The following is a 72,089-nucleotide window of genomic DNA, read 5'->3' on the forward strand; positions in this document are numbered from 1 at the left end:
GTGTCTGCTGATTCCCGTGCCAGCAAAAGGCCACGCCAGAGCCTTTTGAGCTAGTCCTTCCAGGGGGTGGTTAGGGCTCTGCCTCCCAGCAGCCGTCGCGTGCGGCAGCTGAACGGCTTGCTGGCATGGGCCATGTGCTCCCAACTCCTGCCGTACACGCTCGTGCAGGAGGGGAGCGACATTCGTGCGCTGCTTGCTTGCGCAGTCCCAGACTGGCAGCTCCCCAGCAGACACTTTTTCTCCCGCAAGGCCATTCCTGCACTGCACCGCTTTGTGATGGCCAATGTGGAGCGAGGGCTGGAGCACGCGGTTGGTGAAAGGGTCCACGTCACCATGGACTCCTGGAGCAGCCGCTTCGGGACAGGCCACTACCTGTCCTTCACTGTCCACTGGGTCAGCTTGGTGGAAGGGGGTGAGGATGGGAGAGCAGCAGTGGGCACAGCAGCAGCAGCAACACAGTGGGTGGTGCCACCCCGCAGGGTCAGGGGAACTGCAGCAGGTTCCTCCGATCCTCTGCCATCCTCCGGCACACCTGGCCAAACCCCCCGCCTCAGCAGCAGCGTGAAGGCCCGCCACTGCCAAGCGCTGCTGCACTTGGTCAGCCTTGGGAAGACCAAGCTGACGGCAACCCATGTGTTGGCCAAACTCCAGGAGCAGGAGAGGATTTGGCTGACCCCCAGAGGCCTCAGAGTCGGAGAGGTGGTGGCCGACAATGGGGCCAATCTGGTTGCCGCAATAGACAGGGGAAACCTGACCCACATCCCCTGTCTTGCCCACGTGCTGAACCTGGTGGTGCAGAAGTTCTTGCGCACCTACCAGGGGATGGGCGAACTGCTGCAAACGGCAAGGAACGTTGTGCGTCACTTCCGGCGCTCGGCTGCAGCCTGTGCGAGCCTGGAAGACGTGCAAAAGGAGCTGGATCTGCCACGCCATCGGCTGATCCTTGACGTTCCGACTCGCTGGAACTCCACCCTGGCGATGTTGGAGCGTCTGGTTGAACAGAAGCGCGCTGTCAAACAGTACCTTGCCCTGGCCACTGTTTCCGCCGCTCAGAGAAGGGACAAGACCAGCAACATCCCGTCCATCGTCCCCGATGATGACTGGAGGCACATGCAGCAGGTGTGCTTAGTGCTGGCTCCCTTTCTGCAGGCCACTAACATGGTTAGCAGGGACCATGCTATGGTCTGCGAGTGGGTGCCCCTGGTTTGTCTGCTGAACAGGGCCCTCGATGCTTTGCTGGAACAGGGAGCGGCAGCCTTGGACCAGCAGGAGCGGCAAGCAGCTGCACAGTCCACCTCTGAGGGGGAGGAGGAGGAGGACTTGGTGGAGGTCCCTGACCTTGCTGGTGATGAGGGGGAGCAGCACAGTGCAGCTGAGTTGGTGCGGGGGTGGAGAGAGGATGAGGCTGACGAGGCAGAGGAGGAGGATGAGGACAGCAGCACTGCCGTCGATGTGCCAGCAGACGTGGCCCGCCTCTTCCCAATGGCAGCGCACATGCTGACGTGCCTGCGCAGAGACCCCAGGGTGATCCAGATGAAGCAGAGGGAGGACATCTGGATCAGCATGATGTTGGACCCACGCCTCAAGGGGAAGTTGAGCCAGTTCCTGCCGCCTGCAGGCGGAGACCCAGCGCAACAAATAAGGAGCTTGCAGCAGGCCCTTGTTGAGCGCTTGGAGGAAGCCTTCCCCCAGCCTTCCACCCCCACTGTCCAGCAGCCAGCACAGAGGCAGCAGCAGGTGCCTGCATCCAGCAGCAAGCGCCCCACAGACCTGCTGTCTCTCAGCCATGAGCTCTACAGGACTGTAGAGGCTCCGGCAGCAGTGACTAGAGAGGAGGTGCATGCAGCAGCATCCTCCACCGGTCACAGCCAGCGCCTGACCCGCATGGTGGCTGACTACATGGGGTCCTACAGCGGGCTTGACAGCGATGCCCCTGTTGATCCCATGGAGTATTGGGTCAAGCGCCTGGAGATCTGGAGCGAGCTGGCGCAGTACGCCCTGGAAGTGCTGTCCTGCCCCCCTTCCAGCGTGCTGTCCGAGCGCTGCTTCAGTGCAGCTGGTGGTGTGGTCACCGAGAAACGCTCACGTCTGTCTCACAAGTCTGTGGACAGACTGACGTTTCTCAAGATGAACCAGGCGTGGGTGGAAGGCGAGTTCCTGGCCCCTGTTGTCGGTGAGAGGGGGACATGAACTGGCTAAGAACCATCGTTAATGTGCCTTACCACCCTTTACCACCTCCTGGCTCCTGCTCACTAAGCCAGCCTGGTTCACTTTGACTATTACGTCGCCTGCAGCCACACATTTTACACCTACAGTGGGCTGCTGTGTACTGCCCTTCTGCTGTCTGTCTGTGTTTCCCACTGCCAGGGTACACAGATTTACCTTCTGCTGCCACTCTGCCACCAGCTATTACGTCAAACAATAGCTATATATCTGTGTAATTTGTTTTAAAAACAAAACCAAAAAACCATTAAAAAAAAAAAAGGTTTAATTTTTCTGAGGTGCCCGGGTTGAAAACTGTGTTGTCCCAGTTGTGTATTGGACACGATGTGGGCTGCACGACCGCTGTCTGGGACCTCCTGTTGTGTTCATTTACGGCCTGGTATCACCGCTAGGTACCAGGGCTATTATGTCACGCTGCCTGCCTGCTGCCACACTCACACTACTCCTCCATTCCTCCTGCTGCTGCTGTCTGTCTGTGTTTCCCACTGCCAGGGTACACAGAATTACCTTCTGCTGCCAGTCTGCCACCAGCTATTACGTCAAACAATAGCTGCACACATAATTACTCCTCCATTCCTCCTGCTGCTGCTGCTGTCTGTCTGTCTGTGTTTCCCACTGCCAGGGTACACAGATTTACCTTCTGCTGCCACTCTGCCACCAGCTATTACGTCAAAAAATAGCTATATCTGTTTAATTGGTTGTAAAAACAAAACAAAAAAAACCAAAAAAAAAAAAGGTTTAATTTTTCTGAGGTGCCCGGGTTGAAAACTGTGTTGTCCCAGTTGTGTATTGGACACAATGTGGGCTGCACGACCGCTGTCTGGGACCTCCTGCCTGCTGTGTTTATTTACAGCCCTGGTATCACCGCTAGGTACCAGGGCTATTATGTCACGCTGCCTGCCTCATTGACTGCCTGCTGCCACACACTCATCCTCCTCCTCCTGCTGCTGAATTTACCTCCTGCTGTCTGTGTGTTTCCACTGCCAGGGAGCACATACAATGGCGCTTCCAACATGCGTGCGCCACCAGCTATTTGTTACGCTCAAAAATAGCTGCATTTCTTTAAAAAAAAAAATTTGAAAAGAGAAATAAGTGAAGAAGAAGACGATATTGAAGAAGAAGAAGAAGATGAAGAAGAAGAAGAAGAAGAAGATGAAGAAGATGAAGAAGATGAAGATGAAGAAGATGAAGAAGATGAAGAAGAAGAAGATGAAGAAGAAGAAGATGAAGAAGAAGAAGATGAAGATGATGAAGAAGAAGAAGATGAAGAAGATGAAGAAGATGAAGATGAAGAAGATGAAGAAGAAGAAGATGATGAAGAAGAAGAAGAAGATGAAGAAGAAGAAGAAGAAGATGAAGATGAAGAAGAAGATGAAGAAGATGAAGAAGATGAAGAAGATGAAGAAGAAGATGAAGAAGATGAAGAAGATGAAGAAGATGAAGAAGAAGATGAAGAAGATGAAGAAGAAGAAGATGAAGAAGAAGAAGAAGATGAAGAAGATGAAGAAGATGAAGATAAAGAAGATGAAGAAGATGAAGAAGAAGAAGATGAAGAAGATGAAGAAGAAGATGAAGAAGATGAAGAAGAAGATGAAGAAGATGAAGAAGATGAAGAAAAAGAAGATGAAGAAGAAGAAGATGATGATGAAGAAGATGAAGAAGATGAAGAAGAAGAAGAAGACAATATAAAAGAAGAAGAAGATATAGAAGAAGATATAGAAGAAGAAGATATAGAAGAAGAAGATATAGAAGAAGAAGAAGAAGAAGAAGATATAGAAGATAAAGAAGAAGAAGAAGAAGTATATACAGTACTGAACAAATTTCTGGACACAACTTCTCTTTTCAACTTTTTTTTTTAAAGGAACATCCCCACATAATCACTTGCTGTTGTTACTTGGAAAAAAAGAGGTTTCTTGCATCATTCACCCTCAAAACAAGTGTTGGAAGCTATTTAAGGCCATTTCGAATAGTCAGCTCGAATAATGAGCTCGAATACCGACTCGAATAGTGAGCTCGAATTCCGAGGTCGAATCGAATAGTAAAAATTATTCGACTCGAATATTCGACTGACCTCGAATAATTTACTATTCGAATTCGACCTAACTCGAATTTTGAAAAGGGGTATTTGAGCACCACTACTTGATATACTTAACCAAGAATAACAAATTTAGAGTTTCAGAAAATGATAAATCTTATTTAAACAACACCAAATTAGTGTATTAGCTAATTAAAAGCAATAGTAAATACTTCAAAATTGTTTAGAACCAATTATCATGTACTACGCTTAAACATATATTTGTCCAGGGGTGCTTGTGATAATGTTTACTATGCTAGGGGGTACTTGGTTGAGTACAGGGTTTTAAAGAGAGAGAGAGAGAGATGGTCCGAATTGTGGTCTGCATGTGGGAGAGGAGGCCCTGATCCAGCTGGAACAGCAGCCACCTGCGCAGTCCACTTCTGCGCAGGATTTTGAGTTATTGGCGGAGGAGGAGTTGGAGGTCCTGGACGTTGCTGTTGACAGGGAACAGCGGAGCGCTGCTGCAGTGGTGCGAGGGTGGAGAGAGGAGGAAGAGGCTCAGGGGCCAGAGGAGGAGGACAACAAACTTGAGGCCACTGGCCCTGATGTCTCTGCTGGATGGACCACCCTGATCCCCATGGCAGCACACATGCTACGGTGCCTGCACACAGACCCCAGGGTGAAGCAGATGCAAGCTCGTGAGGACGCCTGCATCAGCATGATCCTGGACCCACGGCTGAAGGGGAAGGTTGGTCAGGTCCTGCCTGCTGGAGACCCTGAGCAGCAAACAAGGGAGTTGCAGCAGATCCTTGTTCGGCGATTGGAGGAAGCCTTCCCCCAGTCTTCCACCCCCTCTGTCCCTGTCCAGCCAGCAGAGCAGCCGATGCCTGCAGCCAGCAGCAGCAGCAGCATCAGGCGCCCAGGAGACCTGCTGTCCTTGACAAAGGCACTCTACATGACGGTAGAGCAGCCGAGAGTGGAGGTGCGTGCAGCAGCATCCTCATCTCAAAGTCACAGCCAGCGCCTAACCTGGTTGGTGGCTGACTACATGGGGTCCTTCAGTGGGCTTGACACCGGCAAGGATCCTGTGGACCCCTTGGAGTACTGGGTTGAGCGCTTGTAGATCTGGAGTGAGCTGACACAGTACGCCCTGGAAGTCCTGTCTTGCCCCACTTCCAGCGTGCTGTCCCAGAGGTGCTTCAGTGCGGCCAGTGGCGTGGTCACGGAGAAGCGCTCTCGTCTGTCCCCAGAGTCCGTGGACAGACTCACATTTTTTAATATCAACCAGGCCTGGATTGATGGCACGTTCCAAGCACCTGTTGTCGGCGAGAGGAGGACATGAGGTGCCTGGAAATTATTTTTTCACAACATCAACCTTCAGTCCCCTGCTAATTTGGCCTGGTTTTTCTGTAGGTGCTGTGGTACCACTGCTAGGTGCTGTGGCCCATTACATTGCCTGCTGCCACACGTCACTCTTCCTCCTCCTGCTGCTGTATTTAACCTCCTGCTGTCTGCGTTCCCACTGCCAGGGTCCAAAGAATTATGCACTGCTGCCATGCGTATGTTGTTTAACATTACAGCTGTGGTACCAACGCTAGGTGCCATGGCCCGTTACATTGCCTGCTGCCACACGTCACTCCTCCTGCTTCTGCTGTATTTAACCTCCTGCTGTCTGTGTTCCCATCGCCAGGGTCCACCGAATTATGCGCTGCTGCCATGCACCACTAGCTATTACGCCACTACAATAGCTACATTTTTTGTAAAATAAAAAAAATTATTCTGAGGTGTCTGGGTTGAAAACTTTGCTGTCCCAGTTGTGTATTGGACACAACGTTGGCTTCACGACTGCTGTCTGGAACCTCCTGCTGTATGGTGTTTATTACAGCCGTTGTACCAACGCTAGGTGCCATGGCCTGTTACATTGCCTGCTGCCACACGTCACTCCTCCTCCTGCTGCTGCTGTATTTAACCTCCTGCTGTCTGTGTTCCCACCACCAGGGTCCACAGAATTATGCGCTGCTGCCATGCGCCACTAGCTATTACTCCACTACAATAGCTACATTTTGTTGTAAAACAAAAAATATTTCTGAGGTGTCTGGGTTGAAAACTGTGCTGTCCCAGTTGTGTATTGGACACAATGTGGGCTTTACAACTGCTGTCCGGAACCTCCTGCTGTATGGTGTTTATTATTACAGCCGTGGTACCAATGCTAGGTGCCATGGCCTGTTACATTGCCTGCTGCCACACGCCACTCCTCCTCCTGCTGCTGCATTTAACCTCCTGCTGTCTGTGTTCCCGCCGCCAGGGTCCACAGAATTATGCACTGCTGCCATGCGCCACTAGCTATTATGCCACAAATTTAGCTATGCTGTTGAAGAAAAAAATTTACAACAGTTGAGTTCTGTAAGGGAAAAAACATTAAGTTGGGTACAAGAGGAAGAATATGTAAACAAAAAAAAAAGATGGTGGTGAAGAAGAAGAATAAGAAGAAGAATAACCAGGTGAAGAAGAAGAAGAATAACCAGGTGAAGAAGATGAAGCAGAAGAAGAAAAAGAAAAACCAGGGGAAGAAGAAGAAGAAGAAGAACTAGTTGAAAAAAAAGAAGAAGAGCCAGGTGAAGAAAAAGAAGAAGAAGAAGAACCAGGTGAAGAAGAAGAAGAACCAGGTGAAGAAAAAGAACCAGGTGAAGAAGAACCAGAAGAAGAAGAAGAAGAAGAGACCCGGTGAAGAAGAACAAGATGATGATGAAGAAGAAGAAGAAGAACCAGATGATGAAGAAAAAGAAGAAGAAGAAGAACCAGATGATGATGAAGAAGAAGAACCAGATGATGATAAAGAAGAAGAAGAAGAAGACGAAGAACAACCAGGTGAAGAAGAAGATGAAAAACCAAGTGAGGATGAACCAGAAGAAGAAGAAGAACCAGGTGAAGAAGAAGAAGAACCAGGTGCCAGTGAAGAAGAAGATGATGAAGATGATGGTGATGAAAGAAGATGGTAAAACAGAAAAAGAAGACAGTGAAGAAAAAGATGGAGAGAAAAAAAGAAGAAGGTGAAGACGGTGAAGAAATGCAGAAAAAAAAGTTTTCCATCAATTTTTTTTTGTTTAAATTACACCTATTTAATTGTGATTTCCCTTTAAAAAAAAATTGCTTTAAGGCCATCCGAATTCGTGATCATGACTATTTCCCGAATTCAATTACCGATCACGACTCTCGAATCCTATGGTCGTGATCACGGCCAAATCTGAATTTGACCCAGACCCGAATTCGAATGTACTTGAATCGAATTTGGGTACATTTGAGGATGACTGGTTACTAGCCAGAGATTTCAGAGGCAGAGGGGAGGGGGGAGGAGGAGAGGGGACTAAATTTATCACATTACTCACAGGCAAGCTGATAGCATCTTCAGCCCTCAGCCTGTGACAATGTGACAAACAGAACATGGCTGCCCTCATTGTATCACAGGAATAAATAATCAGAAATTGTTGAAGCTTTTTGCAGCTAGATTTGCTGTGTAAACTATCTAAACTTTAGATAAGATATATAGACAAGTTACTTTTTATAGTTAGTTTTTCATCTCAGATCCGCTTTAACACCTGGCAGCAAGATGCCCGGCAATGTGCAGTGTTCTGTGACAGACATGAGTGTGGGGAGAGCGGCTAGAATGGGCAGAGGAGGAAGAGAGATGCCAAGGGAAAAGCCACATAAAGGCGTATTTTTCCTTTTAAAATAATGCCAGTTGCCTGACTCTTCTGCTGATCCTGTGTCTCTAATACTTTCAGCCACAGCCCCTCAACAAGGATGTAGATCAGGTGCTCTGACTGAAATCAGACTGGATTAGCTGCATGCTTGTTTCAGGTGTGTGATTCAGCCACTACTGCAGCAAATAGATCAGCAGGACTGCCAGGCAGCTGGTATAATTTAAAAGGAAAACATCCATATCCTTCTCAGTTTAGGTTCCCTTTAACAGGTGAAAGCAACGTGGCTAGGCCTCACCTCACTCAGTACATGCTATTATCTGCACATCGGTTGCGCATTACATGTCAGCCATACATGCCACTCTGCTCTGGGGGTAGGACAGTGGCACACAGACCCCTCATCTACATGTACACCTTCACCACAGCAGTTACTGCAGCTGGCTGGCACAAGTTGGTAATCCCTCTGTCATTTATTCTGACAACGGAAACTCACCAGTAGCCACTGCATTTCCTCATTTTTTCCAGGTTTTTTTTTTAGGTAAAAGTTTGGGGGTCGGCTTATATGCGAGTATAAACGGTAACTTCTCAGCAATCTGCAATTAAAAAAGTACCTAAAGTAACGGTAGATGAAAAATGATTGACAAAAATATTCTGGGTACTTTCTTGCTTGCTAGTTGTGATGATCCGCTCAGCTGGCTGCGCAGGCAGCCAGCTGTTTGACCATTCCTTATGTCTGAGAGATGCAGGTCTCTGGAAAAGAGACCTGGCTTCATCTTGCAACTTGCAGAGTTGCTTTGCTGAGGGATTTGCATACATGCAAATTGCCCAGCTGTCTCCTTTGTGGGCTGGCACTATATAAGGCTTCTGCTGACCAGAAGGCTTCGCTGGTCATAAACAGTTTGTCCTGTGTAACACTCATGGAGTGTCAGCCATGCTTATTGTGTAAAGATTAGCTTAGAGTAGTTCCTGGGGCTGCACTAGGCATTCCTTGCTAGAGCAGTCAGGATTATATTATCTGTTTGCCTTGTTCTGTCTTGGAGGGTAGGCCGGAGCAGCGGTTGCTACCGGTAACTCCTTTTGTCTGTTGTGTGCTTGGATCACACTGATCTGACGGAAGAGCAGTGGATCTTTCTCGTACTTGGTTCGCACTGGCTCTGACAGTAAGAGCAGTGGTTCCTGAGTAACTCATTCCTGTCTGGATCGCACTTGCCCTAGCGTTAGAGGCGGTGGATTCGCGTGGTCTGTATCTTGGAGCTAACCTTAGCTACGGTCGCTTCTGGTTACTCCTTCTGTCTGTTGTGTGCTTGGATCACACTGCTCTGACGGAAGAGCAGTGGATCTTTCTCGTACTTGGTTCGCACTGGCTCTGACAGTAAGAGCAGTGGTTCCTGTGTGACTCATTCCTGTTGTTCGTTTGTATGTCTGTCTGTCTACGCCTGCTGGTGCCTGCGGTAAGGCAACCGTGTAGCAAGCGTGTCTGTCTCGTGTTGGTTAGTTAGGCGTGCTTGTCTCTGTTGTGCTTAACACGCGGAGACCGCGCTGCAAACGCGTTCGCTGTTGCGAATGAGTGCGGTGTTCGCGTTTACTTAGCGTTTGTTATTTTCCTTATCATCCTCATTGTTGTTTGCTGTGCCTTTGCTACTCTCGTGCTCTGTCTGGCTCAGTCTTGTGTCACTTCTGGCAATCGCCTTTCTTGTGATTGCGTTCCTACTTCATATCTGCTGTTGTGTATGCACCTTCACGGGTTGGCGACTAGATTGGTGCACACACATACAATCTGTCCCTTTGCTCATTCTCATTCGCAATCGCTTCTCTGGCGATTGCGTTCTTACTTGGTTTCCTTTGTTGTGTGTTCACCGTCGCAGGTTGGCGACTAGATTGGTGCACACACATACATTCCTCCTCTGTGCTTATTCTGTCTTGTGTCGTTGTTAGCAATCGTCATCTCCTGCGATTGCCTTCTCGCCTGCTCTTCATGGTTGTGTGTTCGTCGTCGCTGGGTGGCGACTAGATTGGTGGACACACATACCCTCTGTCGCTTTACTCTCTCTTTAGGGCTATCTTGCCCTGCGTATTTTCCCTTCGTGCAATTCCTGTCTGGCGTCCGTAGCAGGGCAGAGGATCTGTTCCTCTGCACTCCACAGCTCCATCTGGCGACAGGAATTTCCCTCTACAGGTGCGTTGCACGTTTTGCTGGGTTCTACCAAATCATACGTTTGTGGAGGATTTCCGCAGTGTCGGACGTGCGCTGACCACGGAGAGAATTCCACAATCGTTACACTAGTGGCTTCAAAGGCATTTGAGTGAAAAGATGTGACAATTTCAACCAGGAGAAAAAGAGAAAAAGTAAATTGGATTGGACTTTTTGCTCATTGTAAAATCTTTCCTCATTGTAAAATCTTTCTTCACCATCATCATTTACATTCTTAACCACTTAAAGCCAATGGGTACCGGTTTTAAAAACAAAAAGTTAGATACTCACCTAAGGAGAGGGAAGGCTCGGTCCTAATGAGCCTTCCCTCTCCTCTCCCAGTGCCCTCGGTGCTGCGCTGGCTCCCCCGTTCGCGTCCGCCGCCGCAGGGACTTCGGAGGTCTTCGGGAGCACTCGGGCTTCCGAAGACGGGCCGCTCCATACTACGTACGCGCGAGCGCATCATAGAGGGCGCTCGCGCATGCGTAGTAAGGAGCGGCTGCGTCATCGGGAGCCCGAGTGCTCCCGAAGCCTTCCGAAAGCTCCCTTCGGCATGCGGAAGCGGCAGTATTTGACGGAACTGGTCGAATGCTGCTACGGGGGATCCTGCGCGGGACCGGGCACCGGGAGAGGAGAGGGAAGGCTCATTAGGACCGAGCCTTCCCTCTCCTTAGGTGAGTATCTGACTTTTTGTTTTTAAAACAGGTAAACATTCACTTTAAGGTCCACAGGCTTAAACCCCCCTAAAGACCAGACCATTTTTAACAAAATAGGCTACTGCAGCTTTCAGGCCTCACTGCAGGCCCGTACAACTCAGCACACAAGTGATTCCACCCTCCCCCCTTTTCTGCCCACCAACAGAGCTTTCTGTTGGTGGACAATGATCGCTCCCAGGATGTTTATTTTTTTTTACACAAATATTTGTTTTCTCTTTTAAATAAATATGTGTATATGCCTATGACAGCCTATGACAGTGGATCGCTTCCCTGCCTCTAGAGGGGACAGCCGTGTAACTGTTACAATCTGCATCTGCTGGTAAATTCCTGCATGAACTAACTTTGCTTCACCAGCAGATGTCACCAGCCTCCTCCATGAATTTACAACCTGAACTTTCCTCTGCCCACCAGCAGAGGGCGGACTGTCTAGAGATCTCTCCACAGACAGGGAGGAGGCCTGGACTATCACATGGTCTTTCAGCATGGCATTTAAGCCACACCTGAACACTCAGAACTTGCTAGCTCTTTGTTCCTGATCCTAGCCATCCTGCCCTGAGTTCCCTGTTCCTGGTTATATTGTTCCTTTATTCCCTGCTCTATTGATCTCCCGGTTTGACCTTGTGCCTTGTATCTCTGACTATTCTTTGCCTAGCGATTACTGTACTGTTTGATCTCCTGTGTATGACCTATGCTTGCTGACTATCCGTGTGTCTCCTCCTCGATTGTGAATCTGTATTTTGTATATATATATTTCTAGGTTTATGTTGTGTTACTATTCTGGATCCAGGGTCTTTTTTACAATTTTTAAGGAGTGCAATAAAAATTGTAAAAAAGAAATTAGGCTGGCAAAGATCGAAGCTGAAAATCAAATCGCTAGGGATATCAAATCTAACCCAAAAAAGTTTTACAAGTACATCAACTCTAAAAAAAGAAAGGTTGACTGTATAGGAATCCTAAAGGATGAGGGTGGGAACTCAATGGTGGATGACCAAGGTAAGGCAGAGTTATTAAATGCTTTCTTTGCTTCTGTCTTCACAAAGGAAACAGCACTGTTGCAAATTACAGAGGCAGAAGAGTCTCAATCTTCTAACTGTAATATTAAATACTTAACGCAGGAAGAAGTAAAGGCAAGACTAAATAAATTAAAAATAGACAAGGCACCTGGCCCGGATGGCATGCATCCTCGGGTCCTAAGAGAATTAAGTTCAGTTATAGCTAAGCCCCTTTATCTTATCTTTTGTGACTCTCTTGCAACTAGCAGAGTCCCAGTGGATTGGCGTACAGCCCACGTTTTCCCATTATTTAAGAAGGGCAAAAAATCTGATCCAGGAAATTATAGACCTGTAAGCTTAACATCAGTTGTATGCAAACTATTTGAGGGGTTACTAAGAGATACTATACATGACTTCATAGTAGAAAATAATCTTATTTCTCAGCATCAACATGGGTTTACTAAAGACAGGTCCTGTTTGACTAACATGCTCAGCTTTTATGAGGTAGTGAATGCTAATATGGATATTAGGAATGCTGTAGATGTGATATACTTGGACTTTGCAAAGGCCTTCGACACTGTTCCCCACAGAAGTCTGGTGCAAAAGTTGAGGATGCAAGGACTGGGGAAGAGTTTGTGTGCATGGATAGGGAACTGGCTAATGGACAGAAAACAAAGAGTTGTGGTCAATGGATCGTACTCAAAATGGGAGACTGTTAGCAGTGGGGTCCCACAGGGGTCTGTACTGGGTCCAGTGCTCTTCAATTTATTTATTAATGACCTAGTAGATGCAGTAGTGAGCAATGTTGCTATTTTTGCAGATGATACAAAATTGTGCAGAATCATCAACTCTCAGGAAGATAGTGTCATATTGCAACAGGATATGGATAGGATGGCTATATGGGCACATACATGGCAGATGAAATTCAATGTTGACAAATGTAAAGTCATGCATTTTGGTCGTACCAATGGTCTAGCACCATACAAAATAAATGGGATACAGTTGGGAACATCAAACTTGGAGAAGGACTTAGGAGTACTCATCGACAACAAGTTAAATAATCGTACTCAATGCCAAGCCGCTGCAGCTAAAGCGAACAAAATTTTGGGATGCATTAAAAGGGAAATAAAAACTCGAGATGCTAGCATAATATTGCCCCTGTTTAACTCTCTAGTAAGGCCACATCTGGAATATGGAATTCAGTTCTGGGCACCACATTACAAAAAAGATATTGCAGTTTTAGAGCAGGTGCAGAGACGAGCTACAAAATTGACCAAGAAAGGTTAGATAAACTGGGTTTATTTAGTCTAGAGAAAAGACGCCTTAGAGGAGATCTAATTAACATGTATAAATACATTAGAGGGCAATATAATAGCTTGGCGGATGAGCTTTTTGTCCCTAGGCCTTCTCAAAGGACTAGAGGACATGAGCTGCGCATGGACTAAAAACGTTTTAGCCATTTATTTAGGAAAGGGTTCTTTACAGTAAGAGTGGTTAAGATGTGGAATGCATTGCCACAGGAAGTCGTTATGGCAAACTCTATACCTGCATTTAAAGGGGGCTTAGATGCTTTCCTTGCGTTGAAAGACATCCATGGCTACAATTACTAGGTTATGCCTAATGATGTTGATCCAGGGATTTTATCTGATTGCCATCTGGAGTCAGGAAGGAATTTTTCCCATTTGGGGCTAATTGGACCATGCCTGGTGGGGTTTTTTTCGCCTTCCTCTGGATCAACAGGGGTATGTGGGGGACGGGCTGGAGTTGTACTTTGTACTGGTTGAACTCGGTGGACGTATGTCTTTTTTCAGCCAAAATAACTATGTAACTATGTAACTATGTCAGTGTGCACACAATTCTATACACTGGATCTACTCTGCATAACTCGCTTTATGCAGAGAGGTCCTTGTATAAACCATGATTTTCATACCTTTGTAGGCTTATTGAATATATCTGCCTGTATTATTTGATGCAGTGTATTGTATGTGTGTAGAATACGTTGCCTGCAAGTTGATACTGATTGTTTCCGTGCATGAGGTTAATGCACAGTATTACTTTATTTTCATTTAATAATAAATCCTTATATTTCATTTACTCCTGGCTTGTCAGTCTTTTCCTAAACAGTGACATCTCTGCCTGGTTGTGGGTTTGTGCGTTGGTTTCTGTTTGCTCCAGGTGCAGCGCACAAACTCCATGCAAATTGTAACAGTAACACAGCTGTCCCCAGAACAGTGCTGCCATAGATCGCAGCGCTGTACCTAGTAAATAGATGGCGAAACAGTCTCCTAACGGCGATCGCCGCTTGGAGAATGACAGCGGAGCGGAGCTCTGTTATTGAAGCGGAGATGCGCGATCTCCTGCAAAACATGCCACGAGAACTGCAAAAGGTCCCCAGAACGGCGTTAGGCGGTCCTGGGGCTGCCACCGCATCCCCGCCACTTGGCGTGGGGCGGTGTTAGAGAGGTTAAGGTGGCCACACACAATACAATAAAATGATCCAATTTTACTGCAATTCGATAAATATCTATGATCGGATCTCCCGAAAAAATCCAAAGCCTTTTTTTCATTCAACTGAAAAATCCGATCGGATTTCCCATTTTTTTTTATTTTTATCAATCCGTAATGCTGGAAGTTTTTTTTTTCAATTTTTCTAAAGATTGTGTGGTGTGGGTTAGATTGTCAATTTATTAATATACACTCTAGCAATTTTCTCAGTTTCCAATAATTTTTATCATAATTGTGGAAAAATTGAACATAGGTGTGTGGTACATTGGTCATATTTTTGAAATGTTACAATCAGTCAGGAAAATTGATTGCAATTCTTAACCACTTGAGGACCACAGTCTTTCTACCCCTTAAAGCGGTATCGTCACCATAAAAATCAAATTTCAACAGCAACTGGTCTGAGTGTATTAAGTGATAAAGGTGCTAATCCTGCATTCAAAACTTTTTCTGCTATTATGATTTGGAGTTATCACATACTTAAGGAGCACTGGCCCTTTAGTAGTCGTTGCCAAAGAATTGTATGCTGGAGGTTCTTATCTATAATCTATTCCTCCTCTTCCCTTTATTTCCCTGCCAGCTGCTTATCTGAAACCTAATCCCCTACTCACTTGTGTTTCCAAGCAAGGCTGAGGCGACTCAGCGATTGGAGGAGACAAGAAAAAAAGTAAAGGGCAGAAATGACATCACAAGTTAGTCTTAACTGTGGGCAAAAGACATGGCCCCCACCAGGAACAGAATACTCGTCATTTACTATATAACATTCACTGAAATCAAAACGTGGACAGTATAATACATGTGTTATGTAAGTAGATCAAGTATTTATCTACTTATATATATGTTTTTTTTCCCCGGCATAGTATGGCTGATCCTACTGCTTTAAGGACCAGAGCCTTTTTTTCCATTCAGACCACTGCAGATTTAACGGTTTATTGCTCAGTCATACAACCTACTATCTAAATGAATTTTCCCTCCTTTTCTTGTCACTAATACAGCTTTCTTTTGGTGCTATTTGATTGCTGCTGCGATTTTTAGTTTTTATTATATTCATCAAAAAATACATGAATTTTTATTTTTTGTCACAAGTTAGCGGAAAATGACACTTTGAGACGAAAAAAAAAACTTTCCATTTCTGCTAACTTGTGACAAAAAAAATGAAATCTGCCACGGACTCACCATGCCTCTCTCTGAATACCTTGAAGTGTCTACTTTCCAAAATGGGGTCATTTGTGGGGTGTGTTTACTGTCCTGGCATTTTGGGGGGTGCTAAATTGTAAGCACCCCTGTAAAGCCTAAAGGTGCTCATTGGACTTTGGGCCCCTTAGCACAGTTAGGCTGCAAAAAAGTGCCACACATGTGGTATTGCTATACTCAGGAGAAGTAGTATAATGTGTTCTGTGATGTATTTTTACATATACCCATGCTGGGTGGGAGAAATAACTCTGTCAATGACAATTTTTTGATTTTTTTACACACAGTTGTCCATTTACAGAGATATTTCTCCCACCCAGCATGGATGTGTGTAAAAATACACCACACAACACATTATACTACTTCTCCTGAGTACAGGGATACCACATGTATGGCACTTTTTTGCACCCTAACTGCGCTAAGGGGCCCAAAGTCCAATGAGTACCTCTAGGATTTCACAGGTCATTTTGAGAAATTTGGTTTCAAGACTACTCCTCACGGTTTAGGGCCCCTAAAATGCCAGGACAGTATAGGAACCCCACAAATGACCCCATTTTAGAAAGAAGACACCCCAAGGTATTCAGTTAGAAGATTTTTTTGTCCCAAGGTAGCGGAAATTGACACTTTGTGAAAAAAAACTATAAAAATCAATTTCCGCTAACTTGTGACAAAAAATAAAATCTTCTATGAACTCACCATACCTCTAACGGAATACCTTGGGGTGTCTTCTTTCTAAAATGGGGGCACTTGTGGGGTTTCTAAACTGCCCTGGCATTTTAGGGGCCCTAAACCGTGAGGAGTAGTCTATAAACCAAATTTCTCAAAATGACCTGTGAAATCATAAAGGTACTCATTGGACTTTGGGCCCCTTAGCGCAGTTAGGGTGCAAAAAAGTGCCACACATGTGGTACCACCGTACTCAGGAGAAGTAGTATAATGTGTTTTGTGGTGTATTTTTACATATAACCATGCTGGGTGGGAGAAATATCTCTGTAAATGACAATGTTTTGATTTTTTAAACACAATTGTCCATTTACAGAGATATTTCTCCCACCCAGCATGGGTATGTGTAAAAATACACCACAAAACACATTTTACTACTTCTCCTAAGTACGGCACTTTTTTGCACACTAACTGCGCTAAGGGGCCCAACGTCCTATGAGTACCTTTAGGATTTCATAGGTCATTTTGAGGCATTTGGTTTCTAGACTACTCCTCACGGTTTAGGGCCCTTTAAATGCCAGGGCAGTATAGGAAACCCACAAGTGACCCCATTTTAGAAAGAAGACACCCCAAGGTATTCCGTTAGTAGTATGGTGAGTTCATAGAAGATTTTATTTTTTGTCACAAGTTAGCGGAAATTGATTTTTTTTTTTTTTTTTTTACAAAGTGTCATTTTCCACTAACTTGTGACAAAAAAATAAAAACTTCTATGAACTCACCATACTACTAACGGAATACCTTGGGGTGTATTCTTTCTAAAATGGGGTCACTTGTGGGGTTCCTACACTGCCCTGGCATTTTAGGGGCCCTAAACCGTGAGGAGTAGTCTAGAAACCAAATGCCTCAAAATGACCTGTGAATAGGACGTTGGGCCCCTTAGCGCACCATGGGCCTGATTCACAAAGCGGTGCAAACACTTTACACGCCTGTGAAAAGCCCTTTATCACGCCTAAACTTAGTTTAGGCGTGATCTGAAGGAATTTGCGCGAACTCCCGCACGCAAAGTTTTGCGCGCGCAGCGCACAGCGCTATGCGCGAAGCGCCCATTAAGCCCTATGGGACTTTGCGCGCGCACGTACGTGCGGGAGCTTCGCGCGAGTTAGAGCACAAAGCGGTGATAACTTTGCTAGTGCAAAGGTTATCACGCCTAAAGTCTTTTAGGCGTGATAACTGAGTTATCACCGCTTTGTGAATCAGGCCCCTAGGCTGCAAAAAAGTGTCACACATGTGGTATTGCCGTACTCAGGAGAAGTAGTATAATGTGTTTTGGGGTGTATTTTTACACATACCCATGCTGGGTGGGAGAAATATCTCTGTAAATGGACAATTGTGTGTAAAAAAAAAAATCAAAAAATTGTCATTTACAGAGATATTTCTCCCACCCAGCATGGGTATGTGTAAAAATACACCCCAAAACACATTATACTACTTCTCCTGAGTACGGCAATACCACATGTGTGACACTTTTTTGCAGCCTAGGTGCGCTAAGGGGCCCAACGTCCTATTTACGGGTCATTTTGAGGCATTTGGTTTCTAGACTACTCACGGTTTAGGGCCCCTAAAATACCAGGGCAGTATAGGAACCCCACAAGTGACCCCATTTTAGAAAGAAGACACCCTGAGGTATTCCGTTAGTAGTATGTTTAGTTCATAGAAGTTTTTTATTTTTTTGTCACAAGTTAGTGGAAAATGACACTTTGTGAAAAAAAACAATAAAAATCAATTTCCTAACTTTTGACAAAAAATAAAATCGTGAGGAGTAGTCTGGAAACCAAATGCCTCAAAATGACTGTTCAGGGGTATAAGCATCTGCAAATTTTGATGACAGGTGATCTATGAGGGGCCGAATTTTGTGGAACCGGTCATAAACAGAGTGGCCTCTTAGATGACAGGTTGGATTGGGCCTGATATGATGGATAGGAGTGCTAGGGGAGTGACAGAAGGTGATTGATGGGTGTCTCAGGGGGTGATTAGAGGGAGAAATAGATGCAATCAATGCACTGGGGAGGTGATCGGAAAGGGGTCTGAGGGGGATCTGAGGGTTTGGCCGAGTGATCAGGAGCCCACACGGGGCAAATTAGGGCCTGATCTGATGGGTAGGTGTGCTAGGGGGTGACAGGTGGTGGCAGGAGGTGATTGATGGGTGTCTCAAGGTATGATTAGAGGGGAGAATAGATGCAAGCAATGCACTGGTGAGGTGATCAGGGCTGGGGTCTGAGGGTGTTCTGAGGGTGTGGGCGGGTGATTGGGTGCCCTAGGGGCAGATAGGGGTCTGATCTGATTGGTAGCGGTGACAGGGGGTGATTGATGGGTGATTGATGGGTGATCAGTGGGTGATTAGATGGCAGAACAAATGTAAACAATGCACTTTGGAGGTGATCTAAGGGTGGGTCTGCGGGCGATCTGATGGTGTGGGTGGGTAATCAGATGCCCGTAAGAGGCAGGTTAGAGTCTGATCTGATGGGTGGCAGTGACAGGGGGTGATTGACGGGTGATTGACGGGTGATTGACAGGTGATTGACGGGTGATTGACAGGTGATTACAAGGGAGGATAGATGTATACAGTACACAGGGGGGGAGGTCTGGGAGGGTCTAAGGGTGTGCTGAGGGTGTGGGCGAGTGATTGGGTGCCCTAGGGGCAGATAGGGGTCTGATCTGATTGGTAGCGGTGACAGGGGGTGATTGATGGGTGATTGATGGGTGATCAGTGGGTGGTTAGATGGCAGAACAGATGTAAACAATGCACTTTGGAGGTGATCTGAGGGTGGGTCTGCGGGCGATCTGATGGTGTGGGTGGGTGATCAGATGCCCGTAAGAGGCAGGTTAGGGTCTGATCTGATCTGATGGGTGGCAGTGACAGGGGGTGATTGATGGGTGATTGACGGGTGATTACAGGGGAGGATAGATGTATACAGTACACAGGGGGGGAGATCTGGGGGGGGGTCTAAGGGTGTTCTGAGGGTGTGGGCGGGTGATTGGGTGCCCTAGGGGCAGATCTGGTCTGATGGGTAGCAGTGACAGGGGGTGATCAGTGGGTGATTAGATGGCAGAACAGATGTAAACAATGCACTTTGGAGGTGATCTGAGGGTGGGTCTGCAGGCGATCTGAGGGTGCGGGCGGGTGATCAGATGCCCGTAAGAGGCAGGTTAGGGTCTGATCTGATGGGTGGCAGTGACAGGGGGTGATTGACGGGTAATTGATGGGTGATTGACAGGTGATTGACAGGGGAGGATAGATGTATACAGTACACGGGGGGGGGGGTCTGGGGTGGATCTGAGGGTGTGGGGGGGGATCAGGAGCCCCCAGGGGGCAGTGTTAGTGACAGGGGGTGATTGATGGGTGATTGACAGGTGATTGATGGGTGATTGACAGGTGATTGACAGGTGATTAGTGGAGAGAATAGATGTAAACAGTACACGGAGGGGGGTGGTCTGGAGAGGATCTGAGGGTGTGGGGGGGGGGGGGTGATCAGGAGACCCCAGAGGGCAGATTAGGACCTAATAAAAAAATAGCGCTGACAGATAGTGACAGGTAGTGATTGATGGGTGATTAGGGGGGTGATTGGGTGCAAACAGGGATCTGGGGGGTTGGGCAGGGGGGGTCTGAGGTGTGCTGTGAGCGATCAGACGGCAGGGGGGGGGCAGATCAGTGTGTTTGGGTGCGACTTAGGGTAGCTGCAGCCTGCCCTGGTGGTCCCTCGATCACCGGGACCTCCAGGGCAGGAGGCAGCTTGAGTGGCGATCGAGTGGTTACATCCCGCCAGCGCTTACTACCGGCCGGCAGGATGGCGTCGCGGGTGGGCGGAGCCTGTTGCCAGGGGCACCAGTGACGTGATCGCTGCCCCGCAGAGCCGAAAGGAGCCGCCGCCGTTCGGCGTATTGCAGTCCTTTCGGCGTCCACTTTGCCGCCACCCATCGGCTGTGGGCGGTCGGCAGGTGGTTAAATTGAACAGATATTTAAAAAAATTGTATGGGGTGTGGCCACCTTTAAAGTATACCTGTAACAAAAAACAGCCCTGCGGAGTACTTTGGAGGGGGAAGCCTCCGGATCCTAGTGAGGCTTCCCCGTCCTTTTTAGCCTCCGGGATCCAGAGCTGGCTCCCCCTGAAAACTCCCCTGACAAGCACTGCGCAGGCACTACAGCACCTGACAACATTTACCTTCAGGGTTCCAGGGCAGTCACAGTAGAAGCTTTCCGATAGGCTCTGGCGGAAATAGCCGAGCCCAATCGGGTCTGCTCTACTGCATAGGCGCAAGTCACCTGCACAGTAGAGTACACCCAATGAGGCTACTGTGCCTACTGCGCATGCACTGGAGCATAAAGGATAACTATTATGGAGTTCGGGGGTCATCGGCGCTGGATCCTGGAGACTGAAGAGGATGGGGGAAGCCTAATTAGAATCCAGAGGCTTCCCCCTCCAAAGGTAAGTATCCCCCAGGGGCTGTTTTTTACATTACAGTCTTCCTTTAAATCTGTCTCAAATGGTGGCATCTTTACTACTGGCAAGGAGCATCATTGCAGAATGCTTGTTTGTTGTTAAATGAGCAGAAACAATACCCCTTTTCTCCTAGGTCTTTTCCTAGGAGATAATTTCGCATGTTCTGTTTTTAATAACTTTTCATCACTCTGCAACTGAGAAAGTACCAAAAAATAGGTTAAAAAGTACCATCAAAATGATTTTGAGTATTTTCTTGCTTGCAATTGAATAAGGGCCCTGGTCTCCCAGAGTGCTCTGGGGCAGAATTCTGTGACATCATAACCTAGGCTAAGCATCACTGGGAGGGTGGGGCTACATACCAATTTGCAGCAATTTATACGTATAGGAAGTGTTTCTAATGGTGAATAAACATAAAATTGGGTGTCCTGAATAATGTATTAAATTATACTATAAGTAATGTTGCCTCTTTCAAAAAACAAAATACGATCTATAAAAGCTTGATTTTAAATATTTTAATCTTTTTACCAAATTTTAAGTCACGATGTAAGGCCATATTTTTCCTACATGTTATGCCATGAATGATACTCAAGGGATCACCCAGAGGCTCCCCCCTACCAAGGTAAGTATCTAACTTTATTTTTTAACCACTTAAAGGGAACCTTAACTGAACGGGGGTAAAGATTTTCAATTACCTGGGGCTATTACCAGCCCCCTGCAGCAGTCTTGTGCCCTCGGAGCCGCTCTGGAATCTTCCGGTCCCCCGCTGTCACTTAGTTTCGTTTTTGACGACTCACCAGTCGGCCGGCCGCCATGCGTATTATTGGACGCATTCCCTACTGCAATTAGCGCTGTTGCGGACAGCAACGTGTACAAAAATATGCGTTGCCGCATATCTACGCGTGCAGAATAAGGCAACGCAAATTTTTGTATGTGTTGCAATCCGCAACAGCGCGAATTTCAGTAAGGAATGCGTCCAATAATACGCATGGCGGCCGGCCGACTGGTGAGTCGTCAAAAACGAAACTAAGTGCCAGCGGGGGACCGGAGGATTCCAGAGCGGCTCCGAGGGCACAAGACTGCTGCAGGGGGCTGGTAATAGCCCCAGGTAAGTGAAACTCTCTACCCCCGTTCAGTTAAGGTTCCCTTTAAAGTGTGCCAGAGTTGACTATAAAAAAAATGCATACATACCTGGGGCTTCCTCCAGCCCCCTCTGGACTGATCGCTCCATCGGCGCCGACCTCCGCATCCTCGATCTTCCGTAAGGGGTCCCAGGATCTTTGGCCAGTCAGGTCTAGTCAGCACATGCACAGTCCAATTGTGCACGCTCCCCTGTCTTGCTCCCGCGGGCAGAAGCAGTACTGCACAGGCACAGAAAGCTCCAGGCGACGGGAGCGGGACGGGTGAGCGTGGCCAGGCCTTGCATGCGCAGTAAGCCCCAACTGTTCAAGATACTGGGACCCCTTACCGAAGATCGAGGAGGCGGGAATTTGCACCAAGGGAGCGATCAGGCTGGAGGGGGCTGGAGGAAGCCCCAGGTATGTATGAATTTTTTTAATATTTATCTCTGGTTTCCTTTAATGACAACTGGACATATATATATAGTATAGTTGGGGAGAGTGCACCACCAATTTGTTACTAAATGAGGCACATGTGATATCATTTTAACTGGGAGTTGCAGAATACAATTAGGTGTGTCTTAAAGCTTAGACCAACCTCCCATGAAAATAGGTAGAGACAAATTCAATCCAACATAAAAAAAAAGTTATTTTCAAAATGGTGATCAAACTTGGGAAAGTTTTAGTAAAACTTCAACAGACATATGTGGTAACTTTTTATCCATGATAATTAGTAGAATCGAGTTTAGAGAGTTTTTTCGGGTTGAGGCCCATGTCTTGTGTATTTTTTTCAGTCACAAACTTAATCGAAAACAATTAAATGTTCACATATTCTGTACCAAAATAAAAGACTTGAAAAATGAAAGCAAAGTTACAGAATATAAAAGAAAGAATAACATATATTGTTACCTTAGGGATTTGGCTTTTTAAATATGTATGCCAAGTGTAACGATCTTACCTGTCAGCGGCTCCAGTGAGGTCGCAGCCAGCTCTGGAGATGGAGCTTTGCAGTCTTCTTCCTGCAGCGGCATCCCCAGCTCCCCTGTGGTCGTGGCTGAGCCTCCTCCAGTCTCCCCAGGCGAACGCGTGCGCCTCTGAGAGGTTCTTATACTCTCAGATGGGCCAGACATAATTAGAGTCAGCTGACATGCTCTGATTGGTTGGTTACTCCTGGGGGTTGGTCTATGTTCCTAGCTGTCTGTATTTAAACTCCCTTGCTGCAGTCTCTCGTCGCCCGTGATAGCAATCAGTACGCTGGTTTTGCTGGACACTTTGTCACTCTGTGATAAACTTATTGTATTTCAATGCGATTTTCATTACTCAATTATTGTATTTCAATGCGACTGCCAGACTGTCTGAGAAACGACTTTAGCTTTACTGACCATTCTCTCGCCTAGTCCTTTGTACCGCAGCCATCTGATCTAACGTGTATGACCTTTGCCTGTTACCGACTTTGATTCTGTCTAGTCCACTGTACCGCAGCCATCTGATCTAATGTGTATGACCCTAGCCTGTTGCCGACTACGTCTGTTGTGCATTGTATCACATAGCATCTAGCGTGATACCATGAGGGTATATTACTATTACGCAAATAAGGTATTGTAATCAACTATAGTGTACTGTACAACGAGAAAGCAAAAAACTGAAAAAAGACATCTTTATTTCCAAATACAATATTGTCACCATACATTGTGCTAGGAACATAATCTAAATGTTGTAATAACCAGGATAGATAAGCTAAGAAAATTTGTGGGTTTAACTTATAGTTAGTACTATTTATTGTAAAGATATGATGGATGGAAATGAAGAAATAGTGTGGATCTTTTTTCTATTTTTTCCCTTATTTTCCCTTTAAAATGCATAGTAAATAAAATAATTATTAAACAAAATTATTACACACTAAAAGCCTAATTTGTTCTGAATAAAAATTATAGATCATTTTGGTGTGATAAGTAGTAATAAAGTTATTGTCGATTGAATGGGAGCAGCGCTGATATGTGAAAATTGCTCTTGTAAACATGAGAGTTTCTTTATTTTATTTGTATTTTATTGAAGTATTTATATAACGCTGACATATTACACAGCGCTGTACAGAGTATATTGTCTTGTCACTAACTGACCCTCAGAGTGGCGCACAATTGAGTCCCTTGTTTCTTGTCATGTTGCAGTATTCCCTCCTAGGTAGGGATGCCCATTCGGATTCCGTTTAATTGAAATTTCCATGTTTCTGATTGGAATTCGGAAAATGGAAATTGGATTCCCGCAGATATCCCACATTAATGCAGCTCGGTAATTTTAGCCAACTCTGAAGCATTGGTCCAATCAGAGAGAGCAAGTATTGGATTACTGCTGCAATTTTAGTCCAATCACAAGATTGCGTTTTTCTGATTTTCTGATTTCCATTTTCGTTTTTGTTTTTTTTTTACTTTTTTGCATTCTCTGATGCAAAAAAATGACAAATAATATATGCCTTAGAAATTGAAAAATCGAAAAAATGAAAAATCAGAAATCGGAAAATCAGACAAAAGGAAAATTGGAAAAATGGAAATCGGAAATAGATTGGTGGAAATTCTGCGTTTCGACAGAAATAGGTATTAAAGTGAACCTCCAGACTAAAAATCTACTCAGCAGCACTGAAAAGGCTTGGTGTTTCTTTAACAGTTTCACAGCATCAGAACTTTGTTTTTCTTACCCAAGCCGCATTTTTTTGTGATGCAAAGAAATGTGCCCGGGCATTTTTCCCCTGATGCTGTGCAAAGCATGATGGGATTTCTGATGTTGTTCTCCTGCTGTTTTGGCGCATATTTGTTTTATTTATTTGAGATTTGAAGCCTAGTGCGCACAGCTGGAAGGGGTGATCAGGACACAGGACAGTTGGGACTGTGTCTCATGCTCCCTGTTGTCACCTCCTTTCAACCAAAAAGATGGCTGCCCCATGAAAAAGATGGCTGCCCCCATGAAATCCCAAACATTTGCCTGTTCTTTTAAAACAGGGTGGGTAAGAGATTATACCTATCTATTTTAATTAACATAACTAATGTAACTTAATGACAGTATGTTTGTTTAGGCTGAAGTTCCCCTTTAATGACCATCCCTACTCCTAGGCCATTTTCTTTGCCACAAATACATAAATGGAGGAAAATTGAGCCGTTCCTTCCCAAGATTCATCTGGCTTTTCAGAAGATACAAACTCCTCCACAACGTAGCCGGCATTGCATAGAGACTCCCTGATAAAAGATTCCGTCAAGAAGAGGGCTGAGAACTTCCTCTCCCCCACCATATAGTAAACATTGCCCAGAACCCCGACTAACACCAGATACCCTCCTGGCTTTAACAACGTGCTGATATTATTTAGCCCAGTGATGTAGCTCTCCTGGTCTTTGCAGGCACTCTCCAAACACAAACAGCTGAGGACACAGTCTGCTGGTGGAACCACCACTGGATCGGTGGGATTGTCCTTCAGAATATCACACTGCAAGACCTGTTTGATGGCTTTTCTCAAACAATCCTCCTTTTCATTCCATGGTATTCTGCAAATCAATGCAAAAAGGAAGTAGATTGGTTAAAGCAGAAATCAAAACAGAAGTGTTAAAGGAATGTGATGTTATGAATGTGTGTTTTATTACTTACCTGGGTCTTCCTCCAGCCCCATGAGGTGATTGGGCTCTCTCGCTGTCCTCTCTGGCTGCTCCGTTATTGTGCCATGGCTCTCAGTAATATAGCCGGCCACAGTCTTCTTCATATGTGTGGCTCTGCGGCGCGTGAACCACGTCACGCTACCACAGCCGGGAATGTTCTGTGCCTGCAGAATAATACTGTGCAGCCGCAGAACGCTCCTGGGCATGGGAGCACAGCAAGGGCCAGAGTGCAGCTGGGCCACACATGCACAGAAGTGCACGCTTGGCTGCAACTGGCCAGATTACTGAGGGCCATAACACAAGAACAGAGCTGCCGGAGAGGGCGAAGAGAGAGCCCACACCTAATGGGGCTGGATGAAGCCCCAGGTAAGTATAATATATTCATAACATCTCAGGTACACATTAAGGTGGTGTGGCAACTGTTATATTATTATGATGTGTACAGTTTGATGGTTCTAAAATGTCTCATGTTTGTTTTATGTTCTGATTGAATGCCAGTTGTTGTAATTAACCACTTCAGGATTCTGCGTACACTTAAGTACGCCCCTGAATCCTGAAGTGGATTCCATGGATACGAGCGGCCGTTCCATGTCAGTTCACGGAGGGTGTCTCCGTGAACACCCTGCGAGCCGCCGATCGCGGCTCGCAGGGTAAATGTAAACACACGGGGAAGATATTCCCTGGTGTTTACATATATACGGCGCTGCTTCAGCAGCGCCGTAGAGGAGATCGGCGATCCCCGGCCTCTGAATGGCCGGGGATCGCCAACATCTGATAGGCTAAAGCCTATCCCATCAGGCGCAGGACGGAAATCCGTCCTGCGCCGCTCACAGGGGGAGGGAGAGGGAGGGAAGGGGAAGGAGGCCAGGAAGCGCTGTGGAGGGGGGCTTTGAAGAGCCCCCCCCGCAAGCGCAAGCAGCCGGCGGCGATCAGACCCCCCCAGCAGGACATCCCCCTAGTGGGGAAAAAAGGGGGGAATCTGATCGGTCTGGCTGCTATCTGATCGGTGCTGCGGGCTGGAGAGCCCACGCAGCACCTATCAGCAAAAAAACACGTGGTACAGAAGTGGTTAAGTTCTGTTGTTGATGATATTGTCTTTACTTATTCAAGCTATGGTCACAGATAAGACATGGACTAGCTAGGTTTTGCTGGAATCTTTTGTTTTGCTGGAATCTTCTGTAAAACAATAGTCTGTAATAAGAACGGGGAGATCTAGGCTTCTCTGGAAACATCAGTGTGAGGAGTGGACTATAATAAGAGGAAGGTTAGCTGTGTTTGGGATAGAATTGTGCTGAGTGTGTTGAAGAACAGATCAGCTGCGTTTTCTTTGATGGAGTTTTTATTACTGCTTCAAATGAAATTGTAATCCTGTGTCTCCCTCCACATCTTAGATTGTAAACCTGATGGGACAGGTCCTCTTCCCTCCTACTGTATCCTGTGTTCCCCGACCTTTTAGATTGAGAGCCTAATAGGACAGGTCCTCTTCCCTCCTACTGTGTCCTGTGTTCCCTTATCTCTTAGATTGTAAGCCTGATAGGACAGGTCCTCTTCCCTCCTACTGTATCCTGTGTTCCCTCACCTCTTAGATTGTAAGCCTGATGGGACAGGTCCTCTTCCCTCCTACTCTATCCTGTGTCCTCTCATCTCTTTGATTGTAAGCCAGATAGGACAGGTCCTCTTCCCTCCTACTGTATCCTATGTTCCCCTACTGCTTAGATTGTAAGCCTGATAGGGCAGGTCCTCTTCCCCCCTACTGTATATTGTAAGCCTGATGGAGCAGGTCTTCCTCTCTCCTACTGTATCCTCCTGTGTTACCCTTCCTCACTCATTGTAAGCCTGATGGGACAGGTCCTCTTCTCTCCTACTGTACCCTGTATTACCCCACCTCTTAGATTGTAAGCCTGATGAGACAGGTTCTCTTCCTTCCTACTGTAGCCTGTTCCCTCACCTCTTAGATTGTAAGCCTGATGGGACAGGTCCTCTTCTCTCCGACTGTGTCCTCTGTTCCCTCACCTCTTAGATTGTAAGCCTGATGGGACAGGTCCTCTTGCCCCATACTGTAACCTGTGTTCCCCCACCTCTTAGATTTTAAGCCTGATGGGACAGGTCCTCTTCTCTCCTACTGTATCATGTGTTCCCCTCACCTGTTAGATTGTAAGCCTGGTGGGACAGGTCCTCTTCCCTCCTCCTGTAACCTGTGTCCCCTTACGTCTTAGATTGTAAGCCTGATGGGACAGGTCCTCTTCTTTCCTACTGTATCATGTGTTCCCCTCACCTCTTAGATTGTAAGCCTGGTGGGACAGGTCCTCTTATTATTATTATTTAGTATTTATCTTGCCCCATACTGTATTGTGTGTCCCGCACCTCTTAGATTGTAAGCCTGGTGGGACAGGTCCTCTTGCCCCATACTGTAACCTGTGTTCCCTCACCTCTTAGATTGTAATAATTATAGGGCACAGTCCGCTTCCCTTCTTACTGTATTCTGTGCTCATCCATCTCTTGGATGGGCTGAGCCAGACCTGTCCAATCAGGTACCGCCAAAACAAATGATAAATTCCACTGTGATGACTAACAGGTTGGCACTTTAGAGATGATAATAATAATAGGTATTCAGAGGAATGTTTGGTCGAGCTAAGACAGAGTGTTGGCACACGAGCCAGGAGAAAGCAGCATGGGCTAGATCATTCCTGCGTACACTAAAGCTTTCTATAATTTATGCCCCTTTGACAGTGTCCCTTGTACCAACATGACTGGCTGAGTCATCATTCATGATAGCAGAGCCAAACTCTTACATTGGCCAGCATGCGGTATATTTCTTTATATTCATGACTATCAATCAAGCTTTCCACTCCATGGAAAAGTAGCTCTAGCTCACCAAGCCTCAGCAGATCACGGAGCTTCTAGCCACCTACCTGTCCCCTTCCAGTTGGCATGCATATTTCACCACCGGGCTCCAGTCAAATGCTCCTGGCTGATTGGTCAGCCATGCCTTGAACTCCTCCCGGTTTCTTTCAGTGAAGTCAGTGGCGATGATTTCGTTGAAAGCTTCACAGGCCGATAGGAGCTGATAGATGGATGGACCAGTGCCAATATCGATCAGAGTTTCACCTTTCACTTTACCTGCAGGAAATAACAACATAATTGGTATCTAGGATTCTGTTCAACTCCTAATTGATATAGCATTGTGAACGGGGTGCATTGGCTGCCTGCACTAGCAATCTAATTGTAAATATAGGTGCGCTTCCTGCTTTGCACAATTCAACTAGTAAATATTTAGTATAATGTCTTTCTAGTCCACAATATATGTCCTAGGCTGTTTCCGCTGTAGTCGTAGTACTCTCTTTGGTGTATTGACAGGAAAGCCTCCTCCACAACCAATCAAAATGTACTCACCAGATATATAGACCACCAGGGTCTAATAGTGCCTTGGGGATATTCCCAGGTCACCCCCGACCTATAACCACCAGTACCAATCCAATCCATAGCTCCTTGATCTTATATCATCATTCTATACTTATACTTATTAAAGAGGAACTAACCAAGGATTGAACTTCATCCTCATCAGTAGCTGATACCGCTTTTCCCATGATTAATCTTTACCGTTTCTGGAATAAATCACCAGGGGGTTCTCTTTGGCTGATATAATGGTGAAACACCTTGCACAGTGTGATGTCATAACCAATGTCATGAAAGTATACTTTCTTTGAACCTTATTGCATTGTGGGAAATAGCAGCTGTTTCCAACTGCCAAGCAACCAGTACCTCACTGTACCGTGTATACGTATCCCTATAAAAAAACAACCTTTAGCCTATCACATTGTTAGGGGGTGTGGTTATCAAGGCCGGATTTATATATTTTGTGCCCCAGCCAAGTATGTTGTGGCTCCCCTTTCTCGTGCAGCAGTGCCCCTCCCATTCCATGTGCAGCCCCCTCTTCCATGTGTAACATCCATGTACCTCAGCCCCTCCCATTCCATTTGCAGCCCCCTCTTCCATGTGTATCATCCATATACAGCAGCCCCACCTATTCCATGTGCAGCCCACTCCTCCATGTGTATCATCCATGTACAGCAGCCCCTCCCATTCCATGTGCAGCCCCCTCTTCCATGTGTATCATCCATGTACAGCAGCCACTCCCATTCCATGTGCAGCCCCCTCCTCCACGTGTATCATCCATGTACAGCAGCCCCTCCCATTTCATGTGCAGCCCCCTCTTCCATGTGTTTCATCCATGTACTGTAGGTCCTTTCTTTCATGAATAGTTTTCTTGCGCATCAGTTTCCCCTTCATGTGTTGCTCCTCATTTTCAGACTCCTCTTTCATATGTAGCAAGCAACCTCTATTTCGTGGTCAGGTTCCCCCTTGGGGTGCAGCCGCCTAAGGCCCAGCCCTTTGGGGCCTTTCCTGGTGGTTATAGATAACGGCAGTTTGTGCTGTCTAGTTTTTTTCATGTCTGCCGTTAGTATGATGAGGACTTGCAGGCTCATTGTGGATCATGGGCGTAACAATAGGGGATGCATTCCCTGCACCCGCAGAGGGGCCCGCCCACTCCCTCACCGTGGGCTCTCCCCTCAGCGTGCTCCCCTCCTGCATAAATCATCAGTGGCAGCAGTGGTGGCAGACACATACCTCCATCCACCGCCAGGAGTTCCGCTCTGGATGTGCTTCACATTACTTCCTGCTTAAACAGGAAGTAACGTTAAGCACTTAAAGATCGGAGATCCCCCTGGTGGATGGAGGTATGTGTCTGCCACCACTGCTGCCATTCTGATTCTGATGATTTATGCAGGAGGGGAGCACACTGAGGGTAGAGCCCAAGGTGAAGGAGTGGGGGGACTGTCCCCCCTCCCCGCTGATGTGTAATGCTATCCTCTCATGCTGCGACCACCTCCTGCCCCCCCCAAAATGGCCCCAAACGGGCACCGGGGGGGGGGGGGGGCATCCAAATTCTTGCAGGGGGGCCCAGGGACTTCTAATTACGCCCCTGTTGTGGATCAAATAAAATGAACACATTACATGGTGACTATCAATCATTTCTTCATCTCTCTTCTATTTTTTAACTTTTCACTTTGCAATGTTTTGATTTATTTTTCCCCCTACTACTATCTTTCGATAAAGTTCCTCTTTATGTGCTGCACCATGACCCAAAATAATACATGTCACTATTATGTCCTCCCCCGATCCCCCATAACAAACCATCCTGCCCCCCCCCCCCCACGCTTGTGATCCTTCTATAACAAAGAGACGTCCAGAGTAGTCCAATAGCCCTTCTAGAAAATGGAAGGTCCTTTTTATGCACTATGGATATTTTTATCCTTTTGGGGGTTCCTCTTTCCTTCTGGTGCATCTATAACAAGTGCAGTCATTGCCTCCACACAATAAGTGATAACATAATCATATAACAACTGGTTTCACTATCTCCATGCTATGGACACTGTAACCATTATATCCAGGGCCGGTTCTACACGTTTTGCTGCCTGAGGCAAACTTGTGGGGATGCGCATAAGTTGGGGGGGGGGTTGCTTAGGGTTAGGTATAGGTTGAGGGGGTCGGTTAGGGTTTGGCATCAGTTGGTGGGTCGGTTAGGGTTCGGCATTAGTTGGGTGTGCCAGTTAGAGTTAGGCATCTTTGGGGAGTTGGTTAGGGTTAAGCATCAATTGGGGGGTGGATTTGGGTTAGGCATCAGTTGGGGGTGTCATTTAGGGTTAGGCATCAGTTGGGGGTCGGTTAGGGTTAGGAATAGGTTGGGGAGATTGGTTAGGGATAGGCATAGGTTGGGGGGGTAAGTAAGGGTTAGGTATAGTTTGGGGAGAATCAGTTAGGGTTAGGCATAGATAGGGTGAGGATTAAAGTGAGAATAGGATCAGGCTAGGCGACAATGAAATAGTGGTAAAAATTACCAATATTTTTCTATCGCACGTACATAGAGGCTAATGGTAAAATATTCGTAATTTTGAATATCCGGCGTCTGATTTTTTACATGTACACAGATTTATGTTAATATAAAAGTGATTGTAAAATTACCTGAATTGAACACCTGGGACAAGTGTTTTAGCACAAAGTGAACGTATTCATCAACAGTATCACCAGCTAAAGAAAAATACCTTTCCAGGTATGCTTTGGGGTCAAAAAACTTCTGATACTGATCTGGGCCAGTGAAGTCAGACATAGTGATCACTGTATAGATGATTCCTGTAGCTGCTCCAAGCTCAGTAGGGTTCCTAATGTAAACAGATTAAAAAAAATGTTATTTTTATGTAATACTAACTTAACTGACACTTTATAGAGTTCTCCTTTAACCCCCCCCCCCCCCGGCGGTATCCCCGAGTCAGGCTCGGGATGGAACAAAGAAGCCAGAAGCTGACTCGGGGTAGCCACCAGGAGTCTTGTGCAGAGCCTGAAGTGCAGCGGGCGTTTTAACTCACCTTCCCCGGGATCCAGACACCTGCAGCCATTGTACTTCCCTGTCCTTGGAGGCTTTGGATCCCTCTGGTGAGATAGCCGTATCTCGTCATGAAAACAGCCATCAATCTCACTATAGGGTTACAGCGCCACCTGGAGGACAGAGGGAGAACTGCAGCCCTGGATAACAGGGAGGTGTGTAAGTGCAGGGGCTGCTGTAGGCTCTCTAGCAGCATGATTTTGACAGGGACGTAGATATACATATCTTTCTGCGATTGCTGCTGCGGTCACTGCCATGTGTGTTCACACCGCCACCCGCTAGCACCTAGGTTCTCAACGTGTGGTACGCATAACCCAGGGGGTACTTCTGATGGTTCCAGGGGGTACTCGGGCTTGATATACTTAATCAAAAATAACACATTTTCGAGTTTTAAAAAAGGATAAATCTTATTCTAAAAACACCAAATTAGTGTTTTAGCTAATTAAAAGCAAAAGCAAATGCTTGGAAATTGTTTAGAACCAATTATCATGTACTATGATTAAATATATATTTGTCAAGGGGTACTTATGATAATGTTTACTATGCTAGGGGGTACTTGGTGAGTAGAGGGTTTTACAAGGGGTACATACTAATAAAATGTTGAGAAACACTGCGCTAGCACACACATCAGTAAATGGGAACACAGTTCCCATTCACTAATATAAGTGCCTGAGATTAATGACCACTGGCATCAATGAGATGCTGTGGTAATTGATAAAATGAAAGTAAAAACATACACACATTACTTCCTGTTAGCGTGGTAACAGGAAGATAACGTGGGGAGACATCTAGTGGCCAAATAGTAAAATTACACTTACACACATTACAATAAAGAAAGTATATAAAATACCCTATTAATTAACCACTTACCTCCACTCCCATAGGTAACAAAATAAAACACTTTTATAAAAAAAATAAAGAAAAAAGTGACATTTAAAAAAAATACATAAATAGTTACATTAGGGACTCAACTTTTTTAATATGTGTGTCATAAAGGTATATTACTGTTAGTTTTTACAAATATGGGCTTGTAATTAGTGCTAGACGCAAAACTGAAAAAAACACACCTTTATTTTCAAATAAAATATTGTCGCCACACATTGTACTAGGGACATACTTTAAACGTTGTAATAGCCGGGACAACTGAACAAATAAAATGTGTGGGTTTTATTCATAGTAGCATGTTTTATTTTTGAACTATAATGGCGGAAAACATTTTTTCTTATTATTCCTGTTTTATCCACAGTAGAACATTTTATTTTTAAACTATAATGGCCGAACATTGAGAAATAATTAATTTTTTTAATGTTTTTCTTATTATTCCCATTAAAATGCATTTAGAATAAAATAATTCTTATTCAAAATGTACCACCCGAAGAAAGTCTAACTGGTGGCAAAAAGCAAGATATAGATCATTTTGTTGTGATAAGTAGTGATAAAGTTATAGGTGAATGATAGTGTCAGTAATCCTGTGCTTACCAGCTCAGTTGCTGCTGCCACCTCGTGCAGCGCATCTGGGACTTCCGGTGCGGCTGGCTGCAGTGGCAGGGATAGTGTCAGCGATGTTCCTGCGGGGATCCGGCCGCATGATACTCAGACTGTAAATGAGGGCGGATGCATGGGCTGGCAGCGTCGCTCCTCTTATGCTCTAAGGAAGCGTGTCAGCTGACCAGCTGTCAGCAGACATGCATGGCTCCACCTCCGGTTCCGGATTGGCCAAGCGGCTTAAGGGCGTGTGTTCCTGCTTACCCGGGCTTCTTAAGCGCTGTTCTGACACTTGCTCACTGTCTGCTCTAGCTAACACTTCACAGTGAAGGCTTCAGACCCTAGTCAGTTCCGTGTGTGGCTTGAACCGGCAGGACCCCGGGGATTCCATACTAGCTCAGCATATATATATATATTGATTACTTGTGTTTGACTATTGCCTGTTTCTCTGACTTCTCTTTGCCTGCCGATTCTGTACCTCTGCCAATCTGATCTGTTACCGACCTCTGCCTGATTACTTACTTAGATTTTGCCTGCCGACTCTGTACCTTTGCCAATCTGATCTGTTGCCAACCTGTTTCTGTACGACCATTCTCTATATCTGTGTTCAGTGTTACTGCCTTCTACTATCACTGTTTGTAAAACATTTCCCTTTCAGGGAACGTTGTATTATTGTCTGTCTGCTAGTGGCCACACACACTAGCAGATCGTTACATTAGAGCAGACCAATACCAATATGGAAGAGCTTTGCAAACAAGTTCAAGCTCTCACGCTGGCGGTTGGAAACCTAAGCAATACGGAGACCAACCAACAGCAACAAACCTAAGCAATACGGAGACCAACCAACAGCAACAATTGGACGGCTTGTCCCAGGCTGTTCGCAGACTACAGCCGCAACAGCAAGTTCAAACTGCTCCACCAGTTCACCTGGTACCTGAGCCTAAAACGCCATTGCCAGAGAGATTTTCCGGACATAGAAGCGATTTCCGCAATTTCAGGAGTCGCTGTCAGTCTTACTTTGAAGTTAGACCTATTTCTTCCGGCAATGAGCATCAGAGGATCACCTTGATAAAAACACTCTTGCAGGGTGATTCCCAAACTTGGGCCTATAATTTACCACCTAACCATGAGGCTTTAAAATCTGTCAGTGATTTCTTTCACACTATGGCCATTATCTATGACGACCCAGATACGGGTGTACGTAGGATCCGCAACCTCCGTCAGGGACATAGTTCTGCGGAGGACTATGCTGCTGTGTTTCAAAAGTGGGATAGTACCTCTAGGTGGGAAAATTTTGCCCTTTTGGATCAATTTTTATTAGGATTATCTGATAAAGTGTCTGAAGTCTTGATTAGTCATCCTGAACCTCGCACTTTGGAGGAAGCTATTGCTTTGGCCATTAAAATTGACCGCAGAATCCGCTATCACCATCAGAGCAGGTCTCAGTCACTTTTAAGTTCCTCCATGTTAACCTCCAGTCCTGTCACACCCTCTGATGAACCCATGCAGCTGGGCCACACTAAATTGTCTGATACTGAGAGGCAGAGAAGAAGACAGGAGAGTTTATGTCTTTATTGTGGGGAAAAAGGGCATGTGGTACAAAATTGTGTTAAGAAGTCGGGACTTCTTCGCCTAGGTTCTATCAGGGGTGTACCCCTAGGCGATCTGCAATCACCCTAGAATTCTGATAAGCTTCTGCTACCTATTAAGGTATCTTTAAAGGATTGTGAGTTCTCTTCTCAAGCCTTCATTGATTCAGGAGCAGCAGGAAATTTTATCGATGCCAGTTTAATGGAGAAATGGGGAATTCCTTTGGTACCCATGGCGAAAAAACTCTATGTAACTGGTATTGATGACTCTCCTCTATAGGATCATCAACCACTTTCCCAGACAACCTCTCTCTCGTGCCAGATTGGGTTGTTCCATGTAGAGGAGATGCAATTTTATGTTTTGGAAATTTCCTAATGTTCCATTGTCCTGGGTTTTCCCTGGTTAAGAAAACATTCTCCTCAGTTTGACTGGAGCACAGGACAACTAATGTCTTGGTCTCCATTTTGTAATAAGAATTGTTTACAAAAATTACCATTGCATGCTTTGAATCTGTCTGTAGAGGGGGTTCATAAACAGTATGTGCAATTTTCTGATGTGTTCTCTCCACAATCAGCGGACAAATTGCCTCCGCATCGTCCTTTTGATTGCCCCATGGTACTACGCCTCCCAGAGGGCCCATCTACCCCCTGTCTGGTCCTGAAAAGAAAGCTATGAAAGAGTACATCAAAGAAAATTTAGAGAAGGGTTTCATCCGCCCTTCTAGTTCTCCAGTCGGAGCAGGGTTCTTCTTTGTTCAGAAAAAGGATGGTGGTCTTAGACCATGCATTGATTACAGGGGTCTGAATAACATCATGATAAAGAACAAATACCCTCTACCTCTTATAGAGGATCTGTTCTCGCAAGTCACTGGGGCACATATATTTTCCAAGTTGGATCTCAGAGGGGCTTATAACTTAATCAGGATCAAACAGGGGGATGAATGGAAGACCGCTTTCAACACACAAGACGGTCACTATGAGTACCTGGTGATGCCTTTTGGGTTATGTAACGCACCTGCTGTGTTTCAGGATTTTGTGAACGAAATTTTTAGAGATGTATTAGGCAGATTTGTTATCGTTTACTTCAACGATATTCTTATTTTTTTCCAAAGATATTGATGTACATCGGCAACATGTTAGTTTTGTTCTACAGAAGTTGAGAGAGAACTCACTTTATGCTAAACTTAAGAAGTGTGTTTTCGAGGTCAAAGAAATTCCATTTCTGGGATACATCATCTCAGACTCTGGTTTGTCTATGGACAAGAAAAAGGTTGATGCTGTGTTGGAGTGGCCTCAACCTCTTGGTCTGAAACCATTGCAGAGGTTTATCAGTTTTGCAAAATTATTATCGCAAATTCATTTGCAACTTTTCCACCATTATAGCTCCTTTGACTAGCATGACCAAAAAAGGAGCTGATCCTTCTAGTTGGTCTGTTGAGGCTTCCCAAGCTTTCCTGACTCTCAAGGAGGCTTTTTGTTCTGCCCCCATCCTCAGGCATGCCGATGTCCTCCGACCCTTTATCGTCGAGGAAGACGCCTCAGAGATAGGGGTGGGTGTCGTCTTGTTTCAATATTCTCGTCAACCAGAACGCTTGCACCCTTGTGCATTCTTTTCACGAAAGTTTAGTTCCCGCAGAGAGAAACTATGACATTGGCAATAGAGAATTACTGGCGGTTAAGATGGCTTTCGAAGAATGGAGGCATTGGTTGGAAGGGGCAGAACACATCATTACTGTGTACACAGACCACAAGAATCTAGAGTATATAGAAGGAGCTAAAAGATTGAATCCTAGGCAGGCTTGCTGGGCTTTGTTCTTTTCCCGGTTTAGGTTTATCATAACATATAAACCTGGGAGCAAGAACGTAAAGGCAGATGTGTTATCCAGATGTTTTGATCCTATAGAGTCTCAACCTGCTACTCCTTCCAATATCCTCTCTGAACATGTTTTCATTGCAGCAACCGAATTATCTGTCGATCTGATGGAATCACTGACTCAATTTCAGGCAGAAGCCCCATCGGGGAAACCTCCTGAACGTTTGTTTGTCCCTTTGCATCTATGGCTATCTGTACTGAAGCAATGTCATTGCAGTAAGGTAGCTGGGCATCCAGGTGTGTCCAGAACGTTGGATTCACTCCAGCGGCATTTCTGGTGGCCTTCCATCCGAACCGATTGTAAGGAATTTGTGTCAGCTTGTACTGTTTGTGCTAGAAGCAAAGTGGCCAGGGATGCTCCTGCTGGTACGCTACAACCGTTGCCAGTTCCCACTTCTCCCTGGTCGCACATTTCTATGGACTTCATTGTAGATCTCCCTGCGTCCCAGGGAAAAACGGTTATCTGGGTTGTGGTGGATCGGTTCAGCAAAATTGCACATTTCATACCCCTGGGGAAATTACCTTCTGACAAAGAATTGGCTAATTTATTTGTTGAGAATATTTTTCAATTGCACGGCATTCCAGAAAATATTGTATCTGACAGAGGGGTGCAATTTGTGTCCCAGTTCTGGAAAAACTTTTGTGCATATCTAGGTATGTCTTTGTCCTTTTCCTCTGGATTCCATCCTCAGACGAATGGCAAGACGGAAAGGACTAATCAGTCTCTTGAACAGTTTCTAAGATGTTATGTTTCTGAGTCCCAGGAAGATTGGGTACAGTTGTTGCCATTCGCGGAGTTTTCACATAACAATTTAGTGAATGCCTCATTCAAACTTTTGCCATTCCAAGTGGTTTTCGGGAGATCTCCCAGATTCTCGTGTGTCCCATCTTCCTCCTCATCCTTTCCAGTTCTGCAGGACTGGGTGATCAGGATGCGAGAGATTTCGGCCTCAGTCAATCTGAATTTAAAGAAAGCTGTCACATCTCAGAAATGACAAGCCGATCGGCATCGCCTCCTCATCAGCAGTTTTCTCGTGGAGATCGAGTATGGGTTTCCACAAAAAATATTGGTTTGCGCCAACCTTCGGCCAAACTCGGTCCCAAATATATTGGCCCTTAGCCCCTTACATTATTTCTGAAAGTAACCTATAAGGTGTCTCTGCCGGCTTCCGTGATACTGATTCCACTCCCCCCCCCCCCCCCCCCCCCTCCCGTTATTATTGATGGGGAACCTGAATTTGAGGTAGAGAAAATTCTGGATTCTAGGAAAATAAGAAATTCCATACAGTATTTGGTACATTGGAAGGGTTACGGCCCAGAGGAAAGATCATGGATCCCTGCTCATAGACTTCATGCAGATGAATTGATTTCTGAATTTCATAATTATCACCCAGATAGACCAGTTCTAGTGTGTTTGGAGTCCATGCCTCAGGGGAAGGGGGGGGGGGGTAATGTCAGTAATCCTGTGCTTACCAGCTCAGTTGCTGCTGCCACCTCGTGCAGCGCATCTGGGACTTCCAGTGTGGCTGGCCGCAGTGGCAGGGATAGTGTCAGCGACGTTCCTGCGGGGATCCGGCCGCATGATACTCAGACTGTAAATGAGGGCGGACGCATGCGCTGGCAGCGTCGCTCCTCTTATGCTCTAAGGAAGCGTGTCAGCTGGCTTCACCTCCGGTTCCGGATTGGCCAAGCGGCTTGGGGGCATGTGTTCCTGCTTACCCGGGCTTCTTAAGCGCTGTTCTGACACTTGCTCACTGTCTGCTCTAGCTAACAATTCACAGTGAAAGCTTCAGACCCGAGTCAGTTCCATGTGTGGCTTGAACCGGCAGGACCCCGAGGATTCCATACTAGCTCAGCATATATATATATATATTGATTACTTGTGTTTGACTATTGCCTGTTTTCTGACTTCTCTTTGCCTGCCGATTCTGTACCTCTGCCAATCTGATCTGTTACCGACCTCTGCCTGATTACTTACTTAGATTTTGCCTGCCGACTCTGTACCTTTGCCAATCTGATCTGTTGCTGACCTCTGCCTGATTACTCACTTAGATTTTGCCTGCCGATTTTGTACCTCACTTATCTGATCTGTTGCCAACCTGTTTCTGTACGACCATTCTCTATATCTGTTTTCAGTGTTAGTACTGCCTTCTACTATCACTGTTTGTAAAACATTTCCCTTTCAGGGAACGTTGTATTATTGTCTGTCTGCTAGTGGCCACACACACTAGCAGATCGTTACAGATAGTGAGGAGTGCTGTAATGTGAAATTGTTCTGGTCCATAACTGAAAAACCCCCTCAGTGGTGAAGTGGTTATTATGTTCTCGCGGCCTCGCTCCTGTCCATGTACGAGCATGGCCACTCTGCACAGGCACAGCGTCAACCCGCACCTGCACACGAGCATGAAGCCCCTCCTGGCCTGGCTTTTTCTTTGTATACGAGTGGCTTTGAGCTACTGCGCAGACTCCATTGTGAGGCCACGCTTGTACATGGGCAGGATTGTGGCCACGAAGAAGGGGAGTGTCCCAGTGAGAAGAGGTAGAGCAGATGAGGATCAGAGAAACCTCTGGTTCATTCAGAGGCTACCCACTACTGAGGTAAGTATGTAACTAGGGTTTACTTTAATACAAAACTGGTACCCTCAATGAAAGGGAAAGTTGAGTCGGGCCGAGGCAGAGGCGAGAAAGGCTTCAGCCTCAGTGAATATGCGGGCAGCGGCCCTGGCAACACTCAGGCGTCGGCAGAGGTAGGGATCAGCTAACTGGGTTGCCGGGTGTCTGATTAGCTGATTCTGTGTGTGGCCAGCCAGCATTGGTGTAATGCATGTTATAAAAGCCTTCTCAGTCTATTTCGCACTGCCTGTCATAGCCTTAGGGTTGCTGCTGGGTGCTCTTGCGAATCATTGATCTCTGCATATTGACCTTGCTTGTTCTATTGACCTCTCTGTGGATTGCTGCCTGAATAAACTTGACCTCGTTCTGCCAACTCCTTTGTACTGTGATATTCTAATCAACTGTGTATGACCCTGAATTGTTTTTGGATTTGCTAACGTCTCATGATTTTGTACTGTATCTGTTGATCATCAATAGTTCCCTGAAGGCCTGTTTTTGACCGTGCAATGCAGTACAAGCCTAAAGCAAAAAGTAGACTCTAAAACCCTTCTTAGCAGCATAAGAATTAAAAAAATAAAAGTGGAATTTAAAGCCCATCATATCTGCACAAGACATTGTAATCCTTATTTAAACCTTCACAGGGGCGTTTCTAGGGTCCTTGGAGATCAGTGGCACCTGTGGGCACCAGGCGGGGAGGCGCGCGCCGCGGCAAAAAATGGGCGTGGCCATGCGGTGAGTGGGCGTGGCCATGGGTGAGGCCAAATGTACATGAACTTAGCAGCGGTGTAAGCTACGGATAACGGGCCTGCCCATCGAAATATTGGACGGAGCCCCCTGTCCTTTATTTCGATCATTTACAATCAGTATAGGCATAGATCAAAGATGTATACGCACATACAATTTTGATTGGTCAATCACTGACCCCCAATTTCCCACCCCCGTGCAGTAAGTGGGCCAACAGACAATGAATTTTATGAACAGAGCTAAAATTGGCTAATCAAAATTGTATGTGTGTACCAGGCTTTACAGCTAATACTGTACATACTGAAAGTAGCAGGGATCAGCATACAATACAGCTGGTTTACAATCAATAAAGGCACAGAGTAGCACCTTACACTGTACACACTGGAGGTAAATCAGCACACAGTGCAAGCACTAGAGAACAGCGTATACTGTCAGGCTCGGACAGAGCCGCCGAACCACCGACGGTCCCATCGGTGGGCCCCGACTGCCCCTCCTCCTGGGGGCCCCTAGAAGGCGTGCGCTGCATGGGAGAGCCGGGGAGGGCAGCCCGACTGTTTTTTTTTTTTTTTTTTTATGTCCCTTAAAAAAAACTATTTTCCTGGGGGGGGCCCCCTCCTATCCTCCCCCTCCCTCACCTCGGAGGGCCCCCCTCCTGTTACGAGCGGCGGCGGCGGTTACAGCAAAGTTCCTGCGAGGTAAAGCAGAAGATAGAGGTCCAGCTGCCTCCCGGGCTACGCTGTCTCCTCTATGCCGCTCGCACTGCTTCCTGGTTTAGTGCGAGCGGCATAGAGGAGACAGCGACTGGGAGGCAGCTGGACCTCTATCTTCTGCTATACCTCCCCGGAAGTTTGCTGTACCCGCCGGCGCCGCTCGTAACAGGAGGGGGCCCTCCGAGAGTCCGAGGTGAGGGAGGGGGAGGATAGGAGGGGGCCCCCGGGGAAAATAGTTTTTTTTAAGGGAAAAAAAACAAAAAAAAAACCAGTCGGGCTGCCCTCCTCGCGGCTTGTAAGGAGGGGGGACACCCAGGTGAGGGGGAGCATAGGAGTCGGGGCCCCCACTGGCTACCCACTCGGCTACCTAACTGCCCACCCTCCCACCTGGCTACCTAACTGCCCACCCGGCTACCTATCTACCCACCCAGCTACCTATCTGCCTACCCTCCCACCCGGCTACCTATCTGCCCACCCGGCTACCTATCTACCCACCCGGCTACCTATCTACCCACCCAGCTACCTATCTGCCTACCCTCCCACCCGGCTACCTATCTGCCCACCCGGCTACCTATCTACCCACCCAGCTACCTATCTGCCTACCCTCCCACCCGGCTACCTAACTGCCCACCCAGCTACCTAACTGCCTACCCTTCCACCCGGCTACCTATCTACCCACCCGGCTACCTAACTGGCTGCCCACCCGGCTACCTATCTACCCACCCAGCTACCTATCTGCCTACCCTCCCACCCGGCTACCTAACTGCCCACCCGGCTACCTAACTGCCTACCCTCCCACCCGGCTACCCTTCTGCCTACCCTCCCACCCGGCTACCTAACTGCCCACCCGGCTACCTAACTGCCTACCCTCCCACCCGGCTACCTATCTACCCACCCAGCTACCTATCTGCCTACCCTCCCACCCGGCTACCTAATTGCCCACCCGGCTACCTAACTGCCTACCCTCCCACCCGGCTACCTATCTGCCCACCCGGCTACCTATCTGCCCACCTGGATACCTATCTACCCACCCAGCTACCTATCTGCCCACCCGGCTACCTAACTGCCTACCCTCCCACCTGGCTACCTAACTGCCCACCCGGCTACCTATCTACCCACCCAGCTACCTATCTGCCTACCCTCCCACCCGGCTACCTATCTGCCCACCCGGCTACCTATCTACCCACCCGGCTACCTATCTACCCACCCAGCTACCTATCTGCCTACCCTCCCACCCGGCTACCTATCTGCCCACCCGGCTACCTATCTACCCACCCAGCTACCTATCTGCCTACCCTCCCACCTGGCTACCTAACTGCCCACCCGGCTACCTAACTGCCCACCCAGCTACCTAACTGCCTACCCTCCCACCCGGCTACCTAACTGCCCACCCAGCTACTTATCTGCCTACCCTCCCACCCGGCTACATAACTGCCTACCCGGCTACCTATCTGCCTACCATGCCATGGGCGTCCCTACATAGGGCAAAATGGGGCATGCACACTCCCCTGGCTAGCTGCTGCCCCCCCCTAGCTACCCGGACGTGGCTGGCCCGCCCGCCCTGGGGTGGCAGCGGAGAGAGAAAAGAAGCGGCAGGCACAGCGGCGCTGCCTGCCGCATCACTTAATTCTAAAGGGGGGAGCGAGAGAGGGGGAGCCCCAAGGTGAGGGAAGGGGGAGGGGGAAACGTCCTCCCTTCCCCACCGCTTCTCTTCTCTCTCCGCTGCCACTGAGGACACCTATAGATCTGGCTATTTAAACTGGGGACACCTATAGACCTGTCTATCTATACTGGGGGGCCCTGTCACTACCTAAACTAGGGGCTCCTGTCACTATATACACTGGGGGGGGGGGTCCCTGTCACTGCATACACTGGGGGGCTCCTGTCATACCTAAACTGGGGGTACCTGTCACTAACTGAACTGGGGGGGCGCCTGTCAATACCTGAACTGGGGGCACCTGTCACTACCTGAACTGGGGGGCACTGTCACTACCTAAACTGGGGGCACCTGTCACTACATACCCTGGGGGGCACCTGTCACTACAAACACTGGGGGCTCCTGTCACTACATACCCTGGGGGGCACCTGTTACTACCTTAACTGGGGGGCACCTGTCACTACAAACACTGGGGGCTACTGTCACTACCTAAACTGGGGGGTATCTGTCACTAACTAAACTGGGGGGCTCCTGTCGCTACCTAAACTTGGGGGTCCTGTCACTACCTAAGCTGGGAGGCTCCTGGTGCTACCTAAACTAGGGTGCACCTGTCACTACCTAAACTATCCAGGCCAGCCCAGCATCACCACCAGCCAACCAGCCCAGAATCACTGTCAAAAAGGCCACAGCATCACCACCAACAGTCAGGCCAACATTTACTTCAACCAGCCAAGTACAGCCCAGCATCACCGCCAGGCCGGCCACAGCATCACCGCCAGGCCTTTCAGCCCACACATCATCCCCAATCCAGCCAAAAACAGTATTGCCTGGCACAGCAGCCAGTAGAGGAGAATTCAGAAGCCAGGTGAGAGGTGTCTACCATATTAAGTGGGCATTCTGCCTATTTATGTGAAATGCTGTTTATTTATGTGCCTCATGACTGCTGAATTTGTCTTGTTGGGGGCCTCATGGTTACTGAATTTGTCTTGTTGGGGGCCTCATGGTTACTGAATGTCTTGTTGGGGGCCTCATGATTGCTGAATTTGTCTTGTTGGGGGCCTCAAGATTGCTGAATTTGTCATGTTGTCATATTTGTCATATCTAACCTATGCTGAGGGAAACTATTCTGGCTACCTATATTAGCCCACTGCCTTACTGTTACAGTTACATTACAATTACCCCCCACCCATGTGATGTCATGTCCACACCCATTTTTTTTGTCGCTGCGCGCTTTGCTTTTTTTGGGGGGGGGGGGGGGGTGTTGGTAAATTATCCGCACCGGGTGTCAAACACCCTAGCTACGCCACTGGAGGGGGGCACAGCTTGGAAGGGGGGGAATTGGGCACAGAGCGGCGGGGAGGGGGGGAAGCGTCCCCCCCTCCCTCACCTAGGGCCCCCCCCTTCCGCGCACCCCCCTCCTCCAGAAGTGCAGCCAGCAGCGAGCGGAGAATAGCTACAGAGATGATGCTATCTCCGCTCCGAGTCCGCATGCCGCTGCCCTGCTGGTCTCTGACTGTAGTGTGTGACGCTGTCCAATCACGTTCTCGCAGTACTTCCTGCTAGAGCGTGATTGGACAGCGTCACTACAGGAGACAGAGACCAGCAGGGCAGCAGCGGCATGCGGAGCGGAGCGGAGATAGCATCATCTGAAGCTGGTAAGCTATACTCCGCTCGCTGCTGGCTGCACTTCTCGAGGAGGGGGGTGCGCGGAAGGGGGGGCCCTAGGTGAGGGAGGGGGGGAGGCTTCCCCGCTGATCTGTGCCCTCTGCCCCCCCTTCCAAGCTGGGGGGGACTTGCATTGTGTGGGGGTATCTCTGCCACCAACCTGATTGCATTGTGTGGGGGTATCTGCAGCCAACCTGATTGCATTGTGTGGGGGTATCTGCAGCCAAACTGATTGCATTTTGTGGGGGTATCTGCAGCCAAACTGATTGCATTTTGTGGGGGTATCTGCCGTCAACCTGATTGCATTTTGTGGGGGTATCTGCCGTTAACCTGATTGCATTGTGTGGGGGTATCTGCCGTCAACCTGATTGCATTTTGTGGGGGTATCTGCCACCAACCTGATTGCATTGTGTGGGGGTATCTGCCGTCAACCTGATTGCATTTTGTGGGGGTATCTGCTGCAATTTGACTACTTGATGAATTATCATGAGGCATGTAACTACTTGAATATACAATGTATCTGGTCGGACCTAATCTCTGTGAATAACGCCGCTACTTATTTTGTGTTTTGTATTTTTTTTTTTTAAGTCTGCCCATGACTCATCATGACCACGCCGATGTTCCAGTGCATGGTGACACCCATTTAGTTTCGCATTTAGACATATCCCTATTGGAGACTGTCCTCAGAATTGCTCACAATCTATTCCCTACCATAAAGTCATGCAAAATTTCTAGAGTACATGTGTATGTGAGCCCAAAATGGGGGGGGGGGGGGGGGGGGAGGGAGGAGGAGGAGAGGGGGGTGGGCCCCTGGCTGAAACTTCCTCGGTGGGCCCTTGGTGTCCCAGTCCGACCCTGTATACTGTACATACTGTAGGCAGCAGAATTCAGCACACTGCAGCTAGCGTGCCAAAAATATGAGGATCACGTTGTGCGGCGTGCTTATCGCTCCGCACCGAAAAATGGGTGGGCCATGGACTAGAATATAGGTGTGGTAACGGGTGGAGACAAATTTACATGAACCTAGCAATGGTGGGACATCAGATTAGGACAGTGGTGGCGAACCTTTTGGAGGCCGAGTGCCCAAACTGCAACCCAAAAGTCACTTACCGGTATCTATCGCAAAGTGGCAACAGCAATTTAAACTAAATACTGTACAAACGTTTTAACTCATACATGAACATTATGGAAAATCCAAGTTGAAAATAAACTGTGAAGATAAACAATATCATCCATCCTACTCCTGAAAAATGTATTCAATTTTTTAGAACCTCCCAGTTTTATTTTCTGTTTTAAAACGCTAAAAAAGTAGGTTTAATGCTATTGTCTCATATGATAAGGATTCAGCTTTTCCCATAGTCTCGCAGTTAGCAATCATGTGACCCCCAACAAGACATATTCAGCAATCATGAGGCCCCCAACAAATCAGGAGGCCCCCAACAAGACAAATTCAGCAATCATGAGGCCTCCAACAAATCATGAGGCCCCCAACAAGACAAATTCAGCAATCATGAGGCCCCCAACAAGACAAATTCAGCAATCATGAGGCCCCAAACAAATCATGAGGCCCCCAACAAGACAAATTCAGCAATCATGAGGCCCCCAACAAATCATAAGGCTCCACACAAGACACATTCAGCAGTCATGAGGCACATAAATAGACAGCATTTCACATAAATAGGCAGAATGCCCCCTTAATATGGTAGCCCCCCCAAGTTAGGTAGTGAGTGACAGGGACCCCCAGGTTAGCTAGTGAGTGACAGGCGCCTCCAGTTAGGTAGTGAGTGACAGGGACCCCGATAGTGAGTGACAGGGAGCACCTTTAGGTAGTGAGTGAGTGCCAGGGAGCCCCTTTAGGCAGTGAGTGAGTGACAGGAAGCCCCTTTAGGCAGTGAATGAGTGCCAGGGAGCCCCTTTAGGCAGTGAGTGAGTGCCAGGGAGCCCCTTTAGGCAGTGAGTGAGTGACAGGAAGCCCCTTTAGGCAGTGAGTGAGTGACAGGAAGCCCCTTTAGGCAGTGAGTGAGTGACAGGGAGCCCCTTTAGGCAGTGAGTGAGTGACAGGGAGCCCCTTTAGGGAGTTAGTGAGTGACAGGGAGGCCCTTTAGGGAGTGAGTGAGTGACAGGGAGGCCCTTTAGGGAGTGAGTGACAGGGAGGCCCTTTAGGGAGTGAGTGAGTGCCAGGGAGCCCCTTTAGGAAGTGAGTGAGTGCCAGGGAGCCCCTTTAGGAAGTGAGTGCGTGCCAGGGAGCCCCTTTAGGGAGTGAGTGCGTGCCAGGGAGCCCCTTTAGGGAGTGAGTGCGTGCCAGGGAGCCCCTTTAGGGAGTGGGTGCGTGCCAGGGAGCCCCTTAAGGGAGTGGGTGCGTGCCAGGGAGCCCCTTTAGGGAGTGGGTGCGTGCCAGGGAGCCCCTTTAGGGAGTGGGTGCGTGCCAGGGAGCCCCTTTAGGGAGTGGGTGCATGCCAGGGAGCCCCTTTAGAGAGTGGGTGCGTGCCAGGGAGCCCCTTTAGGGAGTGAGTGCGTGCCAGGGAGCCCCTTTAGGGAGTGGGTGCGTGCCAGGGAGCCCCTTTAGGGAGTGAGTGAGTGACAGGGAGCCCCTTTAGGCAGTGAGTGACAGGGAGCCCCTTTAGGGAGTGAGTGCGTGCCAGGGAGCCCCTTTAGGGAGTGAGTGCGTGCCAGGGAGCCCCTTTAGGGAGTGGGTGCGTGCCAGGGAGCCCCTTTAGGGAGTGGGTGCGTGCCAGGGAGCCCCTTTAGGGAGTGGGTGCGTGCCAGGGAGCCCCTTTAGGGAGTGGGTGCATGCCAGGGAGCCCCTTTAGAGAGTGGGTGCGTGCCAGGGAGCCCCTTTAGGGAGTGAGTGCGTGCCAGGGAGCCCCTTTAGGGAGTGGGTGCGTGCCAGGGAGCCCCTTTAGGGAGTGAGTGAGTGAGTGACAGGGAGCCCCTTTAGGCAGTGAGTGACAGGGAGCCCCTTTAGGGAGTGAGTGCGTGCCAGGGAGCCCCTTTAGGGAGTGAGTGCGTGCCAGGGAGCCCCTTTAGGGAGTGGGTGCGTGCCAGGGAGCCCCTTTAGGGAGTGGGTGCGTGCCAGGGAGCCCCTTTAGGGAGTGGGTGCATGCCAGGGAGCCCCTTTAGGGAGAGGGTGCGTGCCAGGGAGCCCCTTTAGGGAGTGAGTGCGTGCCAGGGAGCCCCTTTAGGGAGTAGGTGCGTGCCAGGGAGCCCCTTTAGGGAGTGAGTGAGTGACAGGGAGCCCCTTTAGGGAGTGAGTGACAGGGAGCCCCTTTAGGGAGTGAGTGCGTGCCAGGGAGCCCCTTTAGGGAGTGAGTGCGTGCCAGTGAGCCCCTTTAGGGAGTGGGTGCGTGCCAGGGAGCCCCTTTAGGGAGTGGGTGCGTGCCAGGGAGCCCCTTTAGGGAGTGAGTGAGTGACAGGGAGCCCCTTTAGGGAGTGAGTGAGTGAGTGAGTGCCAGGGAGCCCCTTTAGGGAGTGAGTGCGTGCCAGGGAGCCCCTTTAGGGAGTGAGTGAGTGCCAGGGAGCCCCTTTAGGGAGTGAGTGAGTGCCAGGGGAGCCCCTTTAGGGAGTGAGTGAGTGACAGGGAGCCCCTTTAGGGAGTGAGTGAGTGACAGGTAGCCCCTTTAGGAAGTGAGTGAGTGACAGGGAGCCCCTTTAGGGAGTGAGTGAGTGACAGGGAGCCCCTTTAGGGAGTGAGTGAGTGACAGGGAGCCCCTTTAGGCAGTGAGTGAGTGACAGGGAGCCCCTTTAGGGAGTGAGTGCGTGCCAGGGAGCCCCTTTAGGGAGTGAGTGAGTGACAGGGAGCCCCTTTAGGGAGTGAGTGAGTGACAGGGAGCCCCTTTAGGGAGTGAGTGAGTGACAGGGAGCCCCTTTAGGCAGTGAGTGAGTGACAGGGAGCCCCTTTAGGGAGTGAGTGCGTGCCAGGGAGCCCCTTTAGGGAGTGAGTGCGTGCCAGGGAGCCCCTTTGGTGAGTGAGTGAGTGACAGGGAGGCCCCCCCTCTAGCCGCCGCCGCCGCCGCCGCTCCCCCCCTACCTCTCAGCAGACCTCAGGATCAGCGGCGACCCGACCAGATGTACGAGCGGGCGCTGGACGCACCCGCTCGATATGCGGAAGTGATGTCACTTCCGCATATCAGTGCGGGTGCTGGGTCCTAGCGCCCGCACGATTGGTCGCCGGCTCGCCGCCTGATCCTGAGGTCTGAGACTGTCAGTGATGCGGCGGCTGGAGGGAGCCGCTGAGTCTTGACAGAGGGGGCGACCGGGCGGAGATCCGTGGCACCCCAGGAAAGATTGGGGGCACGTGCCCCCCTAAAACAGGGCTAGCGACGCCCCTGAACCTTCATCTACACTTTTGAACCAATGTATAAACTTAGTGGGGGACATTTATCAAGAGTGTCTGAGACAAAATATTAGTAGGTTTTTAGAAATCCATGCAGAACTGTCTCAGACAGCCTAAGAAATCTCTAAATAGTGCAGATTCCTTCTAAAACTGTTGTAGAATAGGAGGAGCTAGGAAGGTCTCTCAGACAGTGCAGTGTGTGAGGGGAATTCCTGTCGCTGAGGTAACCAACACACCTGCTGTATTGATAGCAGCAGGCTCTGAGGAGGAATTCAGCAGGGGGGAGGAGCACATCACAAATCACTCTGCACTCTGCAATCATGTCTAGCCAGCAGTTCTACATCTGTAGAACTGCTATCAAGCACTTCTTAATCTGCGCCAGTTTAGGGATGGATTTGCCCTTTTCTTAACTGTAGTGCAGCTCTAGAAATCTACGCTAAATTGTCACTATTACCTAGGATTTAAGAAGGTTCTTATTATCATGCAGAACTGTTCTCCCTGCTGGTTAGAACAGATTAAGAAGAAAAAACTGTCGGTAATGCGTTGATAAATCTCCCCCAGTGTCTCTTTTTAGCCTTTCGTTGTGCAATTGGAAGCCACCCATTAATTCCGTGATGAGAAGATCATTTAAACTGTGACCACGAGAGCAGAAGTGTATGGGTACTGGGAGATCAGCATATTCATTTTTGTTTTTCCTGTTAATGGCGAACCTGTGATGGTTCATACGCTCACGTAGTGTCTGTCTTGTTTCTCCCACATAAATTCCTTTGGGGCCATTTGCAATTGCACACATGAGTCTATATACCACATTAGAAGAATCACAGGAAAAAGTGCCTTGTACTTTGTATTCCTGCTGTTTACCCGGTATTGATATGCTGTCTGTGGAATAGATGTGTGCAATAAATTCTACTATTCTACTATTTGCTTTAGCCTATAGCAAACATTGTATGTAGCCTCACCAAGTTACTGTATGTTTGAATGAGTTACGATGTCTCTTTATCACACTGAGTCTGTGGAATGTGATGTTCAAGCAGACAAGTGGTCTTATCTTTTTTAGTCATAAATTAACTAGCATCCCTGTGGGACCTTCTTGATGTTGTGATTAGGCATCCAATTACTTTAATTGCAGAATAATGTATCTCCTTTTCAATGTCCAGTGTATATAAGCTGTGTTCTAAATTTTGTCAGTATACAGAAATTAGTCTGATGAAGGCTTCATAGCCAAAACGTACTCCTTTTCTTCTAAGTTCGCCAATAAATGGTATCATCCTGATTCAAATCTTCTTGCTTTTATCAAAGTTATAACAAAGTTATCACACGCTATCAAAGTTCTCACAAAGTTATTACACGCTATCAAAGTTATCACACGCTATCAAAGTTATCACAAAGTTATCATACGCTATCAAAGTTATCACACGCTATCAAAGTTATTACAAAGTTATCACATGCTATCAAAGTTATCACAAAGTTATTACACGCTATCAAAGTTATCACAAAGTTATCATACGCTATCAAAGTTATCACACGCTATCAAAGTTATTACAAAGTTATCACATGCTATCAAAGTTATCACAAAGTTATTACACGCTATCAAAGTTATCACAAAGTTATTACACGCTATCAAAGTTATCACAAATGTATTACACGCTATCAAAGTTATCACACACTATCAAAGCAAGAAGTTTTAAATCAGGATGATACCATTGAAGTTATCACAAAGTTATAACACGCTATCAAAGTTTTCAGAAAGTTATCACACGCACACTATCAAAGTTAACACGCCTTATCCGAGTAGCATAGCGAGTGCTACGAACCCGCAGGGGCTCAGGGCAGGACGAGTGCCATTGCGAATTAGCAGGCATAAGTTCATAGCGCTCGCTAAACTACTCTGATAAGGGGCTTGATTCACTAAACCGTGACAACTGATATTACGGTCGCGCTAGTTAAAACGTGCGCAACGTTTTTCGCGTGCAAAGCGAATTTCGTGCAAAAATTCACATTTGCGTGCAAAAATGCGCGTTAGTGAGTGAAGGGCTTAATTCACTAAACCATGATAACTCATATCACGGGCGTTTTCGCCCGCGCATTTTTGCAGATTTTTGTGTGAAAACAGTTGCGTTTTTGAACGAAAATTCGCAATTGCTTGCGAAAACATGAAAACGCACGTGACAACGGCCGTGATATCAGTTATCACAGTTTTGTGAATAAAGCCTGAAAAACGTTACATGCATTTTAATGCGCGCAAAACGCTAGCGCGACCGTGACATCAGTTATCACGGTTTAGTGAATCAAGCCCAAGGCATGTTAACTTTGATAGCGTGTGATAACTTTGTGATAACTTTGATGGCGTGTGATAACTTTGTGATAACTTTGATGGCGTGTGATAACTTTGTGATAACTTTGTGATAACTTTGATGGCGTGTGATAACTTTGTGATAACTTTAATGGCGTGTGATAACTTTGTGATAACTTTGATGGCGTGTGATAACTTTGTGATAACTTTGATGGCGTGTGATAACTTTGTGATAACTTTAATGGCGTGTGATAACTTTGTGATAACTTTGATGGCGTGTGATAACTTTGTGATAACTTTGATGGCGTGTGATAACTTTGTGATAACTTTGTGATAACTTTGATGGCGTGTGATAACTTTGTGATAACTTTGTGATAACTTTGATGGCGTGTGATAACTTTGTGATAACTTTGTGATAACTTTGATGGCGTGTGATAACTTTGTGATAACTTTGTGATAACTTTGATGGCGTGTGATAACTTTGTGATAACTTTAATGGCGTGTGATAACTTTGTGATAACTTTGATGGCGTGTGATAACTTTGTGATAACTTTGATGGCGTGTGATAACTTTGTGATAACTTTAATGGCGTGTGATAACTTTGTGATAACTTTGATGGCGTGTGATAACTTTGTGATAACTTTGATGGCGTGTGATAACTTTGTGATAACTTTAATGGCGTGTGATAACTTTGTGATAACTTTGATGGCGTGTGATAACTTTGTGATAACTTTGATGGCGTGTGATAACTTTGTGATAACTTTAATGGCGTGTGATAACTTTGTGATAACTTTGATGGCGTGTGATAACTTTGTGATAACTTTGATGGCGTGTGATAACTTTGTGATAACTTTGATGGCGTGTGATAACTTTGTGATAACTTTGATGGCGTGTGATAACTTTGTGATAACTTTGATAGCGTGTGATAACTTTGATAACGTGTGATTTCACAGTTTAGTGAATCAAGCCCATGGTGTACAGAAAACGCATCGAGAAAACCGACAGACGAGTAACCTCCCGGCCTCAGCTTATTACACTCACTCTGTCCATCTCTGATGGAGCAGAACTGGCTCTGCAGACTTCTCCAGCATCACTACAGTACACAGTACTCTTGTGGAGATTGGAGAGAAGTTGGGGGCTGTGCGCTGTACACAAGAGCCTGCTGCACACTGAAAAAGGACTGACTACAAAACTTTGTCTACAAAACTTTGTATGGTTCGTTACCAGTGGCTGAGCAGATGCAGTCATTAGAACAATTGTGTGGAGAGCACAAAGCTTTTTCTCTCCATGCTCAGACTCCTCAAGCATCACTTACAGTGCACAGTACTTTTGGGGTTAGCGAGGCTGTGGGTAGTGGGTAGAGCAGCGCTGTACACAAGACCCTGCTGAACACTGAATAGGGACTGTCTACAAATCTTTTTGGGCTCGATTCACAAAAGGGTGCTAACTCGGTTAGCACACCTAAAAGCTTCGGGGCATGCATGCTTAGTTTTTTGATTCGAGGGTGCAGGGGAGGTTAGGATTAGGCATCACAAGCGGGTGGGTCTTAGGGTTAGGCACCACCTGGGGAGTCTTAGGGTTAGGCACCACCGGGGGGGTCTTTGGGTTAGGCACCATCAGGGGAGGGTTCTGTGTGAGAGTAGGGAGCAGTTAGGTCATAATAATCACTTTTCTTAGCTATATCTAGATAGCCCATCAAATTTTGCCTATAACAGCATCCTTTTTATAAACTAAAACTAGCTTTTTTGGATACACCAGGTGCCCTTTGTAGCCGAATTTGGCATATATGGGCTACACCAGGCGCCCTTTGTGACCGAAGTTGGCATATATGGGCTACACCATGTGCCCTTTGTAGCCGAAGTTGGCATATATGGGCTACACCAACACCATGTGCCCTTTGTAGCTGAAGTTGGCATATGGGTTACACCAGGTGCCTTTTTTGTAGCCGAATTTGGTATATATGGGCTACACCAGGTGCCCTTTTTTCCAGGGGCCCTTTTCAAATAGACACCCTTTTGTAAATCAAGCCCTTTGTCTGCAAAACTTTGTTTGATTCCTTATCTGCAGGGCCAGGCCAAGGCAGAGGCGAGAGAGGCTCCAGCCTCAGGGTGCAGTGTAGGAGGGGCACACAACTCACTCAGCTATCATTCCCCTATTGTGTTTGAAGCAGAGAGAAATAAGAAAAGGGCAGTGATTGCAAACCAGATAACTAGAGATCAAGGTGTTGGGGGGCCCTGGGGCGCCTCTTAATCTAATAGCAATCAGTGTGTGACGGCTGGGGTGGGAAGGATGGAGGGGTGCACTTTGGTGTCTCAGCCTTGGGTGCTGGAGGACCTTGTCCCGCCTCTGAGTGGCTGAGAAGAAGCAGTCATCAGAACAATTGTGCAGAGACCAGAAAGTGTTTTTTCTCTGTGCCCTTAGTTGTTAGTCTCTCAGGACAGGGATAAAAAACTACTCCCCCATATGGGGCCCCCTTTGGCTTCTGGGCCCCCCTGCGGATGAATCCCTTGCAGGGTCTATTGTTATGCCCCTGGTCCTTAGGATGAACAAAATTCCAGAGGAATTGTTTGAGTCCTTTTACCTCTGTACAGTAGAGAGTGCCTTGGTCTACTGTCTCTGTATGTGGTTTTACTGCTGTAGAGTAGAGTGTTCTGGTCGCCTGTCTCCAAACTGTCGCCCCAGCGAACACATCCGATCACTACAGATCCGATCACTACAGATGCACAGGCTGGGGCTTACTGGGGATAACAGCCACATGCTCAGCTAGTAATAAAATACGGGGTATTATTTTAACCGGGAAAGGTCAAATAATTCATTTTTAGGTGTTTTATAACTGTGGGACGTGTCATGTGAAAATTAGGAAGGGAGAAAAATGAAAAAAAAGTGTATTTTCTGCATTTACGCCCAATTTTTCCACATAAAATGACTATAAAATTAAATAGTTCAGGGAAAAGATATATAACCAAAAGAAAGCCTAGGTCGTACTGAAAAAAAACAATGTACAGTATACATCACTAAGGTATAAGTAATTAAAAAGTTACTGCTGTATCAAAGCGACACAGCTAAAGTGTTGAAAATGTCAGGAACCTTAACCAGTCTAGCCTTTTGGACGTTTGTACTACGCTGTGCTGCTGCGGTGCTGCGAGCTCTCGTGTGTGATCGCGCATGCCCACGCGCTCCAGTGCTGCCGCCCATAGTTCCCATTCATTGATCTAAGTCTTCTTTGAGAAGCCGCATTCTTTCTAAAAAAAAAAAAAAAAAAGTTTCCCGTCCTCCCTATACTTCCTGAAAGCGAGAGCGTTCGCTTCCAGGACCAGGACTAGCTTAAAAAAAGAATTGACTGTGGCCATCTTGTGGCCAAATAGTAAAACTACATCTACATACATTTTTTTTTATTAAATAAACACATTATTACATTTAAAAATTATCTGTTTATCTCCCACACCAAAAATTACCCAAATAAAAGACCCTCGCCTCAGCCCCAGTCCTCTGTGTTGTCATGCTGGCCGCCCGTGAAGATCGCTACCCCGCCGGCGGGTCGGGTCTTCTGCGCCTGCGCGGGCATTCCTGCCCACGGGTCCACATCATATAAAGGCATGATTGGAGGTATTGGCGGGTCCGTGCAGTGCACTAATAGAAATCTATGACCTGACATGGATAACCGCTCTCAAACAGGGTGTAGATTTCAATTAGCGTCATTCGGAAGCGGTTAACAAGTTACAAGAATCGCTGCTAAAAAATAAAAAAAACAGTATTTGAAATGCCAAGAGAATGATGGGCATATTATCTTGGCGATAAAGCTAAGACAGGGAAGGCTGCGTTCTTTTTTAACTTATAAACTGTCAATTGAAGCAAACGTTTTTTGAATAAGAACTCACAGTGAACAAAGCCAGAGAGACTCTACAGCCAGTTCCAGGCAGCAACAAGGTCTGCACAGAATTCAAGGAATGTGAGTTTTTAAGCAACCTTTCCCCTACAGGCAGCCCAGGTCTGCACTGCAGATTACATACATTACCCAGTGCTCTATAGTTATTCTTAATGATATATGATAAGTACGGTTATTATTATTATATGCATTTCATAAAAAATATTATTTTAAATAAGTTATGCAGGAAAAAAAATCAAAAAGCATTTGAGGTTTTGCATTATAGAAAGGTAAATACCTGCTCCACAGAGATTGTCATGGACTGACACCCATCTCACTCCCAGTCAGCCTAACCACGCCCCCTTCGAGTCACATGAGCCTTTAGGGCAAGGATGAATGTCATATCAGTGATTATGCAGGCAGCAGGCCACTGACCAAGGTTTTGTATATACTGTATGATGTGACAATACAGGGGAAACTCGAAAAGCTAGACTTTCGTGCAAAAGTCCATTTATTTCAGTAATTCAACTTAAAGCGGACCTGAACTCCCTCTCTGCTCTAAAAGATAAGCAATAGCATAATAACCTTTAAACAAAAAACATTTCTTTGTTACAGCTAATACAAATCCTGCAATTTCCTGCTTTCATTGAAGCAGACATAGGGTTAACATTCTGCGTTTACAAATTAGTTGCTCTGCCAGGTAGCCAGCTGACACAGCTGAGGGATCAAGTTACAGCTTGTGTTTAGTCACAGATAAGGGGGAATTAGACAGGCTAAACTCTCGAAATACATACAGGGTGCATTTATCTCTGTTTTCTTTCTGTCCTGCGCAAGAGTTCAGGTCCACTTTAAAAGGTGAAACTAATATATGAAATATACACTATAAATGTTTTGACATTTTACTTAAAGGGACTCCGAGTACCTCTCATGGGCATGCCTTAAGACTCCGACCAGTACTGCAAAGTACTTAAAGATGTATACCTTTCTGTAGCTTGTGCTCTCATCTTTCATTTGATGCCTGAATCGCTCTTCACCAAATAGTTTTCATTCGATTTCAATTTAAAAATCATGGCTGCCATCCGGGTCACCCCTGTCTTCTCTGTTAGAGAAGTGCATCACTGAATGAAGCAGGAAGAGGAAGTGACACGCATGGCCATAGCAAGAGGCTCCTCTAGAGGGGTCATAGCACGACTTTATTGGAAGTCGTCTGTCTTAACTACCTGACGACCGCCCCACGACAATGGGCGTGGCCGCGGTGGCAGCCCCAGGACCAGCTAACGCCAGTTGGCGTCAAGTCCTGGGGCTCAGTTTTGCAGGAGATCGCGCGCAGGCTGCAAGCGCATCTCCTGCTCGGTGGACGGAGAGGAGCTCCGCCTTCAGTCTCCGAGCGGCGATTACGCCGTCTATTTACATGTACAGTGCTGCGATCTGCAGCAGCGATGTACTGGGGACAGCCATGTGACATGACTGTCCCCCTGGGGCACCAGAGAGTGGTCGGCTCTCATAGGCTGAAGCCTATGACAGCCGATCGCCGTGACTGGCTGGCGGGGGGTGGGCGGGATAGTAAAAAAAAAAAAAATTTATTTAATTTAAAAAAAAAATGTTTATAAAAAAACAAACAACTGAGGGGCGATCAGACCCCACCAACAGAGAGCTCTGTTGGTGAGGAGAAAAGGGGGGGTCACTAGTGTGCTGTGTTGTGTGGCCCTGCAGCTTGGCCTTAAAGTTGCAGTGGCCAATTTACTGAAAATAGCCCTGGTCTTTAGGGGGGTTTAGCACTGCAGTCTTCAAGAGGTTAAAGGCATGTCCATAAGAGGTGCTTGGAGTCCCTTTAACAATACCTGTATTACTATTACTGACACCTAAGAATATAAATATGTCATTTTATTTTCAGACAAACTAGACTTTATCTCGGTGTTATATGTTTCCAATAATTATATTTATTTTCTATGCAGCTTAAAGAAAAAAGTAAAGTATTTGTCAGTTTTCTCCTATTATAGTTTTGAAATTAGAAGTGCTACTGTAGACAAAAGTACACACATTTTATTTGGCCATTTATTCCATTCATCACAAAACATAAATGATGTTTCTGGCACAATGTATAGTGAATGATAGTGTTTGGGATGAATTAGCTGATTAGCGTCTGACACTTTGAGCCGAGAATATTGAACATTTTCACACCATTCTTATCGTCTGAGATTTTGATTTTGGGGTTTTCATAAACTGTATTTCATAATCTTCAAATTATTACAGAGGCCTGGAACCCACTACAAATCGCAAATCACTATTGCAATCGCTAGCGTTTTTAATGAGCGTCTTGTAAGCGATTTCACAAGCGTTTTTTTGGCGATTTTGTTAGCGATTTTAAAAAGTGTAAGCTTTTTGCCAGTGATTGTGTAGCAATTTGCGGTTAGCGTTTTTAATTCTGATTGGTCCTTTCAATTCATTTTAATTTTTTTTTTTACACTGCAGTAATTTAAAAACGCTAGCAAATCACTCTGTATAGCAATTCATGAGCAATTATGCCAGCGTTTATATACTTTACATTGCAGAAACGTTAGTGCTTATGCTCAAAAAATGCTGCATGTCCTGCGTTAGCGATTTTGCTAATCGCAATTAATCCAGTGGAATTTGACCCATCTATTAACATGAGAATTTAGGGAAATCGCTAGCATTTTGAATCGCTCCCTAAACGCTCAAAGAAATCGATCTAGCGGGTTGTAGCCCAAATAAAGGCTAGATATATCTTGCTCAGGGGAGGACTGGCCAGGGGGGAAAGGGGGAGATTTCCCCCCAGGCTGCCTCTCATTTAATGATTTAGGGCTGGTACAGTGCCTGCTGCATTCAGGTTTTTGTATAAGGCTATGTGAAACATTAGGCTGGCTAAGAGAAATAAAGGTGCAATTACGGAGCAATTAGAGGACGGGTAAGCTGGTAAATGTACACAGCAAGATGCAGAGCAGATGCTTGCCTGCAGGGTCCATAGAAAAAAAAACCTCTGTCTGCTTTCACACCATTATAGCTCCCAACTGTCCCTCTTCTGAAGGGAAAGTACCTTTATAGACATAAGTGTGTGTGTGGAGGGGGGGGAGGGGGTGGAGAGTCTTGGGGAATTAAGGTGGCCATACATCTGTTGTCTCGGCAATCAACCAACTGTTTTGATAATTACTATCGGATTGGGTGAAAATCGGTGCCGCCACAAGCATGCCCAATTGACGATTTGACTGATTTTGGGCGGAAAATGGTTGAATCTGAGATGCTGGGAAATCTCAGGCCGATGTGGTTGATTTGGTGCGCAGCGGTGATGACTTGCGATAATCACGAACGACAGACACAACGGAAACCCCTCGCTGTCATCCCTCCAAATGTATTATGTGACCCCCGTGCCTGTGCAGTTATACTTTACCTGTCACAAGTGTCCTTGCTGTATCTCCACATGGGCGCCCCACGTGACTACCAGCATGTAGCACGTGGGGTGCGTGTCTGACGTCATTTGGGCTGGGGCTGCCATGAAAATGGGCCTCTAGTTTGTGTTTTCCCCCCAGGCTGAAAGGTCCCAGTCCTCCCCTGATTCTTGCTTTGCATCTGATGAGTCTATTTCACATATTTGTTTCCTCTTTTAATTTGAATGACTGAAATAAATGAGAAGCATGAATCAAGATGTGGTTGCCACCTTGCAGTTTGATGTAGATGACATGACGTGAGAGAGCAGGTTTCAATCCCAGGCAGGGTGAGCATACATCATACATCATTTTACGGGCAGCACAGTGGCATAGTGGTAAGCGATCTTGCCTTGCAACGCTGGGTTCCCAGTTTGAACCCCAGCCAGGTCAACATCAGCAAGGAGTTTGTATGTTCTCTACGTGGGTTTCCCCTGGGCACTCTGGTTTTCTCCCACATTCCAAAAACATTCAGATAAGTTAATTGGCTTCCACCTAAAAAAAAAATTGGCCCTAGACTATGATACATACACTACATCATACATACACAGACATGTGACTATGGTAGGGACTAGATTGTGAGCCCCTCTGAGGGACAGTTAGTGACAAGACAATATAATCTGTATAGCGCTGCGTAATATGTCGGCGCTATATACATACATAAATAAATAAATAATTAGAAGCAGCATGAATTGACATTTTTCCGGCATCAATCTGTGACATCAGTGGTGGGTGGCAGGCAGGGGTCGAGTCCTGCGTGAACGCGGGGGGCGGCGTCCACTTACTTTTTTTGGACAGTGGACGCTTTCCTCCCTAGCACCCTGGAGGGGAGCAGCGCAGCAGAGAGGAGCATTGTGCGCAGCGTGGGGAAGGGCGGACGTTTCCCCCCCCCCTTCCCCCACCTTGGGGCTCCTCTCCCTGCCTCTCCCCTCCATAAAGATTGCGGTGGCAGCGGTGGGTGGCGGCGGTGACTGGCAGCGGCATCAGTGGGCGGGACTTACCGCCTCCAGTGTTCCGGGTTGACGCTGTGCGTGCCGCTGCTCTGGTCTACACTAGACCAGACTAGCTGCACGAACAGCGTCCACTTGCCTGAACACTGGAGGAGGTAAGTCCCGCCCACTGATGCCGCTGCCAGTCACCGCCGCCAGCCACTGCCGCCGCAATCTTTATGGAGGGGAGAGCCAGGGAGAGGAGCCCCAAGGTGAGGGAAGGGGGGGAACGTCCGCCCTTCCCCACGCTGCACACAATGCTCCTCTCCACTGCGCTGCTCCCCTCCAGCTGGGGGGACACCTATACACCTGGCTACATATAATGGGGACACCTTTACACCTGGCTACATATACTGGGGGCACTATACACCTGGCTACATATACTGGGCACATATACCCCTGCCTACATATACTGGGCACATATACACCTGGCTACATATACTGGAGCCACTATACACCTGGCTACATATACTGGGCACATATATACCTGGCTACATATACTGGGCACATATACACCTGGCTACATATACTGGGGACACCTATACACCTGGCTACATATACTGGGCACATATACACCTGGCTACATATACTGGGCACATATACACCTGGCTACATATACTGGGGACACCTATACACCTGGCTACATATACTGGGCACATATACACCTGGCTACATATACTGTGCACATATACACCTGGCTACATATACTGGGGACACCTATACACCTGGCTACATATACTGTGCACATATACACCTGGCTACATATACTGGGGACACCTATACACCTGGATACATATAACATATACTGGGGCACCTATACACCTGGCTACATATACTGGGGACACCTACACACCTGGCTACATATACTGCGGACACCTATACATCTGGCTATACTGGGGACACCTATACACCTGGATACATATACTGGGGGCACCTATACACCTGGCTATACTGGGGGCACCTATACACCTGGCTATACTGGGGACACCTGAACACCTGGTTACATATACTGGGGACACCTGGCTATACTGGGGACACCTATAGACCTAGCTACCTATTCTGGGGACATCTATACACTTGGCCACCTATTCTGGGAACATCTATACACCTGACCACCTATTCTAAGGACATCTATACACCTGGCTACCTATTCTGGTGACATCTCTACATCTGGCCACCTATTCTGGGGACAACTATACACATGGCTACTTACACTGGGGACACCTATAGACCTGGCTAGCTATACTGGGGGTACCTATTTTGGGAGAATTGCTGTCAGATCTGTATTTTTGGGGAACCGCTGATGCCAGATTACGTGTATTTTGGGGAACCGCTGCCAGATTGTGTATGTTGGGGGACCACTACTGCCAGATTACATGTATTTTGGGTGTTACGTGCATTTTGGGTGATCCACTACCAGGTTTCACGTATTTGGGGGAACTGCTTCCAGATTATGTGTATGTTGGGGGAACTGCTGCTGCCAGCTATTTTGGGGGAACCACTGCCATATTATCTGTATTTTGGAGAAACCTCTGCCAGATTATGTGTATTTTTGGTGAAATGCTGTCAGATTACATCTACTTTTTGGGGATACACTACGACAGAGCTCAAACTTCCCCTGGCAGACCTTTTATACCACTGCTAAGGCCATGTATATTTGGCCTCACCCATGACCACTCCCATGCTTAACCACGCCCATTTTTGGGCGCCCCGCGCTACGTGCAGTGCAGAGGTTTTTAGGGTGAGTCCACTCACTTCTTTTTCCAGGACTAGACCCCTGGTGGCAGGTAGTTGTTAGTGGCCAACCTCTTGTTCATTGTTAAAGAAGTGAGACAACTGGCATCACCTACCAATAGTTGTTATCAATAGTGATGGACGAACACCGCAATTGAGTGAACATTTCTGCAGAACTTAAGTTTAGAACTGGTAGTTAGCAGCGGACCCCATTGAACTTAATGGCAGTGGAACTTCAGGACTAAAACCTTCAGGAATATTTGCAGCCATTATTTCTTTTAAAAAAGGTGTCCAAACTGTCGAAAAACCCAGGCAGTGGGATGGCAGAGGGGGATCAATGGGTAAATGTTTTCCCCAAAATAAGTATTTGCAGGATTCTAGATGTTGCAAATGAAGTTCTTTAGAATGGCTCCTGTATTTACCTGCCTAAATAATTTTAGTTACCACCACTGTAGCAGAGGCCTGCCATTTGTGGCAATTACCTACACAAAACATGTACATTATTACATATTACAAACTAGCTGGTCGCCCGGCGTTGCCCGGGTATGTAATTGGCTAGTGTTAGCTCTGCCCACTTTTTCTAATCCTAACACACAATTACTCAATGATGACCTAGTTTGTGAGCTTTGCGGTCTTTGGCATCAATAATTGGCATTGAAATGAAATAAATCTAACTGGCTGTGGCTCCACTCCTTTGAATATCAATAGGTGAATTTTGATTAGCTTTTGTAGGCTCCACCCACTTTTCTGAATATTAATCCCAGTCACCCAGTGACCAACTGTGCAAAGTTTAAGAACCCTGCCATTGACAGACAGTGTAAGAATGGCTGCAGTTTATATTCTGGCAGTGAAATTTGTATTTTTCTCCACCCACTGATGTCCTAATGTTTTCAGGGTATGTATTTGGCTGCTGTTGGCTGTGGTCACTTTTTCTAACCCTAACACACAATTGTCAATAGTCATTGACCAAGTTTGTGAGATTTGTGGTCTTTGGCATGAATAATTTTCATTGAAATGAAACACATCTGATTCGCTGTTTGTGGCCCCACCCCTTTTCTAAATATTTAACCCCAGTCACCCAATGATCAACTGTACCAGGTTTGAGGCTTGTGCCATTAACAGTGCAAAAATGGCAGCAATTAAATATTTGCCTTGAAAATCAATAGGTGAATTGTGATTGGTTTTTGTAGGCTCCACCCACTTTTCTGAATATTAATCCCAGTCACCCAGTGACCAACTGTGCAAAGTTTTAGAACCCTACAATTAATAGTGTAAGAATGGCTGCAGTTTACATTTTCCCAGTGAAATTTGTGTTTGTCTCCGCCTACTGAAGACTCGGCATTGCCCAGGTATGTATTTGGCTGGTGTTGGCTCTGCCCACTTTTTCTAACCCTAACACAAAATTACTTAATGACCAAGTTTGTGAGCTTTGCGGTCTTTGGCATCAATAATTTGCATTGAAATAAAAGAAATCTGATTGGCTGTGGCTCCACCCCTTTTCTGAATTTGAACCCCAATCACCCAATGGCCAACTGTACCAGGTACAGGTGATTAACAGTGCAAGAATGGCATCAATTAAATATTCCCCTTAAAGATTAATAGGTGGGTTTTGATTGGCTTTTGTAGGCTCCACCCACTTTTCTGAATATTAATCTCAGTCACCCAGTGACCAACTGTGCAAAGTTTGAGAACCCTACCATTAATAGTGTAAGAATTGCTGCAGTTTACATTTTCTCAGTGAAATTTGTATTTGTCTCCGCCTACTGATGACCCAGCATTGCCCGATTATGTATTTGGCTGGTGTTGGCTGCGCCCACTTTTCCTAACCCTAACACCCATTTACTCAATTACTCAATGACCAAGTTTGTGGGCTTTGCGGTCTTTGGCATCAATAACCTGCATTAAAATGAAACAAATCAGATTGGCTGTTTGGGGCTCCACCCCCTTATATAAATTTAAACCCCAGTCACAATGGCAATGATCAACTGTACCAGGTTTGAGGCTTGTGCCATTAACAGTGCAAGAATGGCAGCAATGAAATATTCCCTGAAAAATCAATAGGTAATTTTTGATTGTCTTTTGTAGGCTCCACCCACTTTTCTGAATATTAACCCCAGTCACCCAGTAACCAACTGTGCAAAGTTTGAGAACCCTACCATTAAAGTGTAAGAATGGCTGCTGTTTACATTTCCCCAGTAAAATTTGTATTTGTCTCCGCCCACTTATGACCCTGCGTTGCCCGCTTATGTATTTGGCTGGTGTTGGCTGTGCCCACTTTCCTAACCCTAACACACAATTAATCAATTACTCAATTACCAAGTTTGTGAGCTTTGCGGTGTTTGGCAACAATAATTTTGCATTGGAATGAAACAAATCTGATTGGCTATTTGTGGCTCCACACCCTTTCTGAAATTGAACCCCAGTCACCCAATGATCAACTGTACCAGGTTTGAGGCTTGTGCCATTAACAGTGCAAGAATGGCAGAAATGTAAATATTTCCCTTGAAAATCAATAGGTGAATTTTGATTGGCTTTTATAGGCTCCAACCACTTTTCTGAATAATAATCTTAGTCACCCAACGACCAACTGTGCAAAGTTTGAGAACCCTACCATTAACAGTGTAACAAAAACAAAAGTTTGCTTTCTTAAAACAGAAAGAATTTGCGATAATTCAGGTTAGAGTGAGCTTGAGATGTCTCCCAGTGCATCACTGCTGAATATATGCTAATTAACCATTATTACCCTTAGAAGCTAAACACACCTCCAGAACTGCTGGAATGCAATGATGTATCAGTTTGTTAATTTGTACAGAGCCATAATAATTCAACATGCATACAGACTGTTTTGGATTGTTTGATCCTCATCAATGCATGGCATGGATTAATTTGGCTCTATGCAGTAGGGCTTGTAACACTGAGAGGTACAGACTAACCAGCAAGCTCATGGTGACCCAGAACTCATTGGAGTGTGTAAGGGACTACAATGGTCCTAAAAGCCCCCTTACTAAGATATTAAGAAAAACGAAAGTTTGCTTTCTTAAAACAGAAATAATTTGTTCACAGAGGCGCTATTCGTGACCTTGAGACTATACTGTGTACTCCTATCTGTTTATTGCCTGAGGAAGCGGGGACATACCCGTGAAACGCGTTGCACTGTTTGTTTTGGAGTATATTAATAAACCTGTTGTCATAAAACTGACGGTATCTTGTCTGCTTCGGGAAGGCGAGTCCACCACCACCTCCTGAGGGATTTTAAGCCTTTTAGAACCTTTTATCCTGCTGGCGCCTCTGTTCACTCTTACAGGAAGTATTTGTAGTTTTTAAATTTTACATTTTTCAAATGAAATTGTAAATTGTTATTTGCATCCACTGTAGCAGAAGTCTGAAATATTTGGCGTTTACCTGCCTAAATAATTGTAGTTGCACCCACTGTAGCAGAGGCCTGTGGCAAACAATGGAGAAGTGAGACAAAAACGTGATGTCATTGACTCTTGATTTTTTTTTTTTTTATGACAGTGAAGTCAAATAATCTGTATATTTTAATACGTAGTATGACAGGCTGTAGACTGTAACAGCGATGCAACCATACACTATACTACATAGAAGGTGCACTATAAGCTACACACAAAAGTAACAAATAACATAACAGCAGGATAAGTCCTGATAAGGACTTTTGGGGTCATGATTAGTCCTAAAAAGGACTTTTAGGAGCAGAACACCTATGAAAGCAGATACACAGCACTGGACACCACAGAACTTCTATCTGTCCCTTAATTTGCAGCACTGACTTCAGACAGGCTGTACAATGGCTGCCAGGGTTGCTTCTTTTATAGGAGTGGGAGAGGAGGGGTGGCCGTGTGTTAAACAATGTCTGTTTGGCACTTAAAGTAATCTTGTAAGGGGAAAAATGCCCCTAGGGGATACTTACATTGGGAAGGGAAACCTGTAGATCCTAATGATGCTTCTCCTATCCTCTTCAACTTTTGGGACTCAGCGCTAGCAGCCCCTGAACAGTGTGTGGCAATATTTACTAATCTGCGCTCCTGCCCAGGGCTTACCCCTCCCAAGGTAAGTTCCTTATAAGAGCACGTTTTTCCTTACTTGTTTACTTTAACCACTTGACGACCACAGTGTTACCCCCCCCCCCCCCCCCCCCCAACAACCAGGCTCATTTTTGCAGCACTGGGCTGTGCAGGCTTTTCAGCTTCCTGCACAGCCCAGCAATGGAGCCCAGCGATCGGACTCGCCTCCTTTATTTGTCCCTAAGGGGACATGCTGCCTGAGGTGTCCGATCGCTGTGGCCGTTTTTTTTTCTCCTCAGCCTCTATGAGGCTTTCTCTCTTTCCCTCCCTCCTCCCCTCCATAATCTTTATGGAACAGGATGGTGATCCGTCCTGTTCCGCCTCTCATAGGCATCAGCCTATGAGAGGATGGTGATCCCCAGCCAATCAGAGGCCGGGGATCGCCGATCTCGTACAGCGCTGCCAGAGACCGCAGCACTGTACAGTTGTAAACAAAGGAAATTTTTTTACCCTTTCGTTTACAAACAGCCTGCTAGCCACGATCGGCGGCTGGCAGGATAATCACGGAACTTCGTTCTGTGAAGTGGCAGGGAACGATCGCGCATACGCGCGGCCGTTCCCTGGGAAACTGGAGCTCCAGGACTTGACGCCAATCGGCGTCAGTCAATCCTGGGGCTGCCGCAGTGGCCACGCCCATCAGCGTTAGGCGGTCCCCAGATGGTTAAGGGTGAAGGGTCAAAATATTGCACAATGGAAAAATATGGGGCGGACACAAACATTGCATAATGTTCATGGTAAACGTGAATGGTGGACATTCATGGACTATAAGACTATAACTATAGATGTTTTGACATTTCAGCCTTTTCTACATTAACAATACCCGTATAATATAGTAATATTTTTATAGAATATACCATATTTTTCCCCCAAAAGCGGGGAGAAAAATTCAGTGCGTCTTATATTCCAAATGTTGGGAATTTGCCATATTAGTTGGCTCCTAAGTGCTGCGTGGAGTTGAGCGCCGTTACATGCCGTTGCAGAGTGGCGGATATGCCAGGATACTGTGGCCATGATGTGAATGGATGTCGCAGAGAAAGACGAGTTTAGCCTGCTTAGCTGGATGTAAGAGGAGTGCTATTGGTGCAGAGCGCAGCGGAAGGCGTTATTACCGATCCGGGATCCAGCCGGCGAGTCCTCCATCTGTTTCTGTATCTTCAATACCGGCGCGCAATGATCCCTGTCTTGTTACTTCCTGGTCTACCGCCCTCTCACTGCGTGACCCTGATGCACGTGAGCCGCCAAGGTCCGAAAAATACAGTAAATGTAAACAAAACTTTCTTTAGGTGTTATATGTTTTCAAAAATTATTTTATTTTCAGTGCATTTATCTTATGCAGTTTAAAGAGAAAAAATATGCTTTTTGTCAGTTTCAATTTGTGATTCCAATTTAAGATTCCGATTTTCCCAGGATGCTATTAAAAGAAAAATGCAGAAAAAAACGCAGCAGTACCGATTAAAAAACTGGAAATCGGAATTGCATGTGAAAATCGATCAAAAATCTCAAATCAGAATCGCATGTAGTGTGCAAGAGGCCTTAAAGCGGATCCGAGATGAAAAACTAACTATAACAAGTAACTTGTGTATATATGTTACCTAAAGTTTAGATAGTTTACACAGCATATCTAGCTGCAAACAGCTTCAACAGAATATGATTATTTCTTCCTGTGATACAATGAGGGCAGCCATGTTTGTTTGTCACAGGCTGGTATCAGCTATCAGGAGATGCTATCAGCTTGCCTCTGTGTAAATTCACTCCCCTCTCCTCCTCCCCTCTGCCTCTGAAATCAATGGCTAGTAACCTCCTCCTCCTCCTGCCCAGACTGAGCTCCCATAAGCCCTTGCTACAGTGCCAAGGCACTGTGAAAACCTGTGGGCGTAGCTTGTTCAGTTTATAGGGAATTAGAGTATTAAAACAAAAATAAAAAAGTATTTGGTTTGAGGAATGCCCTATAAACAATAGGAAAGGAACACAATTATGCAATGAGTAAAAGTTTATCTCAGATCCACTTTAAAGAAATCAAAACGAGAAGGTATTGGCATGAATGGCAATTGAAAATAGCATCTTCCGCCTGATGTTTCTAACAAAAAATATGGCTTGGCTTCAGACTCCCTCTACAGGATGAACTCCAAAGTATATCAAGCGTCTCCCTAAATTACACCTGTTATTGTATTTATTCAGTTATCTTGAGTATCTCATAATTTCCCTTACTTATAACTTGTTCGTAAAGATTGCTGAAAACAGTCTTTTTGGCTCCCATTTAAAGTGCACCGGAGGTGAGAGGTATATGCAGGCTGCCATATGTGTTTCCTTTTTCACAATACCAGTTGCCTGGCAGCCCTGCTGATCTATTTGGCTGCAGTAGTGTCTGAATAACACCAGAAACAAGCATGTGGCTAATCTTGTGAGATCTGACAATAATGTCAGAAACATCTGATCTGCTGCATGCTTGTTCAGGGTCTATAGCTAAAAGTAGAGGCAGAGGATGAGCAGGACAGCCAGGCAACTGGTATTTCTTAGAATAAAATAAATATCTCACTGCAGGTTCACTTTAAAGGGAATCTAAAACCAAAATAAAAATAAGTTTAACTTGCCTGGTGGTTTTTGCAGCCGCCTGAAGTCATCCTGTGCCCACGCCGTCATTCAAAGTCCCTCTGGCTAGCAGCAGCAACCCCGCAATGTGCCTCCTCACCTCAATGCCGGGAGTGTGCTGGGCATGCGTGGTACGAATAACTTGCTACTGCGCATGCGCAGAGTGCTCCAGGCAGCAGGAGCGCAATCAGGGTGCACACAGTTTAGGGCCGCACATGCGTAGTAGCCACCAACTGGCCACAACCGCTTTTAGGGGGCTGCCGCTGCTCGATGGAGGGACTCGGAAGGACGGCGCGGGCACAGAATGACTCCAGAGGGCTGCAAGAAGCCCCAGGTAAGTTAGAGGGAACCTTAACCCAAAAAATAAAAAAACAGTAGATGCCCCAGGTAAGCAACCTTTTTTTATTGGGAGGGGGGTTAAGGTTCCCTTTAAACTGATTTTTTATTTTGGCTTTAGTAACCCTTTAATGTTTTGCACACATGCAAACTTTAAGATGTTAAGTTATGCCTTCTGCTGTACTAACAATGATAACCAGCTTCTCCCAGGCAGAGCCTGACCATTCAGTTGTCTTAACTGATAACATTATTTCTAGAGCTGTTATTCAAGAGACCTATTACTCTTCTTTCCCCTTGGAACTTGGAGTTGCAGGTTTCAGGGTTTCTTTCTCCATCTTTGCATGCTTTATAGTTTTTTTTTTTGTTTTGTTTATTGTTTTTTTCACAATAAGTGTTAATTGTCTTTAAAGTTTGAAATCTTCACGTCCAGAACTGGAAAAAAAGAATAGACTTTTAGCTGCAGCTTTGTTACTGCTCACATTATTGTATCTTTACACATCATTACCACCACTTACTCCATAGTCATCATCATGTCTATGCAGCACGTCCCTTCTTAAGCCTGCTACACAAATCTAATTTTGATTGGCCAATTCCACTACCATGCAGTATGAGAGCTTACCTACACAATCTGTATGTGTCCAAATCTGTTGGCCCCATATGCTCCATTTAGGTAGTAAAATCGGTTAGTGATTGGCCAATCAAAATTGGATGTGTGTACCAGGCTTTATAGTAAGTCACCCCCACCACAATGTCACCTGAGTCATGTCACCCTTCACTGCATCAAGAAATAAGTTTTCTTCATGCAGAAATAGCTGAACCCCAATCAAAACGTCAGCTCCTCTCATAGTTCTACCACAGTGGCCACGATCAATGGGGGCAGCCTAAAGGTGACCACACCACAATACAATTTTTTAATCATTTTTTTTCTATTTGAGAAGGACAATTTTTCTCTGATTGACTCAACTGATTGTGACATTGGGAAAGTCTGACCAATGTATCACACACACACGTTAAATATTTCACCAATTATGAAACAAAATTATTGACTATCTCGATTTATAGACCCAAGCCATTTTTTCAGGATTCTCAATCTATGCTAAACCATTCAATTGTCTGAAAAATTGTGCAGACATTTCCGGCCACTCCCAGTCGAGTTTTTTTTTTTTTCTTTTAAATAAAAGATTCCTTAACTAAAAACAAAAAGTTTTGATTTTTCTGTACAGCCAAGTGTTTTTATCAAATCGCAGTACAATCTGAGCTTTCTATTATATCGTGCATGTGGCGTGAAGGCCTGGCAGATCTCTTGTCTATCTTCAGCCTCTATACCCCAATTTAATACCACGCTTTTCACCTGTACGCCAAGCCCCCACATGAACAGGAGGCCAGTGCGCCTGCCCGACTACGGTTACCCCGCAGGACTTCAGCGTGCAAGGTATAGAGGCTGAGGCCGGGAAGACAAGACAAGAGCCCACAAAGAAAGACTATGCTGCTGGGTAGTATCAGGTAATAGTGCGGAATGCACTTGTGGAGGAGTAACATAGATCACAACAGGAGCTATGAACTAGGGAGCAAGATTGCTCAGAACGACCGCAGCTCTGAGCTTCCGATAACCGCCACAATAAACTAGACACAATGGTTGCTCAGAGCGACCGCAGCACTGAACATCTGATTTTCACTACACTGAATAGACAGGGACAAACAAACAGACAGAAAGGAAAGAATGCTTGCCAATCTAATCGCAACCACAGCAATAGCAAACATTCACACAGGCACAAACAAGACAAACAGGAAGAAGCATAACTAATAGCAACAGCAGCTATAGTTACGTCCACAGGAACAGACTGGAGGAATGTTTGCCAATCTAATCACTGCCCCAGCGATAGCAAGCATCCACACAGGCACAGACTGGATAAACAGGAAGGAGTGTAACTAATAGCAACCACAGCTATAATTACGTCCACAGGAACAGAACTAGCTGGAATGCTAGCCAATCACCCCAGTAGTGAGGCTGCTTCCAGGCTAGCAGGGCAAGAAGGACTGTGAAGTCCACAAGATCAGAACTGGCTGGAACGCTAGCCAATCATCAACACGATGAGGCTGCTTCCAGGCTAGCAGAGCTGGAAGGACCTCATTGTACCCCTGCAGGTACAGCAAATGTCCACAAGGAAATACAAGGCAAGGCAAGGTAATTCACAATTCAGACATTGACCCCAGCAGACAGCTTTGGCAGAGCTGAACGTTATGACGGGCAAGGTGTGAGAGGAGGAGCAGGCTTTTCTATGGACATTGGCTAATGAGACCAGACATGAAAATTCCCACACAGCTGAATGGTAATCACTCAATCCTGTGTTAGTCTGATTGAAGGCTGCAAGCTGGCAGCAGAAGGACAGGATTCTCATTACAAATGCAAGCAATATTATGCAACAACACGCATGCAGGAAGTTCAGAACTGCCTGGTTGCATTTCCACTGCAACCAACAGGACAAACTACAGAAGGGATCCTGACAGTGGCCACTCTAAATCACATTTAACCAGTTCAGGTCTTTCTTCCAAACAGAGTCTGTCTGAAGGACATTATTCCAGAAGCCCGGGGGTCTGATGTCAAAGAAGGTAAAATAGCCACCAGATGTGCCTGGTAATTTTAGCGCCACTATAGGCCACAATGCAATTTGCAGTCTACAGTGGCGTACCTAGAGTATTTACACCCTATGCTGATGATTTACAGATCCCCACCTTAAACAATCTGTTTTTGTTGGTGGGGGGTTGAGGGGATGGCACGCGGTGTTGCGGCCATATGATGGGGGCACCGTGCACGCCGTAAGCGGAGCCAACTGTAATGTAACAGTGCTACTCAAGGGCAGTGGACCTACGTTTAGTCCCAAAACAGTTATGCAAAGTGACCCTAGAGGTAATTTAACAACGTTCCCCCCTCCAAAGGACTAATAAGCCCATCAGGGACGTAGCAATAGGGGGTGCAGAGGTAGCGACCGCATCAGGGCCCTTGGGCCAGAGGGGCCCTCCCTCAACTGCAGTGTTAGCTCTCTATTGGTCCTGAGCTAGTAATTGTAACGATTGGTGTCAGCACGCAGAGAGAATCTGATTATTGGTGATCTGCAGTATCACCAAGAATGCAGATATTTACCCGATTATTGATGATCTGCAGAATCACTGATAATCAGATATATTGCTAACCTCTGGACACCTAAGGTATGTGAGTATTTGGTGTAACAGTAATACTTTGAGACATGCACCTGCTGAGCAGGTGATCAGAAGCAGCCTGGAATACTGCTTTTGAGGACACAGGAACCCTCCAACAGCCTGAGATTCTCCAAGGGGTGGAGTCAGGCTGAAGGTAGGAGGAACCTGAGCGGGAGTGATACCTGAAGGGTGGATGTCACTAGCAGGTCTGGAGACTATCTCTTAGGGAGAGAGATAGCTCCCAAGGTATAACAGATATCAAACAATGCTTAGTCTTGGTGTGAGGTCCGTAGTCTCGACACCCTGAAACTAATCTGGAGCATAACACAAATGATAACACAGTTCCTTAGTCTTAGGTGTGAGGTCCTTGGTCTCTACACCCTGGAACTAGTCTGGAGTATAACACAAATGATAATACAGTTCCCTAGTCTTGGGTGTGAGGTCCTTGGTCTCTACACCCTGGAACTAGTCTGGATAATAACACAAATGATAATACAGTTCCTTAGTCTTGGGTGTGAGGTCCTTGGTCTCTACACCCTGGAACTAGTCTGAATAATAATACAATGATAAACAAAAGTAATCTGGCTCAGTGTGAATTCCCAGGTCCTCCTGGTTCAAACACACTGTAGGATCTGACTATGGTCTGAATGCTTCCACGTAAGTGTTTGCAGTGGCAGACAACCAGCAACTGGCAAGCAAGCTGTATATATAGTTGCTGGACTCTGCCGCCCCGCCTGAGCCACTCAGCCAATCAGGAGTCCAGCAGGAATCAGCTGATCGTCCTGATCAGCTGACCCATCTCCTGCTGGTATAAAGGTCCTGACTTCTGGCTCGCGCGCGTAGTTCTCCATCCAGGTGCACTAACAGACTCAGCCACACCAGACACACGCTATCGCGTGCAAACCGCCGCACTGGACGCGGAATCAGCCGCCTGCTCAGTAGCACATGCGGCGGCTTTTCCAAGATCTCTCACAGTCTTGGACGCATGCTGCTGCGTACAAACCGCC

At 46.5% G+C, this 72,089-nt stretch overlaps 1 protein-coding gene across 1 annotated transcript; it reads right to left on the reverse strand.

The window, feature by feature from the left end:
• Window positions 1-24,361: 24,361 nt before the first annotated feature.
• LOC137542391 (nicotinamide N-methyltransferase-like) lies at window positions 24,362-55,064 on the reverse strand. The gene is made up of 4 exons (XM_068264268.1): window positions 55,013-55,064; window positions 31,470-31,666; window positions 28,358-28,565; window positions 24,362-25,337 (listed from the first exon to the last, which is right to left on the reverse strand). The coding sequence occupies exons 2-4, from the start codon at window positions 31,612-31,614 to the stop codon at window positions 24,908-24,910; spliced, it is 783 nt and encodes a 260-aa protein (XP_068120369.1). The 5' UTR covers window positions 31,615-31,666; window positions 55,013-55,064; the 3' UTR covers window positions 24,362-24,907.
• Between the last annotated feature and the right edge of the window lie 17,025 nt (window positions 55,065-72,089).

This window comes from Hyperolius riggenbachi, chromosome 12 (genome assembly GCF_040937935.1).
Source record: "Hyperolius riggenbachi isolate aHypRig1 chromosome 12, aHypRig1.pri, whole genome shotgun sequence".
NCBI classification, from domain to species: domain Eukaryota; kingdom Metazoa; phylum Chordata; class Amphibia; order Anura; family Hyperoliidae; genus Hyperolius; species Hyperolius riggenbachi.

What these genes read in the sequence shown, in the direction of transcription:
- LOC137542391 (XM_068264268.1), bottom strand. Translation starts at nt 31,614, where the DNA reads ATGTCTGACTTCACTGGCCCAGATCAGTATCAGAAGTTTTTTGACCCC. An exon ending in GTCCCAGGTGTTCAATTCAG is followed by an intron (nt 28,566 to 31,469) that starts GTAATTTTACAA and finishes TATTTCCTGCAG; the next exon opens with GTAAAGTGAAAGGTGAAACT. An exon ending in TGCCAACTGGAAGGGGACAG is followed by an intron (nt 25,338 to 28,357) that starts GTAGGTGGCTAG and finishes ATTGATTTGCAG; the next exon opens with AATACCATGGAATGAAAAGG.